This window comes from Nicotiana tomentosiformis, chromosome 10, assembly GCF_000390325.3.
Source record: "Nicotiana tomentosiformis chromosome 10, ASM39032v3, whole genome shotgun sequence".
Classification (NCBI taxonomy): Eukaryota; Viridiplantae; Streptophyta; class Magnoliopsida; order Solanales; family Solanaceae; genus Nicotiana; species Nicotiana tomentosiformis.
This window is the reverse complement of record NC_090821.1, coordinates 14268343-14340431: the sequence shown is the minus strand read 5'-3', so window position 1 is coordinate 14340431 and position 72089 is coordinate 14268343. Positions and strand designations below refer to the sequence as shown.

At 37.6% G+C, this 72089-nt stretch overlaps 1 protein-coding gene, 1 non-coding gene and 1 pseudogene across 2 annotated transcripts; 2 read left to right on the top strand and 1 right to left on the bottom strand.

The window, feature by feature from the left end:
* The first annotated feature begins 30433 nt into the window (after positions 1-30433).
* On the top strand, positions 30434-37868 carry LOC104101916 (plasma membrane ATPase 1). The gene is made up of 21 exons (XM_009609467.4): positions 30434-30610; positions 30732-30851; positions 31569-31667; positions 31764-31901; positions 32061-32195; positions 32287-32466; positions 32568-32774; positions 32889-33008; positions 33107-33226; positions 33302-33424; positions 33513-33617; positions 33933-34077; positions 34296-34460; positions 34551-34789; positions 34943-34975; positions 35079-35160; positions 35922-36082; positions 36316-36501; positions 36579-36761; positions 36859-37037; positions 37463-37868. Exons 1-21 carry the CDS (start codon positions 30554-30556, stop codon positions 37557-37559), a joined length of 2874 nt encoding a protein of 957 aa, XP_009607762.1. The 5' UTR covers positions 30434-30553; the 3' UTR covers positions 37560-37868.
* Positions 37869-44440: 6572 nt separating this feature from the next.
* On the bottom strand, positions 44441-55189 carry LOC104091387 (protein NRT1/ PTR FAMILY 2.9-like; annotated as a pseudogene).
* Positions 55190-66848: 11659 nt separating this feature from the next.
* On the top strand, positions 66849-66955 carry LOC117275564 (small nucleolar RNA R71). Its single transcript, XR_004505739.1, has one exon. It is a non-coding gene; the product is annotated as a small nucleolar RNA R71 (small nucleolar RNA).
* The last annotated feature ends 5134 nt before the right edge of the window (positions 66956-72089 follow it).

Below are 72089 nucleotides of genomic sequence, written 5' to 3'. Positions count from 1 at the left end.
CTAACATTCTAATCATCCAATCTTGCACCAATCTTCAAGAATCAAAGATGCCAATCACAAGATCTTCATCTAAGAGGTAAGATTCAAACCCCTATTATTCAATTTCGAGTTTGGGGTAAAAGATTGATGATTAGGAGTATGATTCTTAGGTGTAAGAGTATTATGCATATATGCTTGTACCAATAAGGTTTGTAGAAAGATTGTTGAGCTCAAATAAGTAAGTATTGGGTTGTGGAGTGAAGAAAATCTTGTAGAAGAACCTTGTAACCAAATTTGCATACTTTAGTGTTTGATAAAATGCTCAAATGAGCTGAAACCATGAATATCTTCCTAATTATGGTTCACTTTTGTTATGCTTCTACATAGATTGAAGTTGCTAGGATTTCTGGAACCTCGTAGTAATGTAAGGAAGGCTCAAGAAAGATTGGAGTCGTCCGGAGGTCAATTCACGTGAGAAAGCTATTTTAGAATATCGGCCTAACTTTAAAAAGGTAAGTATCTTGCCTAACCTCGAGTGGGGGAATTACCCCTTAGGCATTGAGTCTTATATGGAAATTGTGTAATTGAAAACCATGTACGTGAGGTGACGAGTACGTACTTGGTTTAGATTTGCAAATTATATCGGTTGAAATTCGTAGACACCCTTATGTATTAAATTAAAAAATCGTTGGAACTTAGTAAATCCTTGATTAGTCATGCCTCATTCCTTGTTTGTCGATTTTGTATTTTATATGATAATTTGGTGTGATTGCTACTAGGATTTTTATGTGAATTCCGTATGTTTGTTGATTTGATATTTCTTGAAAATAATCACATTATGGATTTTTCATCTGCAAATAATTAAATAAATAAGTTTAAATTGAGGCGTTTATATATTTAGCTAAAATTTGGATTAAAGAAGGCGTTGTCCTATGATGAGTTATTTTCCCATCCTTGTGGTTGTTTTTGAGATTTTATATACATTGTGTTGAGCTGTGGACTATCTGTTATGAAATTAATTGACTTTATTGTACCTTTGTAATAGTTGTGGCCTACGAAAAATTTGTAAATACGAGTTGATGATGTTGTGCTGTTGTGACAATATTATGTGTGAATTGTTGTATGATTTGGGTAACTGTTATGCGGCGTATAAGGGTGGCATTCCATGGTTGACAATATGTGGGCATAAGGGTGGCATTTCACTGTTGTTATGTGTATTGGGATATTGTCTGGGCGGAGTGATAAGGGAGGCTATTAAATGGAGCGATAAGGGAGGCTACTATAGGAGCGATAAGGGAGGCTATAAGAGCGAAAAGGGTGGAGGGATAAGGAAGGCTATTATAGGAGTGATAAGGGTGGCTATAGAAGAGATAAGGGTGGCTATTGTCAGGGATGATATGTGATGATGTGGGGTTATTATGTTGATGATTTTTATATGATGATGTGGGATTATGGCGTTGATGATTTTTGTGTAATGTTGTGATTCTCCTTGTGTTTATTATTATGTCTTGCGTAACTTGTCTTGTTGTTTCGGTAAACTTGATAATAGTCTGATCCATGTTGAAATTGTGAGCCCATGGATATTGCCGGGCAGATTATGTTATTTGCATGTGATTTGTCCGTGTAGATGTAATATGAAATGTGGGCACGAGGTACTGCAGAAATATGATGATTATGATATTGGCACGTGAACTGTCCGTGCAGTTGTGATATGAGATGTGGGCACGAGGTGCGTGAGTAAATAATAATTGTATTAGTGGCACGTGAGTTGTCCGTGCAGTTATGATAGAAATATATGCACGAGGTGCCGTAAAAATGTGAAAGTGGGCTGAGACCCGTATTTTATGATTATGAAATGAGGTGTTACAGAGTGACTTACGAAAGACATTTATTTGAAAGAAGTATATTCAAAAGATATTTATTTGAAAGAATTATATTCGAAAGATATTTATTTGAAAGAAATGTATTCGGAAGGTATTTATTCGAAAGAATTATATGTGAAAGAGTTATATTTGAAGGACATGTTTAATTGATTGTACTTGTGTTCCTTATTCGTTTGAGTAATAATTATGGTGTTCTTGTTGCCTTGCTGTTTATATCCCTGGTTGATTTTGTTGCTATCATTGCTAGTTGTTTTCCAGTACCATTGTATACTGCTATATTGCACAGGTTATTTAACTAGTGAGTGTCTTGACTGTACCTCGTCACTACTCCATCGAGGTTAATCTTGATACTTAATGGGTAACGACCGTGGTGTACTCATACTATACTTCTGCACATTTTTGTGCAGAGCCAGATATTGGAGATATCAGACTCGGGCAGAGTTAGTGGGTTGATCGCAAGGATTCAAGGTAGAGCTGCTTGGTCATCGCAGTCCCTTGGAGTCTTTCCATTTTATTGTACTGTTAATTATTATTCGAACAGTATTGTATATTCAATCCTTGAGATCATTTTATATATCCAGTTAAAGTTCATGACTCAGTATTACCAGTCTTGGGAGTTTGTTTGAATATTTTCGCTGTTGGTTTTGACACTTGTATTAAATTACATGTTTAAAAAAATGGTTTTTATTGTTGTTTTAGTCGGCATACCTAGTATTAGAGACTAAGTGTAATCACGACACTTGTGGTGGGATTTTGGGTCGTGACAAGTTGGTATCAGAGCTCTTGGTTTATAGGTTCTACGAGTCACGAACAGGTTTAGTAGAGTCTTGCGGATCGGTACGGAGACGTCTGTACTTATCTTTGAGAGGCTACAAAACTGTTAGGAAATTTTCACTTCTTTCATTCTTGTCGTGTGGAATTTGTTGAATTTAGAATTTGAGCCTTTGCATCTCTATTCTCTCATAGATGGTGAGGACACGTGCTACCGGGTCAGCTGAGCAAACACCAGCACATACTGCTAGGGTCGTAAGAGGACGGGGCCGAGGTAGAGGCCGAGGAAGGGAACGTGCCGCGACTAGAGCACCTGTCAGAGCAGCAATTGAGGATCCGCCAGTAGCTCCAGTTGAGGGACAGGTATCAGAAGCACTTGTTGTTACCCCCGGACTTCAAGAGACTTTAGCATAGTTCTTGAATATGTTTGGTACATTAACTCAGGCGAGATTGATCTCTGTTACACCAAATATTGGACAGATTGGGGGAGTAACTCAGACTCCTACCACCCATGCTCCATAACAGCAGGTTCATATTGGTCAGGTTTCGGGTATAGTACCGGTACATCATGTTATTCTGGTTCAGCCTGAGGTTAGGCTAGAGGCATCAGAAGAAGAACAAAAGAGACTTGAGAGATTTAAGAGGTATAGTCCACCTACCTTCAGTGGCACAACTACTGAGGATGCCCAGGGATTTCTAGAAAAATGTCACTGCATTCTCCGCACCATGGTTATTATGGAGGTGAGCGGAGTTACCTTTACTACATTTCAGTTGTCAGGAGAAGAGTATTGATAGTGGCAAGCTTATGAAGAGGGCAGTCCAGCCGATGCAACACCACCAACTCGGGCTCAATTTTCAGAAATATTTTTGAAAGAGTTTGTTTCCCAGACTCTACGGGATGCATGGCGCACATAGTTTGAATGGTTTCGTCAGGGCACCAAGACAGTGTCAGAATATGCTATCAGGTTCAGTGAGTTAGCCCGACACACACCTATCTTAGTTCCTACAGTGAGAGAGCGAGTCCGCAAATTCATTGAAGGGCTCGATTATGATTTTAAAATAAGCATGGCTCGAGAATTGCAAACTGACATTCCATTTTAGCAAGTAGTAGAGATTGCCAGGATGTTAGAACGTGTTCGAAGTGAGGAAAATGAGTCTAAAGAGACCAAAGGGTCTCGAAGATCTGGAGGGTTTAGTGAATTTTACTCTTCAGCTATGACCCATTATGACGGAGGCTCGAGCAGTCGGCCAGCTCAACCCGCACATTAGATTACTCGGGGTGCTCCAGTAAGTTCTTATAGTACACCATCGGCACGAGGTTCTTATAGTGGTTATTCTAGTTATTCGACACAGACTCAGTACGAGCAGCCGTAACCTCAAAGGGGTTGTTATGAGTGTGGTGATACTAGGCACATCATGAGAGATTGTCCCAGACTTGGGAGGGGTGGATTTCATCAGAACACTCAAGCTACAGGCATTATTCCAGTTAATACTCCACGTGCAAAGCCAATTAGGGGTGGAGGACAGGCGAGTAGAGGCGCCCTAGAGGGGGAGGCCCAGTCCGTTTATATATTTACTATGGTGTGGCTGAGGCCACCACACTAGACGGTGACGTTATAGGTACGATCCCGATTTGTTATAAAGGGATATTTCCCTTAATTTGATTCCGTTATGAATATTAAGGCGAGTCCTCCTATTATGCTCCGCTTATGGGTGAGCTTCGTAATTTTGTGACACACTTATATGTTTATCCCTGTTGGGAGATTTGATGATGTTAGCCCGTGTCTATCATTTTTATTTTTGTACACGATCGAGGGCTATAAGTCCAAAAGTGACTTTCTATTACTCACTACAGTGCGTTTTGATGTGATTTTGGAATAATTTATCTCAATTTTATGAATTATATGCCCTATTGGTATGGGGTTCATTATGTGTTGTGAAAATTATTTACGGAATTTATTAAAAAGAAGAAAGAAAGGGAATGGAAAATCTCAGTTGGCACAATGTGCAAAATACTCGTGATTCAGAGTTGAGGACGAGATCCTCGCATTTTTATATGATGTGAAATATTTAAACTGGGCTACAAGCAATGGTAGAAGTTATATAAGGACGAGGTCCTTGTAGTGAAAACTTTATGAGTTTAAATTCTCCCTTTGTGAAATTAAATTTGTACTATAGTATTAATAGGGAGTCATGCATGTTAGGCTTATTTGATAATTTTGTATGTATTTTCTGTGCATATTTAGCCATATTCGTGTTGTAAATATTGAGTTTTAGCCTATGAGATGAGTGCCCAGGTGGTGTTAAATGTGACTCGTTAATTCGGGCAAATAATTATAAGGTCTTCATACCTCACGTGTTGTTGTCAATGTTGTGAAAAAAAATTAAAACGAGATTTTGGTTAATATAAGATTAACTGAGGATGCTGGAATTAATTATGAACAGTTATTATGACCAGAGATATGATTATGGGCATGCATATAATGTGTGTGTAGGCACAAAATTGCTACAGCCGGTTGAGACTAACACAATATGTTAATATGGGAAATTAGGCCTTATGAAATCTGAAGGAAATGGGCCAAACTATGAGCATGATGTTTCCCCCATCATGGTCCTCCATATACCCGGTGTTTCATGTGCCTATGTCTAAGAAGGTAGTTGGAAATCCTTTATCTATTTTTCTGGTGGAAGCTAGTGGAGGTAAAGTTAATGGATAGTTAGCTTACGAGAGGTACCTAATTATCATCCTTGTTAGATAAGTCTGGAAGTTAGAATTGCCTATGTTAATGTGTTATGGCAAAGTTGTAAGTTGAGAAGGTCACCTTGAAGGCCGAAAGTGTTGTGGAAAAAAAATATTTTCACTTGATTGTATATAAATTGGTTTTGCTTTGAAAGGTACTTTCTAGGTGTTATGATTTAAAAATGTGCAGTTCATGTCCAGATATCACTCTTGATAATATAATGCTGGTAATGTTGAGATTAGTGTCATTGATATACATTGTGATACTTTGTCGAGTTGTGGATGTCTTGATAGGGTGATTATGGTGATTCTCTGGCAGGTGGATAGGCCCAGTTACAGGGAAAACTCTGCCAAAATTTTTAAGAATTTGTAAAGATAGCCAAATTTTAAGGGCCATAAGTAAGTTGGGATTTTGGATAGGAAGTATAAGACCCATGTAGTCATAAGTGCCTATGCATAATGGTTAGAGGTTAAAGGATGGTAACTCTATTATTAGAAGTGACTTTTAAAACATTTGAGGATGAATGTTCTTAAGTGGGGGAGAATGTAACACCCCGGAAAATTTTGAAGTACTTAAGCGCTATTAGGATCTACCTGAATGCCCTCTGCTGATACAACGTGGACCAAGAAAGCGACTGAATCCAACCAAAACTCGCACTTTGAAAATTTAGCATATAACTGGCTGGCTCTCAGAGTCTAAAGTACAATCCTGAGATGCTGCTCATGCTCCTCTTGACAGCTGGAGTAGATCAAGATATCATATATAAACACGATCACAAAGGAGTCCAAATAAGGCTTGAACACTCGGTTCATCAAATCCACGAATGCTGCTAGGACATTTATCAACCCAAAGGACATCACCAGAAACTCATAATGTCTGTACCGAGTCCGAAAAGTTGTCTTACGGACATTGGGTGCCCTAATCCTCAACTGATGGTAGCCAGATCTCAAATTAATCTTTGAAAACACCTTGGCACCCTGAAGCTTATCAAATAAATCATCAATCCTCGGCAATGGATACTTGTTCTTGATGGTGACTTTGTTCAACTGCCGATAATCTATGCACATCCTCATCGACCCATCCTTCTTCTTCACAAACAACACAGGTGCACCCCAGGGTGAGACACTAGGTCTAATGAAGCCCTTATCAAGCAAGTCTTGCAACTGTTCCTTCAATTCTTTCAACTCTGGTGGGGCCATACGATATGGCGGAATAGAAATGGGCTGAGTGCCCGGAGCTAAGTCAATACAAAAATTAATATCCCTATCGGGTGGCATCCCCGGCAGATCTGCAGGAAACACCCCTGGAAACTCACGAATAACGGGTACTGAATCCATGGAAGGAACCTCCGAACTAGAATCGCGGACATAAGCCAAATAAGCTAGACACCCCTTCTCAACCATATGCCGAGCCTTCACATAAGAGATAACCCTACTGGTAGAATGGCCAGAAGTCCCTCTCCACTCTAATCGAGGCAACCCCAGCAAGGCTAAGGTCACCATCTTGGTGTGACAATATAATATAGCATGATAAGGTGATAGCCAATACATACCCAAAATGACATCAAAATCGACCATATCAAGAAGTAAAAGATCTACACGAGTCTCAAGACTCCCAATGATGACCACACACGAACGATAAACACGATCTACAACAATAGCATCTCCCACAGGTGTGGACACAAACACAGGAGCACTCAAAGAATCACGAGGCACAACCAAATATGAAGCAAAATAGGATGACACATAGGAGTAAGTAGATCCCGGATCAAATAGAACTGAAGCATCTCTACTGCAAACTGAAACAGTACCTATGATAACAGCGTCAGATGAATCAGCCTCAGGCCTGGCTGGAAAAGCATAACACCGGGGTTGGGCCCCACCACCCTAAACTACATCCCTGGGACGGCCTCTAGTTGGCTAGCCTCTACTTCTAATAGCCTGACCTCTACCTCTAAGAGTCTGGACTCTACCTCTGGCTGCCTGACCCCTGCCTCTGGCTGGCTGAGCAGGTGGTGCAGCAACTGGTACCGGAACCATGGCATGAGAACCTTAATGTTGTAAGCCGCCCGATGCCTGAGGGCATAATCTAGTAATGTGCCTCGGATCATGACAAGTATAACAGGACCTCGGCTGCTGTGACTATTGACCCTGAAACTAGGGGTGGGTGTTCGTTACTTCGGTTCGGTATTTGAAAACTTTGGTTCTGTATTTTGGTATTCGATTTATCAATTGCATATACCAAATAGCGTACCAAAGTAGTTCGGTACTGTTCAATATTTCTTATTTTGTTTCGATACGGTTTCAGTTTGATACATTAACATAATCATGTATTTTTAAAGGAATATCAATTATCATAATGTACACATTGACGATTTAAACATGTTCTGGCTCGGCTAAAAAATTATTGAAGAACGAGCAGCAACACTTGCCAATTGCAGCAGCCAGCAGCAACTAAGGAGCAACAGTCATTCTCATTTCTAACTTGACAATTGGAGCAGCAATTAGCAGCAACAACAACTAATGAGTTACCTTCTCTAGTTCAGAATATCCAGTTACACATCTGATTGGAGCCTTAAAGTCATTCTAAGCAGCAACTAATTAATGTTTAGAATCCAGTCATCAAATATTCTATAGTAGCAACAGTCATTCTATACTGACATATGTAAGTATATAATGAGTAAAGAAGTTTAGAGTTCATGTAAACAAGATGAGTGAGTTGAATTGTTGTGCACTGGTATAGGGACTAAGGACAAAATGGAAGTTTTGCAACACTTCTGCTGCATGCAACCATCTTCCTTTTTGCTTGAGCTGTTGCGCGGCATAGAGTAATAGCAAAACGCCAAAACCAACATTCCAAGGCTCCAAGCAAGCAGTCCCTGCATCTCCTGAATGGATTATACCGAAATACCGAAAAAACCGATACCGAATTAATTCGGTCCGGTTCAGAATTCAGTTTTTCAGATTTTATGCCCACCCCTAGTCACCGCAACCGGTCTGTAGTCTGAACTCTGTTCTTTACTTCTTTGTTTGAGAAGAGAAACCTAATTCTAACTTAGTAAATTGAAAGTGACTAAGAGAGTAACTTGGGCTTAGTCTTATTGGGCTAAAAATAGAAACTTGAGCTGGACTAGGACCTGGGACAGTGTAGGTAGGACTAGGATAGCTGGATAGGAAATATATAAATAATTCGATATTTCGGTATTTCGGTATACCGAAATATCAAAATCTTAATACGTAGGACCGTACCGTTATACCGAATAACCGAAAAATTAATACCGAATTATACTGAAATATCAAAAAAACCGATACTGAAATACTGAATTAATTCAGTCCCGTTCGGAATTCGGTTTTTCGGATTTTATGCCCACCCCTACCTGAAACTGACCCTGTCGACCTGAGTAACCACCCTGAAAACTCTGGAGCGAAGATGCACTAATAGAAGCTGGTGGTGCACTGTAGGCTAGCTGGTCGGAATAAGGCATATAAGGGCCACGACCACCTGAGGCACCGTGGGATGCCTGGAGTGCTGAATGAAACGGCCTAGGAGGATGGCCCCTACCAAAAGTACCCCTGCCTCTAGATGAGGCACCACTGAATTCACCGGAATGACGAGGTCTCTTGTCAGACCCCTGACCTCCCTGTGCAAGAACCATCTCGACTCACCTGGCGACATTGGCAGCCGTCTAAAAAGAAATCTCACTCCCAGTCTCCTTAGTCATCTGCAATCTGATAGGCTGAGCAAGTCCGTCAATAAACCTCATCACCCTCTCTCTCTCGGTAGGAAGTAGAAAAAGAGCATGACGGGCCAAATCCACAAAACGGGTCTCATACAAAGTAACAGTCATACTGCCTTGCTGGAGACGCTCAAACTGACGACGATGCTCCTCTCTCAATGTGATAGGTAGAAACTTCTCTAGGAAGAGCTGAGAGAACTGGTCCCAAGTAAGAGCAGGCGACCCCGCTGGTCTAGTCAACAAATAATCTCTCCACCATTTCTTGGCGGAACCAGTCATCTGAAATGTAGCAAAATCGACCCCATTGGTCTCTACTATACCTATGTTCCGTAGCGCCTCAAGACAGCTATCAAGATACTCCTGGGGAATCTCTAAAGGTGAACCACTGAAGTGAATTGGGAAGAGCTTGGTAAACCTGTCTAATCTCCACAAAGCCTCAGAGGACATAGTCGACCCATCACCTGTCTATGCCGCAGCAATCGGCTGAACTACTCCGACTGGATGTGCTACTGGAGTCTGATACTGGGGAGCCATCTGCTCCGGATTATGGGTAGCAGGAGTTTGGGCTCCTCCTCCATCCTGAGAGATGGTTGGTGCCATGGGAAATGCGCCAGTCTGGGCCACACTCTCCATACGGACCACCAAACAGACCAAAGCATCCTGAAGCACCGGGCTGGCAATGAACCCCTCCGGGACCTGAGCTGGTCCGACAGGAACAGTCTAGGCTGGAACCTCGTCGTCAAACTCTACCTGAGGCTCCACTGTTGGTGCTGCTGCTCGAGCTCTAGGCTGAGCTCTGCCCCTACCTCGGCCTCGACCTCTGCCCCTCGTAGGAGTTGCCACTGGAGGCTCTGCTGCTGCCCAGCTGAAGATGCAATACGTGTTCTCGCCATCTGCGAGAGAATAAGAGCAGAAGAGTTCAATTAGCATTGAGAGAACAAAATCGCACGACAGAGAAGAATAGAAGTAAAATTTGTTCCTAAACTTCATAGCCTCTAGAAGATAAGTACAGACGTCTCCGTACCAATCCTCCAGACTCTACTAAGCCTGCTCGTGAATTATGAGACCTAGGCAACCTAGTGCTCTGATACCGACATGTCACGACCCATAATTTCCACCGTCGAGACCGTGATGGTGCCTAAAATTTTACTTGCTAGGAAAGCCAACGTTAGAGAATTCATCAAGCCAATTCTTATACATTTCAGTAAATAATAGCAATTAAGCTATAACGAGTTAAAATAAGTGCAGAAATTTATACCAGCCTCAATATATACACTACTACCCGGATCTGAAGTCATAATTCACGAACTTCTAGGCTTTTACTACAAGTAAAAGTCTGAAAGAAATATAACTGTTTGAACGAAAGAAACAGTAAAAAGGAAAACTGAAAAGATAGACTAGGACTTCAATGTCTGCGAAACAGATCTACCTTGAGTCTCTGATGAACCAGTTCGAGCTGCTACGGCTCTCGATCAGTTGGGACCAATACCAAAATCTGCATTGGAAGTGCAGAGTGCAGTATCAGTACAACCGACCCCATGTACTGGTAAGTATTGAGCCTAACCTCGACAAAGTAGTGACGAGGCTATGACAAGAGACCCACATAACAAACCTTTGCAGATAACAATATATGTACAAGAAAACAACAATAACAGCTAAACATGTACTATTGGGAGGGGGACATGCTAAAGGGGCACAAGATATAGGATATACAGTAGAAATGATAACCAGAACAGTCTACATGCTTTTAACCAGTGAAAAACAACTAAACACAATGAAAAATATTTTACGGCATCACCCTTCGTGCTTTTACTCTCAGCCTCACAATATAAATCAATAGATACAGCACGACATCACCCTTCATGCTTTAACTCTCACAATATGGCACGGCATGACCCTTCATGCATTAATGCTCACAATATGGCACGGCATCACCCTTCGTGCATTAACACTCACAATATAGCACGGCATCACCCTTCGTGCATTAACACTCACAATATGGCACGGCATCACCCTTCGTACATTAACACTCTATACCATAATGTAATAAACAAATAACAACAGGGAGATAGATTAACAAGTACAAGCCTTACTTCAACATTTGGTTCCACAATAACAACCACAAATTTGGAATTAATACTCAATTATCACCAGAAGATCCGTAAACATGATAAGAACGATAAATTTAACAATACTAGTCTAAGCATGGATAACATGAACAAAGGAAGCTATAATTGCAAGAAACCAAGCCCCACCCGCATGCTTTAACCCGACTACAACGCATAAGTACTCGTCAACTCACATATACGTTGTTTTCCAACATTTAAACATGTAGCAAATAGACAAACAAGTCATATTCCCTCAAGTCAAGGTTAGACACAACACTTACCTCGCCCCAAAGGCCCCTCAATGCTCAATTACCTCTTTTCCTCTAGAATCTACCTCCAAACCAATCATATCTATTCATAAACGACTCAATAATATCAAATATTGCTAAAGAAATCAATTACATTGCATAAATTTAGATTCCCCAAACTTTCCCCCAAAAAGTCAAAAATCGACCCCGGGCCCGCTTGGCCAATATCCGAGGTTCGGACCAAAATTCATTTACCCGTTCACCCCCAAGCCCGATTATATAATTAGTTTTGTAATCCGACCCTAAATTGAGGTCTAAATCCCCAATTTGCAAAAAACCCCAATTCTTCCTAAATTCCTAGTTTTCTACCATGAAAGAACAAAGATTAGGGCTAGGAATTTAATGGGTGATGTTAGAAATGGAAGAAAATGGGTTAAAGAGTACAAACCTATAATTGATGTTGAGTTTTCCCTTCAAAATCGCTCCTAGGTTGAGTTCTAATGGAAGGGTTATGAAATTTTGGGAAAAATCCCGATACTGTTCTGTTTTAAGTCATAGGCGTCAGGCCTTCTTCGCGTTCGCGATGAGTAGCAGCCCAAGTGGCTTTCGCATTCGCGAGTCCTCCTTCGCGTTCGCGAAGGCTTATCCCCCCTGGCCTTTACGTTCGCGAGCCCATGCTCGCGTTTGCGTAGAAGAATGACAGACCCCTCCCTAGGTCCCTAAAGCTTCGCGAGAAGCTGGTCGCGTTCGCGAAGGGTAAGGCCCCCATTGCTTCGTGTTCGCGACCCAGCTACTGCGTTCGCGATTAAGAAAATCACCCTACCCCAGTTTACTCTTCGTGTTCGCGAGAGTACCTTCGCGAACGCGAAGAAGAACACACCAGATATCAGCTGAAGCACTAAAACCAGATTTTCTAAGTTCAAATCATCTCGTAGCCTATCTGAAACTCACCCGAGCCCTCGGGGCTCCAAACCAAACATTCACACAAGTCCTAGAACATCATACGAACTTGCTCGCGTGATCAAATCGCCAAAATAACACCTAGAACAATGAATTGAATGCCAAATAAAATGAAATTTTGGAGAAAGCTTGAAAGCATCTATTTTCACAAACGGACGCCCGAATCATGTCAAACCAACTCCGTTTTTTACCAAATTTCACAGACAAGTCATAAATATAATAATAGACCTGTACAGAACTCCGGAACCAAAATACGGACCAGGTATCAATACGACCAAACATCAGCCGATTCTTAAAATCATTAAACTTTCAAACTTTTAATTTTTTATCAAAATTCCATATCTCGAGCTAGGGACCTCGGTATTCGATTTCGGGCATAGGCCAAGGTCCCAAATTACGATACGGTCCTACCGGGACCTTCAAAATACAGATCCGGGTCCGTTTACTGAAAACGTTGACCAAAGTTAATTCAAATAGTTTTCAAAGCAAAATTTCATATTTTTCACAGTTTTTAACATAAAAGCTTTCCGGAAACACGCCCGGACTGTGCATACAACTCGAGGAGGGTAAAAATAAGATTTTTAAGGCTTCATATCACATAATTAGGTTTCAAAACATAAGATGACCTATCAGGTCATCACAAGAGTCTTTCCATTTTATTGTACTGTTAATTATTATTCGAATAATATTGTATATTCGATCCTTGAGATCATTTCATATATCCAGTTAAAATTTGTGACTCAGTATTACTAGTCTTGGGAGTTTGTTTGAATATTTCTGATGTTGTTTTTGACACTTGTATTAAATTATATGTTTAAAAAAAATGGCTTGAATTGTTGTTATAGTCGGCTTACCTAGTCTTAGAGACTAAGTGCCATCACGATGCCTGTGGTAGAATTTTGGGTCGTGACAGATCCCTACTGAGAAGGAGAGGAGATTTATTGATGGCCTTACTTATAGTATCGGGTTATAGATAGCCAGAGAGACTGAGGATGATATTTCTTTCAACCGGGTTGTAGAGATTGCTAGACAGATCGAGAGGGTCGTAGTCAGGGCAGACAGGTGACCTTTGAGAAGAGGCCTCATCATTTATGTGGTTTCAATGGTGCCTTATCTAGAGGTCTAGGTTCTTTTGGTATAGGCCATCCTATCAGGACAGTTCAGTCAGCACTTAAGGCATCAACACGGTGCTTCAGGCAGTCGCGGTTCTTATAGGTCTCATCCTAAGCAGCTAGCATATTGTGTACCTCCAGATCTCATCAGTGCACTGCCGATTCAGAGCTATCACAGTGTTTATCCGGTACATAGTGCTTTGAGTGTAAAGGTACGATCATATTAGGGGTACTGTCCCAGACTTTAGAGTAGTACGCTTTAGTAGGGTTGTAACGACCTGACCGGTCGTTTTGAGCATTTGCATTTAGTTTGGTACTTTGAGGTCATGAGTATCTTCATATGGTGTATTATGACTTGTGTGTATGGACGGTTTTGGTATTCGAGGTGTTCGGAATTGGATTGGAAAAATAATTCTTAAATAGGAAGCTTTAAGTTAGAAGAATTAATCAAGTTTGAATTTTGTGTATTTGACCTTGGATAGGAGTTCTTATGGTACCGTTAGGTGCAGATGGTTATTTGGACTTGGGGGTATGCCCGGATTTGCATTCGGATGTTTCTACAAGATCATGGCACTATTCCGCGAAAGTTGGCAATTTAAAGGTGTGGAATGCTCATAAGTTTGGTCGGGGGTTGACTTTGATGATATTGGACTCGGATTGTTGTTCCGGGAGTTGGAATAGGTCAGTTATGCCATTTGGAACTTGTGTGCAAAATTTAAGGTCATTCCAAGTTATTTTGATATGGTTCGACACGAGTTTTGGAAGTTGAAAGTTCAGAAGTTCATCAAGTTTGATTTGACATGCTATTCGTAGTTTTGATGTTGTTATGTGTGATTTGAGGCCTCGAGTAGGTCCACGTTATGTTTTAGGACTTGTTGGTATGTTCGGACGGGGTCCTGAGGCACTTGAGTGTGTATCGGTCGTGGTTCAAATCATTTTGTCTCATGTTGCATTGCTGAAGAATTTCTAGTGCTGATGTTTTCGCATCTGTGAAATTTTGGACACAGGTGCGAGTCCGCAGATGCAGATATGTTATCGCAAAAGTGAGGATGGTCTGGTGGGCGTGAAGGCTACAGGTGCGGGGACCTCAGCGCATCTGCGTGACCGTAGATGCGGTCCCTTAAGTGCAGAAGCGTGACCGCAGAAGCGATAGGTACTGAGTTGAGGTGTTTCCTCATAAGCGAGATTGAGACCAAATATGCGGTTCTGTAGAAGCGGGCAATTAGTCGCAGATGCGGCCTACCTGGGCAGAACATTATATATTCGAGGGTTTGTTCATTTTATCACAACTTGAGATTTGGAGCTCGGTTTTGGGCAATTTTAGAAAGTATTTTCATCACATGGATTTGTGTATGTATTTTTTACTCGGTTTTGATTATATTTCATGATTCCGTCTTCGATTTTGGCATTTGATTGATTATTTTTAAAAGAGAAGTTGGGGGGTTTTTGTCGAAAATTTCCTAAAGTGAATTGTTGAGATTTGAACCTCGATTCGGAGTCGGATTTGAGTGATATTCATTGATCATTTACATGTATTCTTGTATATTTGCCTCTGTGTGATATAATTTGGACTGGAGGCCTGTGACCACACTAGGCAGATTGTGTTGTTATGCTTGTGATCATGCCGGGTAAATTGTGTTGTTATGTGTGTGACCACGCCGAGCGGATTGTGTTGTTATGCCTGTGACCATACTGGGCGGATTGTGTTGTTATGTCTATGACCATGTGGGGCGAATTGTGTAATTTTGCATGTTACCACGCCGGGTGGATTGTGATATTGAGCCTGTCACCACGCCGGGCGAATTGTGATATTGAGCATGTGACCACACATGGCAGATTGTGATATTGAGCATGTGACCACGTCGGGCGGATTATGATTATTGGCATGTGAGTTGTCCGTGCGGATCTAGATACTGATATTATGGTACGTGATTTGTCCATGCAGCACGTGAGTTGCCCGTGAGATTGATATTATTAGCACATGAGTTGTCTGTGCAGCACTTTGAATTGGTCGTGCAACATATGGATATGGATCCACCCCCTATGGTCACCCTCTCATGTTTCTCTCTTGATGGTGTACATGCGGATTATGAGAAACCGGCGGGTTTCTGGTTCATGTGAGCTCTGGAAGAGCTGGTTTTTTGTTTGGTTCGGTTACTGAGATTCCGATATGGGCCTGAGGGCCGTGATGTGATTTGTATTGGGATCGAGTTGCGCGCTACAATGGATTGGTATTTGGTTATTGCATTTCATCTTTATTTGCAATTTTCTTGACTGTTTACCTGATTTATTAGCATATCTTCCTCTATGCTGGACTGTTGACTGAGCAAAACAATTTAAAATGAATTATGAGCACCAAGGTGGTTTTATCTGTGTTTTCCTGATTTGATCATATATTTGATCTATACTTGTTGGAAATTTATGAACTTATACAGGTGACTAGCGAGTATCATTTATAATTCTTGCTTTTATTACCTCACCGAGGTTAGTTATGATACTTATTGAGCATATGGGATCGATTTTACTTATACTTACACTTATGCACCTTGCGTACAGATCTTGGAGCTGATGCTGCTGTGTATAGCAGGAGTTGATATTGAAGATGTATCTACCTTCCGGATATAGCTACCACTTGTCCTTGGTAGTTTTAGATTTTAAATTTTGTTATGTATATTCCAAACAGATGTTATATTATTTTATACTAGCTTTGTAAATCTAAATCTTAGTGACTCCTGACTTATACTACCAGTCATTTGGTTATTGTATAAAAGTTCAGTTAATTCAAAATTGATTTCTTATTAATCTTATTTGGATAATGTTGACTGTTAGTTGGCTTACCTAGCGGGTTGGGTTAAGTACCATCACGGCTAGTTGGATTTTGGGTCGTGACAAAGGTTCTTGTGCCATTAGTATATGAGTGAAATTAGTATGGTTGGACTCTTATTCGAATGGATTGTCAGAATTTATGAGTTTTGTCAGGTTCTGAGGTGCGATACCGGGTTGACTTTTTGGTTGACTTTGAGTAATTGATTAAAGATTCGACCTTTATCGCTTGGGTTTGTTTTCTAAGGCATTATTTGATATTTTTGAGATTTTTTTTGTCTAGTTTTGAGACATTCGGAGGTTGATTCGCGCGGAATGGCATTCTAGTGTGTGTTATGGATTTCTCGGTATTTGATTTGGCTTGCTTGAGGCAAGTATATTATCTAAACTTGATTGAGGCACTAGTTTCCTGAGTTATTTGTGATAGCTAAGTGCTATGGGTGGCACATATGTGCGGGGCTGAGCCCATATGCATGCACTGGGGTATTTATTCATGCCCGGGGTAGTGTTTCGGCTATGTTATACCTTTAATTGATTACTAAGCTTTGTGTTGTGATGCTCTTATACTTGCTTCCCCTGCTGTGAGCTATTTGAGCCATGTTTGAAGTTACATAGGGGCCAATCTCCTTATTGAACTTGATATTTGCTATTTTCATGATGAAATTGCTAGATTGAGCCATGATAGCACACTTTGCACATGCATACACTTTTAGCATGTCATTTATACCCGTATAGGAGCACGAAATCTGATATTCATTGATCATATACATGTATTCTTGTATATTTGCCTCTGTGTCATTTGATTTGGACTAGAGGCATGTGACCATGCCAGGCGGATTGTGTTGCTATGCATGTGACCATGCCGGGCGAATTGTGTTGTTATGTCTGTGACCATGCCGGGCGGATTGTATTGTTATGCTTGTGAACATGTGGGGCGGATTGTGTTGTTATGCATGTGACCACACTGGGCGGAATGTGTTGTTATTCGTGTGACCATGCCGGGCGAATTGTGTTGTTATGTTTGTGACCGCGCCGGCGGATTGTGTTGTTATGCCTCTGACCACACCGGGCGGATTGTGATATTAAGCTTGTGACCACGCCGGGCGGATTGTGATTATTGGCACGTGAGTTATCCGTGCGGATCTAGATACTGATATTATGGAATGTAAGTTGTCTACGCAGCACGTGAGTTGCCCGTGCGGTTGATATTATTGGCACGTGAGTTGTTTATGCAGCATGTTGAATTGGCCGAGCAGCGTGTGGATATGGACTTGTGGTTGAATGGGTTTTCGGATTTTTTGACTTTTATTGGATTCCGAGACGTGGGCCCGGTGCCCGATTTTTGAGTCGACTTTTTGATTTTTGATTAATAACTTAGTATTTTCTTATGAAATTGATTCCTTTAGCCCATGTTGATTGTATCGAACTGTTTGTGGCTAGATTCGAGGCATTTGGAGGCCGATTCGCGAGGCAAGGGTATGTTGGGGTAGAGATTTGCACGATTTGAGGTAAGTAACAGTTCTAAACTTGATTTTGAGGGTACAAAACCCCGAATTTTGTATCATGTGATTGGTGTTGAGGTGACTCACATGCTACGTGACGGGCGTGTGGGCATGCACCATAGTAATTGTGACTCGGTCAATTCCATGGAACTATATAGTTGAATAATCTATTGTTAACTGTATCTTCTCCATGTGTTATAGAAATTGAACTGCAAATCATATTAGAAATCATGTTTAGGCCATGTGTTGATACTGTAGGGACCCCTAGAGGTCGTGTTACGTGTTGAATTATCTGTTAAATTGCCACTCTGTACTCAGTCACAGTTTTTACTCGCATATTATATCTCAGCCTCTGTTGTTATTTATTGATGCATTATATCATCACTGTTTGGGTTATTTATCATGATTATTGAGAGCCCGAGAGACTGGAGAGATTGATGATTGAGTGAGGCCGGGGACCTGATTGTGAGAATATTAAGGGATCAGTGATAACGACAACGTCGGGAATCCAAACTAGAGTAAGAATTTGAAAAGTAAATGCGGAAGCAATAACAATAAGGAATTGAACAACTAGACCTAAAGGGCAGAAAATAAAGGATATGGGAAAATTCAAGGAAAGAATTCCAAGAACTTCCAAGAACGCAAGTTCTATAGCCTTGACAAGATCAAAGCAACAACGTCTTGATTTATTGAAGAAATCAAACGCCTTTACCTAAAAGCAAATCAAAACAATAGATTCGGATCTTGACCACTTTACGAGTAACTTGAGACAATAATTAATAACTAGTATTAATCGCCTTCTAAGAATACCACAAAGGAATCAAAGATATCACAATAGAGAAGTAATCTTACTACCTTGAACTATGAACTAGTAAAGGTTGAAAGATAAATCTCAAAGTACAAGTAACAAAGGTTCAAAAGAACTCTCAAAGTATGGTATACTTAATCAATAATAAAGTGTCTCAATGAATGAGAAGAACTCCTTATTTGTAGGAGTACTAAGGCATAAAAAGTCATTACAATTAGGTAGGGGGCTGCTAAGGGGTAACAAAGTCATCAAAATTAGGTAGGATGGTTGCTAAAAAATAAGAAAAGTCACAAAATTAAGTAGGGGCGGACAAATCCCTTTGGGGCAGATTTGGGCCTTAAAACTACTAGTTTGGGCCATTGGTTTGGACTCCAATTGGGCTCCATTTCAAACACCCCCATTTGGACCTCTTTTAAGCTCATTTTGGGCTCTTCTGGGTGCCATTTTGCTAGATTTCAAGGGCCGAGTTCGGGACTCAATCTTCCTCCTCTTGGACTTCAATTTGGGCCACCAAATAATTGTAAAACTTGTATAATTTATCTCCTTTGGTCTTGAGCTCGTCCTCCACAATTAAAAGCTTCTTTATTTGCACTTGAAGTCTAATGGCCTTATTTTGCAACTCTTTAGCTTGACATATTGTTAAAGGCCATCTTTGAGATTCCAAAGCTTCATCCTTGTCCTTGAATAGAGTTGAGCTTCCTAGGATGCTATCATTCCCCTCTTCTTGAAGAAAATTCGTCCTCGAATTTCGACCTTGCAAGAAAAAGAAAACACGCCCTTGTAAATGGCATCCACTAATCTGAAAAACTAGTAGGAATAAAATAAGATAGTGCCCATGTGTCCATTTAACCCAATTAATCCTAATAGGTATAAATAAATCATATGGATATCATCATCCCAACAAAATTTATGCCTACCTAGATCAATACAATAAAAACCTCTCGTAGATGTGCCATGCAATAGAACTTGCAATTCGATCTTGTCGGTAAGGTAGTCCATAGGTATACATGACAAAGAAATTATAAAATATTGACCACACATCCATTTAATATAAGTATCTCTACCACATGTATCAAAGAAGATATTTCATGATATAGCCAACTATCTACAATTAAAAATCTCATGGATTCCTCTACATGAAAGAGTATTTGATCACAAGTGTTACAACAATCATGCATATCATCTTTACTAGTAACAAATACTTTTACAAGCTCACATTGAACATGACTTGAAGAATGACTCCCCATCACACAACAAAAATCACATTCTAGCAATTTATCACATGAAAACTCATTAGCCACTTGAATATGAGAAGAAGAAATATTTAACTCATTCACAAGCCTCTTCTCATAAATTTCATGCCTCTTTCCACCAAGTTGGAATACATAATCATTTATGTCATAAACAATTTCAAAAGGAAGCAAATTACTCTTGCACTTTAACTTAGATCTTACAGTTAATGACTTGATGTGCATCAAAATATCATCATCCACAAAAATTATAAAGTCACCAATATAAGAAATAAGAGTATAATTCATTGCCTCCAAAAATACCTTAGGTGTTCTAGAAAGGCCAAGAATGCAAATAAACCAATTATACATACCATACTTGGATTTATTTACCAATGGAACATCATCACCTTGTATTCTTTTATGCAATGGCTCCAACTTAGCAATGCTTTTAGGAAACTCCATGTTATAACACTGTAAATAAGAATGAAAATAGTCAAAAGGTTCAATAACAAAGAATTTAACCAAGCTTTTATCTTCCACCATCCAACAAGAATAGATATCGCCAAATTCATGTTGGAATCCAATTGGATCTTTTGCTACCATCTCCTGCGCCTCACCACCCCTTTCAAAAGGTATTTCAACACGTGGTTGCACAAAATCACAAGAACTAAAACAAGAAAGAGTTAATGGGTTAGGAAGTAAAGAAACTTTTTTCTTGCTTACACTCTCTTTGGCTTTTATCACAAGACTAACGTTTTTCTCACCCTTAGCCTCTTTTCTCTCACTAAAGAGTTTTTCTTTGCTTTCACTCAATCCCTCTTGCTTTTCTCTCTCTACCTCACAAACTTTGTTCATCTCATTACCTTCTCTCTTTTCTTTTCTTTCAATATCACTCTTTACCTCACTTGACATCCCACTCTTTTCACTCAAGACAACCTCTCCTTTTTCCTCTCTTGTAATGTCAACATGCACTCCCTTACTCCTTTCATTCTTTTCTCTCTCATATTTTTTCATATTCTCTTTAACAATCTTTTCATCTTCACAAATTTGTGAGGGAGTCAAAGGCCCAAGAATGAGTTTCTTCCCATTAATCTCAAAAGAGTATCTATTTTTTTCAATACTATATGAAGCACTTCTATAGATATACCATGGCCATCCCAACAAGATATGAAAACTATTCATCGGAATGACATCACACCAAATCACATCCTCATACCTTCCAATAGAGAATGGCAAGAACACTCTTTTATCTACTTTTACCCCTTTCAACATGTAGGGTTCAATATGTTCAACACAAGGCAAGTTCAATTTCTCAACCATATAAGTGCTAATTAAGTTATAGCCAAATGCTTTGTCAATTCTAAGGGCATAAATTGCAGACATCACTTTAGCTCTTGTTTGAAAAATAACTTTACCATTGTCTTCCTTCCATTCGGTATACTGTAAGTTCGACTTTTCAAGTTGTTGAGTCATAGCTTTCCTCCTTCCACTGTAACTACCTGTTTGAGACATCTTGACATAGATTGAGGGAAATATGTATCTCTTAAATTTGGCTTTTTTCCTATAATGCTCTCACCTCTCTTGCCTTTTTTTCCTCTCGAAATAACCTTTGAACAAAATACTTTGTAGATTTATGGTTAAACCCAACTCATATAAAGTTCTTAGTAGTAAAATATAAATTTTTGGAGAACAAATGAAAGAAGAACCAAATCCTAGAACTATTACGCTCGGTTGAAACAAGACACGAACAAAAAGGAAATGATTATATATTTAGATTAGAAAGAGTAAGAAAAATTAAATTTTTGTCTTATCTTTGAAATCTGGGATCCCCTCTTCTTGTTTCCTTTAATAGTTTTTGGAAACAAATTAGATACAAAAGAAAGTTCCTAGAGAGCAAGCAATTTTTTTTTTAAATTGATTTTCGTTTTTTACTTGTTTTTTTTTGCTCTTAGTATTCAAGAAATCCCCAGAATTATCAAGAACGAAACCTTGATAGAACCGCTCTGATACCACTTGATAACAACAAGGTCGGGAATCCAAACGAGAGTAAGAATTTGAAAAGTAAATGCGGAAGCAATAACAATAAGGAATTGAACAACTAGACCTAAAGGGCAGAAAATAAAGGATATGGGAAAATTCAAGGAAAGAATTCCAAGAACTTCCAAGAACGCAAGTTCTATAGCCTTGACAAGATCAAAGCAACAACGTCTTGATTTATTGAAGAAATCAAACGCCTTTACTTAAAAGCAAATCAAAACAATAGATTCGGATCTTGACCGCTTTACGAGTAACTTGAGACAACAATTAATAACTAGTATTAATCGCCTTCTAAGAATACCACAAAGGAATCAATGATATCACAATAGAGAAGTAATCTTACTACCTTGAACTATGAACTAGTAAAGGTTGAAAGATAAATCTCAAAGCACAAGTAACAAAGGTTCAAAAGAACTCTCAAAGTATGATATACTTAATCAATAATAAAGTGTCTCAATGAATGAGAAGAACTCCTTATTTGTAGGAGTACTAAGGCATAAAAAGTCATTACAATTAGGTAGGGGGCTGCTAAGGGATAACAAAGTCATCAAAATTAGGTAGGGTGGTTGCTAAGAAATAAGTAAAGTCACAAAATTAGGTAGGGGCAGACAAATCCCTTTGGGGCAGATTTGGGCTCTAAAACTACTAGTTTGGGCCATTGGTTTGGTCTCCAATTGGGCTCCATTTCAAACACCCCCATTTGGACCTCTTTTAAGCTCATTTTGGGCTCTTCTGAGTGCCATTTTGCTAGATTTCAAGGGCCGAGTTCGGGACTCAATTTTCCTCCTCTTGGACTTCAATTTGGGCCATCAAATAATTGTAAAACTTGTATAATTTATCTCCTTTGGTCTTGAGCTCGTCCTCCACAATTAAAAGCTTCTTTATTTGCACTTGAAGTCTAATGGCCTTATTTTGCAACTCTTTAGCTTGACATATTATTAAAGGCCATCTTTGAGATTCCAAAGCTTCATCCATGTCCTTGAATAGAGTTGAGCTTCCTAGGATGATATCAATCGGGCTGCACGCCGCATCATGTCTTTATTTATTTATGCCTGGACCTGGCTTATTATAGCGTTTGGGCTGAAGGAGCCTCTCCGGAGTCTGCACCCCCACAGTGAGCGCAATGAATATTATATTTGGGATGGAGTTCCCTGGGCATGGAGTTGCCCTATATATTCACATCTGGGATAGAGTTCCCTGGGCATGGAGTTGCCCTATGCATTTATATTGAGGGATGGATCTTCCCTGGGCTAGACCTGCCCCGTACTGTATCGAGTGATTGAGTACTCTGAGAGTGTGAGTACGCGAGGCTTCCTGTTACATCCCGCATTTCGTACGTTAAAATTTTGTCATAAGTTAATCGACGTAGACTCGGGAATGAGATTATTTTGAGATCATAAGCATTTATGCTATTTGTAACAAGTGATAAGTAAGTGTTATAAAGGTCAGAGGGTTAACGAATCGAAGAAATTGAGTATCACCGAAGTTTGTTATTTTGGGATAAAATACGGTCCAAGCTATAATACCTGATATTTATGGACTAGTACCATACAGGGTACCCTATGACCGTGATAATACGATGTATAAAGTGTATTAAGAATTTTAAGTAATTTGAGATAATTCTTACTTATGTGGGTAATTAATTAATTATCGGATAATGAAATATTACCTAATTAATTAATTAATTATAAGATAAAGTTAAAACCCCCACCCCCACGTGGCAGCAAGCCACAACTAAGACATATGACATGGCTTAGGTGGCTATCTAAAGTAATAAGACATTAACGTGGAAGACATATAAGTTTGGTTTCATTTATACAAGTTTGGTTTCATTTGGACAGAGAATGATAAAGTGAGAAATCATATATCTTTCTTCCTAAATTCAAAGCATTTCAAAAAAAAAAAAAGTCGCTAAAACTTAGTTCAACAAGCTTCCAACAAAAATTTCTTGCGACCAAATTAATTCCAGCGAGAATTATTAGTACCTTAGCAACGTAAAATTTTGTGGTTTCAAAGGAGTACGGTGTAACCTTTTTCAAGAATATCATACTGATTTTTTTCTACTCCAAGTATGTTAAGGCTAATCCTTTTTTCTTTTGGCATGATCCAAGTAACGATACGTAAACGTAATGCTATTCCATAAGTGGTTCTACTCTAATCAGTTAAGGATGTCTATGTTATTCATTCCTGTAAAATGATATTCAAGTATGTCTAAGTATGTACCTAGTTCCCTATTGAGGTGTTTAATAAAAACGTTAATATCATAATGGTATTATATGTATTATGCATTTATCACCGAGTTACGGCCGGTCAGGTAGTTACCACCGATCAGTTGGGCAGTTAACGTCACGAAAATAAGGTAACTAGAACTATTATATTGTAGTTTTATTTTTATATACGAGATGGGTTTTATTCTATATGTTACGGCCCTCAGCGGCAAGTCAGAAGTTATGAGTTGACTCTTATCTCTCCCTGAGATAGTCTCTTATTATTATTACGTTTCATTGCTGCCTTACATACTCGGTACATTTTTCGTACTGACGCCCTTTTTTATGGGGCGTTGTATTTCATGCCACGTAGGTGTAGATAGGCGAGGTGAGGACCATCCACTGTAGGCTACCTCCAGATATCAGCTTTTGGTTGGTGAGCTCCACATCTTCCTGGAGTATTGCCGAGTCATGTTCTATATATGCTACTTTGTTTTATGAGGATGTCAGGGACCCTGTCCCAACTTATATGTTATGGTCATGTTTTCTTAGAGGTTTTGCAGATAGTGTCATGTGTATAGATTTAGGTATGACATGTCAACAGCCTTGTCGGCCCCTATGTATCTATATAAATATTTTTGAATTAGTTATGTGAGTTAAGTTCTAATATTGTTAATTACATATATAGATGTGGCCTATCATGGCCCGTGACGAGTCTTATAGAAAACAAAAGATAAGGTACGTGGCGCTCGGTTGAGTAGGCACCGGGTGCCAGTCGTGGCCCTCTGATTTGGGTCGTGACACTTTCATTGTAATGTACCACATACAGCATGTACAATGGCATGTAGATATAGAAATGTCATATCCCTCATATTATTCAGAGTTGATCTATTTTACTTGTATTAAGTTTTTATTTATTGAACCTGAAAACATGCCTACATTTCTGTACTGTTAATTCTATATTGAACTGTTCTTGCTGAGCTCGTCACTACTTTCAGTCTAATAGTTAGTCTTGTTACTTACTGAGTTGGTTGTACTCATGCTACACCCTGCACTTCATGTGCAGATCCAGGTATCACCGGCCACGGCGGGTGTTGATTATCTTAGCAGCTTCATCATTCGGAGATTTCGAGGTAGCTGCTTGGCGTTCGCAGACCTTGACTCTCCCTTCCTATCTTTCAGCTTTATGTATTTAGTTTCAGTTTCTCATAGACAGTATTTTTAGAGTTGTGTTGTATAGACGCTCATGTACTCAGTGACACCCTGGTTTTGGGAACTTTCGTATTGGGTTTTGAGTTTCTATCGAGTTTATGAAAGCTTTAGATATTTAAACCTGTGTTATTTCATTTTTCACTTAAAAGTGTTGGAAATGTTTTGAAGTGTTGGCTTGTCTAGTACCACGTTAGGCGCCATCACGACATGCTAAGTTTTGGGTCGTGACATTTTCAAATTTCAAAATACCAAGAAAATGCTTAACAAATATTTGTATGATAATATTAGACTACTTACATAGCAACAACGCTGTGTAAAACAAGACAGTATGATAATTTTCTCATCTTATTTTACATCATCCATGACGTCCAATAGATCATGAAACTTGGTCAACATTAGGAAATTAGTAATGCAACCACAAATAGTAAAGGCAATGTTTGGTTAATAAAGAAACATACGAAGAAAGTCATGCCAACTTTCATAACTCAAAGGAAAAAGACCACCACCACCAAAAGAAAAGGTTTAAGTAGCTAATTGAAATTTATTGCATGTCCAATGATTCATCCTAGTATGTCGTGGCTTAGGAACCATTTTTCAAAAATATGGCATCTACTTTATGCCTAAGTTGTTAGTAACTATAGTGTAGTTGATAATAAACGAAAGAAGGTATGGTAACTAAACCTACTATCCCTACTTAGTTTCATGGTAGTTGCATAAAATCACAGAAATATCATTAAGGAAATAAATTAATTAGGTAATAACAAAATTTAGGATCTAATTTATAGGTGACACACTCTATAGGAAAAGGACATGATGTGAACACTCATGCCCACATTTAATTTATCTGGAGAAAGTTACTCTAATTGAACGAATAATATTTTATTAGAAATCTCTAAAAAATTTCTACAAGTCTTTATTTTCTCTACACATAAAATAAGCTAGTAATATCTCTATTTATAATACTACGAAACCTATGTCAACTAGAAACATGAAAGCTTATTCCCATATTAATTCTGACTACAAATCCTATTTAGACATGAATTAAATAAATCAAATCCTAAAGAGTTAAAGTTTCCTACTACAATTTTGAATTAGTTTTCTAACACTAATATAGATTTGTTTGTGGTTTGGTGGCTTTTAACAATGTTAAAAAAAATTAAAAAAATATCTTTTTTATATCTCTTATGTGTTTATGTGTAAAAATAAATCTCTCATGTGTAAAAAAAAAAAAAAAATGAAGTCACGAAACTAAAAACAAGTTTGTGATGAGCCATAAAACCATTTGAAGTTGTCAAACTATAATTCTGCCAAATAGAACTCTTTTTTATTTTCAAGATCATCACAAGAAAATTCTTGTCTTTAATGTGAGAACTGACCCCCCCCCCCCCCCCTCTTTTTTTCTTTTTTCGTAATTGATATATTGTTAAAATGCGTGATAATCTTATCTACGTAATACACCTTTCATTTTTTTTAGTTGTTGCCTAATTTCCCCTTCCATTTCATGACACATAAAAGATATCAGATATCACATCTTTAAGATAGAACACAAAAGTGCATTAAAAAGGTAGTGTACCTCATTTAATGTACTAAGTTTAACATTTATAATAATCAGTTACTCCTACTAGCTTGTTTTCTTATTTTTAGAGTTGAGATTTTTAAACAGATTTTACTGTATTTTGTTAAACCTTTGTATGTTAATTTGTATGGTGTAAATAAAAGTGATATATATTTGCATTATTGGCATTCTTATTTAACTTATTTTTCCTTCTTAAAAGATAACATACAAACTTAATATAATCGGATTATTTTGAAACAATTTACTCATGATTACATAGTATAAAGTAAGAAAATAACCGTATTAACACCTTCAAAAGAGATTAGAGTTGCAACTCTCTTTTGAATAGGTTTTTGTTTTTATTATTTTAATATATCCCCCAAAATATATGGGATCAACTTTATTGGATTATTTAACTTTTTTTTGGATTAATCATCAACTGGTTTAACGTGGTGAAGTAACATGGAAAACGAAGACTAATCTATGGACATGCGTGCAACTATAGTTTGCGTATTCAAAACATATCAGTCTACAACAAAATCATATTTACGTAAAGGGATTTTTACCTTCTTATACTATATATAAAACTTTATTATCATGTCTAATCAAATTTTAACTTAATTACATGAGTATATATAATTTACCAATTATATACAAATTAATTTTAAATGAGTATCCTTTTATATTAGAAATTAAATAAGGAATCCCCATCCATGCGCGCTCTCTCTCTCCGTCTCTCTTTCTCTCTCTCCGTCTCTCTCTCTTTCTCTCCTTCTCTGTTCTTTCCTCAATTTTCTTCCTTCATTTTTCTCTGCTTTTCATCCTTTTTTTCCTAGGAAATTCATCAATGAATTTCAATTGTTATAATATATAGTTTTAACTTAACAATTTCCTTTCATGTTGCACAATTGGTGTTCGAATTGAAATTATCAATCAATAAATTTTGAAGGTATTTGATTCTCGACCATTGACAACCATTAAAAAGTTTTAAAGCTTTGAATTCGAATTTGGGTTGTCAAAAATTATTGTTTGTTTGGATTAGGTGTTATTGAAAATAATTGGGAGTATTCTTTGGAGTTTATATCTCGATTTTGAGGGTGTTTGGTGAATATTAGACTTGATTTTGGCTGAATTTCAAATTTAAACTCGAAGAAGAAGATGATATACAATATACTTACGAAATTGTATTAAAGTTGTATGTAAATTATATTTAAATTCTATTCTGTTGTAGTTATGTATTTTTTTATTTGAATGTTGTATGTAAACTGAAAAATAGTTGTATAATGTATGAGTCGTTGTATGAAATTTATATTTAAGTTATAAATACTATCTTTTTATATAAAGTTATTGATATGTATCAAAATTGCATTATGAGAGGAAGTTTTGAATGGAATTTCATAGAGGAAGAAGAACACACCACTTACAAAATATATACAAATCATATACAAAATACAAACAAAAAATATATTGTATAAAATTTGTATGAAAATTGTATTTAAGTTATATGATGTTGTAGTTGTATTTAACTGGGTAAGAATAATGTATGAAAGTTGTAGATAAGTTATAAATAAGTTGTATACCGTACAATTAATTGTATAAAATTTATTTTTAGTTTGTATTTTGTTGTAGATGTATCAAATTTGTACGAAATTCATTTTTAATTTGCATGCTGCTGTACCATACATTGTTTTTTTCTCAATCAATTTGTTAAAGAAAAAAAAGTAGAGAATGAATTCCAAATCGACTCATGTGTAATGATTCATGTTTGTTTGAACTTAAAAAATCAATAACTCAATTTTACAAATTGCTTTACCGCCCTATAGTAGTCGCTATGGTCTTCATCCTACATGGATTAAGAGTAGGCCATGCAAAATACTTTTAAAAAGATTTAATTTTTGCAGCAACATAGGACGTCTATTTAGCAACCAATAAATTAATTACCTATGGGATGGAGAATGGTTGAACCGAAGACTGATAAGATCGTCAAGATCTTGTTGAAGGTATTTCAATCAATTTTTTCTTTTCTGGGATACTTTTATTTGTAACTGTTGCGTGAATCACGCTTTAGAGAAGGAAACACAGCGGGAAAGAGACTCCTTAAAAGAATTGTATATGAATTGTAAAACAATCATGGTTATAACGAGTAAATTACAAATCTAAGAAAATTTTGATAAATAAATTTGAAATATTGTATAAAAAGAAAAAAATTCCTTAAATAAATGTGAAGTCCAAAAAATATCATATCTTTTTGAAAATTCACAATCTTGATCAGCACAATAGTTGGTCACCAGTGACTGATCACCCACCTATAAGTCAAAGAAGGCAGAATACAAGTTACTATAAACGTTCATCAGCAAATTGACAGAACCTTTTATAAAAATAAATAAATAAATAAATACGTGAAAATTGACTGTTTTTGGACTCATGTTTCCAATCATTCATGCAGTACTATTATTTTTCAATTCTTCGAGGGTTGATATAACAATTATTTTACGTAGTATTCAAGAAATTAAACCTTGAGCATTAAATTAATCTCAAAATAGCACCTCGAGCCCTCTCCACTGCTCCCTCCGTTCACTTTTACTTGACATGTATATTAAAAATAGATTTTTATTTTTACTTGTCACTTTACGTATATCAAGACAAATTTATTTTTCCTGTTATACCCACAATATTTATTACTCATTTCAAATTATTTTCTCAAATCTAATAAAATATGCATCAATTAATATGGGTATCATGGTAAATTATACACTTCATTTTTATTATTTCTTAAGGGGCGTGAAAAGTCAAAACGTGCAAAGTAAAAGTGAACGTAGGGAGTAATATTTATTATCAAATTTAATTTATACAATGATGATATAAATTTCCTTTTTACACTAGCAACCCATCTACAAAATATTTACAGATAATTTTTATAATAAGTAAAACCTATAATCTTGAAGACATAGCATATTAGTATCTACTTTAAATAAATAAAATAATTTGATAATGTAAGAACTCTTCATCCTATCATATATAGTATGAATTAAGGGCCCGTTTGGCCATAAAATAGATTCCTTTTCCTCGAATTTTATTGGTTTTTTTTTCGAAAGCAGTGTTTGGCCATGAAAATTTCAAATTTCAGAATTTTTTCGGAATTTGAAAAACTTCAAAAAATTATTTTTCAAAATTCTCACTTCGAAGCACTCACAAAAACTAAAAAATAGCTCCAAATTGTATTTAGTCCAAACACAACTCTAATTATCAAACACTATTTTCAATTTGAAATTGTTTTTCACTTTTTTCCCGAAATTTCACAATTTTATGTCCAAAAGCCCACTAAACATGGCCTGATTTGAGGAAATACATGTTCTTTTTTGTAATTCTAGTTGACAACAAATAATATTTACGCAAGCATTAGAGGACTGTTACTACTCTTTCACTCCCTTTTTGTAGATTTGGTTTTGGTAGGCCAACTTCCCTTGTGCTTACAGAATCCTAGTTATATACTCAAAATTCCATCTTTGGTATCCCTTCATTTTCGCCTTACATCATCATATTATTGTGTTGCTTTAAAAAATGTTCTCTCTTTTAATGGTGGTTCTCTTGATCTGAAACTGTGAGAAGAAGTAGTTGTGTATAGAAAGAAGAGAGAAAATGGGGGAAGAGAAGCCTGAAGTGCTGGATGCAGTCTTGAAAGAGGCAGTTGATTTGGTATAATGGATCTGAGTAACAATAAATGTCAAATTATTTTGCTGTGTTCTTTCATGTCCTGCAGCATTAGTTCATGACCGTTTTATGTGTGTGCGCTTTTTTTTTTTTTTAATGATTGCAGGAAAACATACCCATTGAAGAAGTTTTTGAGAATCTGAGATGTACAAAGGAGGGTCTCACAGTTACTGCTGCCCAAGAAAGGTTGGCTATTTTTGGCTACAACAAGCTAGAGGAGAAGAAGGTACTTGATTACATTACTCTTTTGTAAAGGTTTCCTTTTTTTTTTCCTTGTTCCCTTTTTTGGACACTTAGATTGTTATTTCTAGCACATGCTTTTCTCTTGTCCTTTCACAGTGTTAAATACTTTTTTCCTTCCTGAATTTGTGTTCAGTTCCGTTCTCTTCTCTATTTGAATTACTCCCTCCTTCCCAATTTATGTGATGCACTTTGACGGGATACAGAGTTTTTACAACAATAACAACCCAGTATAATCCCACTAGTGGGTCTGGGGAGGTTAGTGTGTACGCAGACCTTATCCCTACCCTGGGTTAGAGAGGCTATTTTCGATAGACCCTCGGCTCCCTCCCTCCAAGAACTCCCCACCTTGCTTTTGTGGTGACTCGAACTCACACCCTCTTAGTTGGAAGTAGAGGGTGCTCACCACTAGAGCAACCCATTCTTGTCGAGCTTTTGAAAGAAAGAAAACTTTTGAAACTTGTGCTTATAAACAAGCCATAAATATTTGTTTGGCTATAAATCATCTTATTAGAGGTAAAATTTTAACTTTAATGTTAAGTGGTAGACTAAAAATAGAAAGGTATTTTTTCTTTTTGGGACAGATTAAAGAGGAAACTGAAACTGCATCACATAAATTGGGACAGAGATAGTAGCTTTTTTGGGCATGCTATTTCCTTTTGAAGTTGGACTATTGTAATGATTAATATATGGTGTGTTATAGGAAAGCAAATTCTTGAAATTTTTGGGGTTCATGTGGAACCCTCTATCATGGGTTATGGAAGCTGCAGCTATCATGGCAATTGCTCTTGCAAATGGAGGAGTAAGAACTCGGTTTATCAGTTACTATCATTCTACTCAGTATTTTGCTGGTTATTGTGACTTGTGATTCACTGGGAGACATGTTGGACTTCTGTAGGGAAAGCCCCCGGATTGGCAGGATTTCGTGGGTATCATTACTTTACTTATAATTAACTCAACGATCAGTTTTATTGAGGAGAATAATGCTGGAAATGCAGCAGCCGCCCTTATGGCTCGACTTGCTCCAAAGGCCAAGGTACTAGATATAGTCTTAGCTCCTTTTGCTTCGAATCAGTGTTGAGAAGCATGTGAACCTTGTTTCTTTTTGACATATCTATGATGATCCTGTGAGGTTTAGAGCGCTAATTAGATGTGCATCCTCAATGTTCTGATTGTTTGCCGTCGTGATATGGAGGTTCTTCGAGATGGAAGATGGAAGGAAGAAGATGCTGCTGTTCTTGTGCCTGGTGACATAATCAGTATCAAACTGGGAGATATAATTCCTGCAGATGCTCGTCTTCTTGAGGGTGATCCGCTGAAAATTGATCAGGTGATGAATGTTTATGATTGCATGGAGTGGCCCCGCGCTGTATTAATATGTAGTCTTTAACAGTGCAATGGACTCCTTTTTATACTTGCAGTCTGCCTTAACGGGTGAATCTCTTCCTGTAACTAAAGGTCCGGGAGATGGAGTCTACTCTGGTTCAACCTGTAAACAGGGAGAGATAGAAGCTATTGTCATCGCTACAGGAGTTCATACCTTTTTTGGGAAGGCTGCCCACCTTGTTGACAGTACAAACCAAGTGGGACATTTCCAAAAGGCAAGTAAAGCTTGTATGCTCCTATTTGTTTTCCGTGTTACTTGATGATCTAATTATTCTGAATCTCATGTAACAAAATGTTGTTTGATGGTTTTAATCAGGTTTTGACAGCTATAGGAAACTTCTGCATCTGTTCTATTGCAGTGGGGATGATAATTGAGATTATTGTCATGTACCCTATCCAACACCGCGCATACCGTCCTGGAATTGACAATCTTCTTGTGCTTCTTATTGGTGGAATTCCAATTGCCATGCCAACTGTTCTTTCCGTTACGATGGCAATTGGTTCTCATCGTCTTGCTCAACAGGTTTGTTAGTTATCCTTCTTCTGAATAACAACTATTCAGCACGTCTTGAATTATGAAGTATTATAGTTCAGCATTTCTGGTGCGTGATTGCATATTTCATTATCTACTGTGCAGGGTGCCATCACAAAAAGAATGACAGCTATAGAGGAGATGGCTGGCATGGATGTGCTTTGCAGTGACAAGACCGGGACCCTGACTCTAAACAAGCTTACTGTTGATAAAAACCTTATTGAGGTGAGCATAAGAGTACATTCCAATGCTCTTATTGCCCGAATGCTTGTTTCGCTAGCAGGCTATAACTCTGTTTTTGTTCGTTCCTGTTAATTGTTCAGGTTTTTGCCAAAGGTGTTGATGCAGATACTGTGGTTCTGATGGCAGCTCGAGCCTCTAGGACAGAGAATCAGGATGCCATTGATGCTGCTATTGTTGGGATGCTGGCTGATCCAAAGGAGGTAACTTTAGGAATTGTGCGGCTATAACTAGTCAATTCACTCTGGAACATGCTCTAATAGTTGCCATTAACATAGGCACGTGCTGGCATTCGTGAAATACACTTCCTTCCTTTCAATCCAACTGACAAGCGAACAGCGCTTACCTATCTTGATGGTGAAGGGAAGATGCACAGGGTCAGCAAAGGTGCTCCCGAGCAGGTAAATTTATTATGCTAATTAGTCTTTCATTGCTGTTTTTACCCGCATTGTTGGCATTTTCTAATCTACATATGTGATATGAATGTAGATCTTGAATCTTGCACACAACAAGTCGGACATAGAACGTAGAGTTCATTCTGTGATTGATAAGTTCGCTGAGCGGGGTTTGCGCTCACTTGGTGTGGCATACCAGGTATATGCCTTTTTCTTTTATCTTCTTCTGAGTTATCTATGTTGTTTATAGACGTGGCAGATCAATTTGCCGCCAGCGTAGGTTTATAACTCGATACTTTAGTGGAGAAGACCTGGAGTCAGTTTCCTCTATCCCCAAATCCTATAGCAAAAGAATAAAGGGCAGCCCGGTGCACAAAGTATCCCGCATTCACGGGTCCGGGGAAGGGCCGCACCCCAAGGGGTGTGACGTAGACAGCCTACCCTAATGCAAGCTGCTTCCACGGTGAAAGGGGATTAATTTGGTTGATTATTCATATTCTAATTCTACATGCAGGAAGTTCCCGAGGGAAGGAAGGAGAGTGCTGGGGGGCCATGGCAATTCATTGGTCTCTTGCCTCTATTTGATCCACCAAGACATGATAGTGCAGAGACCATAAGGAGAGCATTAAACCTTGGAGTGAACGTTAAAATGATTACAGGTAAATATGGTTTCAGATTATAGGCTATTATATGCAATGTTTTGAAACATTCTTTGCAAGATTATCTTCATATTGACCGTTTCACAATAATTCTTTAAGAGAAACTGCTGCAACTTAAATGACTGGATAAGTCTTGTCATATTGCTCGTGCATCATTTTGCATCAAATTTGGCACGCCTATGTGCTGCTTAACTGCTAAATGTTTTTCTTTTCGGCAGGGGATCAACTCGCAATTGGAAAAGAAACTGGGCGCCGCCTGGGAATGGGAACAAATATGTACCCTTCATCTGCTCTGTTGGGACAGACTAAGGATGAATCAATTTCTGCTTTACCAATTGATGAACTTATAGAGAAGGCTGATGGTTTTGCTGGTGTTTTTCCCGGTACATAAAATTGCCTGAAATTCTGTGATTGTGCTCTGTTATTATTAATGTGCTGTCTTTGCTGATACCTTATCTTGGTCATTGCTTTAGAACACAAATACGAGATAGTAAAGCGCTTGCAAGCTAGGAAACACATATGTGGAATGACTGGTGATGGGGTCAATGATGCTCCTGCTCTAAAGAAGGCTGATATAGGAATAGCTGTTGATGATGCCACTGATGCTGCTCGTAGTGCTTCTGACATTGTCCTTACTGAACCTGGTCTAAGTGTCATCATCAGTGCTGTTTTAACCAGTCGAGCAATCTTCCAAAGGATGAAAAACTACACGGTACTTTTCTATTAAGACGTCTTTTTGAGAGGTTTAGATTCTTTGATGTCCTAATATTTTTCTGTATTATGGCAATTGTTATTTTGAGGGTAGTGCCATAGCTATAGTCCTAAATGAATCTAATGCATGTAAATGTCTTCTTTGCATTGACAGATATATGCCGTTTCTATCACAATCCGTATTGTGGTAAGTTAATATGTGCTATTTCCTCGTCTCTTCTTATCTTGATGTTTCCGGATCAATATATCTCATATGATCTTTAAACATTTTTTCTTCAATTTTATGCCAGCTTGGTTTTATGCTTTTGGCCCTGATATGGAAGTTTGACTTTCCACCTTTTATGGTGCTTATCATTGCAATCCTCAATGACGGTGGGTCCTTTTCTCTAACCGAACTCTCCTCCACTCTTCAATCTTCCAAATGCACGAAAGCTTAAGGATTTATTGAGATGTAAATAGTTTCTTGATTGACTGAAAACAGAAAGTAGGAAAGGCATGCAAGAAATATATGTTGCTTGTAATGTTAAAGCTTTGTGTATTGCCAGGATCTCTATTTGTTTGCCCCTCTTAAGAGCACTCGCGGCACACACATGGCCTTTTGCCTTAGAAAGAGTTCTACCCACTTCGAAGAAGTAATTGGAGTGGGCGGAGTACTGGAATGTACAGGTTTAGTGACGACAGATGCTCAAATCTTTATGTACTTTCTTCTTGACCAGTGGATGTAATGATGTCAGTTACCATTATGACAGAGTTGAAGCTTTGAGTAAATCCAAATGTAATACTAGACCTCCTGGATGTGTTATGGTCAAGTTTCATTTTCTTTGAGATTATTACGGTTTAGCCCTTTAGTGTCTCATATTATATCAGTGAATAGGTGGTAAGAAAGTGTTTAAAACCTGTCCTGTTGCATTTGGCCAGTTAACTTTACAATCTTAAGCAGCATGGCAGCATTAACTATAGGGTAAATGTAAGATACTACTAACTGCAGTTTTGTGGTGGTTGGTCTTTCAATTGGGTGGTACCTCTAGTGGAACCTCTAAGGTTTAATCTCTTTTGCTACTACAGTGTTCAATTTGTGGTCCCTTGGCCTAAAGTCTTTTTGACATCCAACTACTAGACATTTGCAATGTCAGGTACCATTATGACAATATCAAAGGATAGGGTCAAACCATCTCCTCTACCTGATAGTTGGAAGCTAGCTGAGATTTTTACTACTGGTGTTGTTCTTGGTGGCTATTTGGCTATGATGACAGTCATATTCTTTTGGGCAGCATACAAAACAAACTTCTTCCCTGTAAGCATACTTTTATCCATATTCAATTATTTTCAGTTATCAGGGGATGGATTGACTGCAAACGTTCTGTATTATAGACTTTTGCCTATTCAGTTGCTTCTCCCTTTTCTCTTGTGGTGGGGGGTAAACTAAGCGATCTGTTGTACTTGTTCATTGGAGTTGTTGAATGTTGAAGTTGGTTGGTAATGATTGGCCATTCTTAGTTTATAACCCTCATTTTGGTGAATTTCCAGCGAGTATTCGGAGTATCAACACTTGAGAAGACAGCAACTGACGACTTCAGGAAGCTTGCCTCAGCAATTTACCTTCAAGTGAGCATTATCAGTCAGGCCCTGATATTTGTCACAAGATCTCGAAGTTGGTCGTTTGTTGAGCGTCCTGGTTTTCTACTTGTGATTGCTTTTGTGATTGCTCAACTGGTGAGATGCCCCCTTATTCATTCTAGCAAAATTTCCTAGATACATTCTCTAATCTTGTGGAACTAAATTATTAACAGGTTGCGACCTTGATTGCTGTTTACGCAAATTGGAGCTTTGCTGCAATTGAAGGAATTGGCTGGGGTTGGGCTGGAGTGATCTGGCTCTACAATCTAGTATTCTATATCCCTCTTGATATCATCAAGTTCTTCATCCGCTACGCTCTCAGTGGAAGGGCCTGGGATCTTGTTTTTGAGCGAAGGGTATGAATAGTGACAGAGAAGATATACTTATGCAGGGCTTTCATCCTATTGTCTTCTTAATTGTATTTGATTGTTTCCTTTTTCTACTTCTCTACAGATTGCCTTTACCAGGAAGAAGGATTTCGGGAAAGAACAACGTGAGCTTCAGTGGGCACATGCACAGAGGACCCTTCACGGGCTACAAGTTCCTGACACCAAATTATTTAGTGAAGCTACCAATTTCAACGAGCTTAATCAGTTGGCTGAGGAAGCAAAGAGGAGAGCTGAAATTGCTAGGTATATTTTTCTATCTTAAATGGGCTCTTTTGGCATGAGGAATGAAGGGTAATTTCAGAGATGGTTGCTCAACTTTTATTTTACTGCACCAAAGTCAGTAACCTATATTTTGTTACGAAAAAGCCACTCTACTTTGTCTAAGTATCACAAAAAGTAACTAAACAATGTTGTGTAACCAAAATGCCACTAAACTTATTCTTGCTATGTTTCGAATGATATCTAAAATGAAGGGTTTATGAAAAAGGAAAAAGAATGAGGAAAAACGTGAAGAGCTTACTGTTCTTGGCATTTCGGCTCTTCCCTTAACTCATGTGGCCATCTTGCGTTATTACATTTGCAGTGCACTTGCTTTGTGCTTTTTTTTCCTACTTTTCCTCTCTACTATACGGCTTCTTGAGCGTCAATGCTACCATCTTTCATTACAGACTTCGGGAGTTGCATACACTGAAAGGCCATGTGGAATCCGTGGTGAAGTTAAAGGGTCTTGATATAGAGACAATTCAACAGGCATACACTGTTTAAGGAGAGAGTCTGTTCGACAGGGTGAAATCCAAAACTGGTTAGGGGTGATGATGATGAAGACATAATTAGAATGTGAATTGTTGATATCTTTGAATTGGCAAGTTCATACTGGCAATACCTTCAGCACCTAAGACGTCCCATTATAAATTTTATATATTTCTGAAGTTCTTCATATGGTGCTTTCTGTCTCATGTCTTGGCTCCGTTAGATTAGTAATCAACAATGGTGAACATTATAGTTATACCAGAAAATTTGTCTATATGATCTTATTGCTTTGAAGCTAATGGAAGTATACTCTATTGTCTCCAATTAGTCACAATGTCTATGATAATATTAGCATATAATCTGTTGGGTTTTTTAAGCTTAAATGTAGCTTAAAAGAGGGTGAATGGGTAATGGAGGGAAATTGAAAATATTTGAGTTTCCCTCCTTGACAAAGGGATATTGTCCCATATTGGAAGAGGAAAAGATTTTGATGGGTATATATACAATTGCACTTCTTCTAACTCTTAAAGAGTTAAGAAGAAAGCAAGCCTCGCGCCGTCGTCGCTCGGCTCAGCTTCGGCTTCGGTCAATTGATTGATTAATTTTTTGGACCAAATTTATTTGTTAATAGCAGAATTGTTATTAAATATCCGATTTTTTGTAAACGGAATATTAATATTAAATCTAAACGTAATAGTATATGCCCTTCGCTTTTTGTAAAAGACATTTACAAAAGAGTTTGCACCTCTTCAGAAGAACAGTTTGTACCTCTTCAAATCTGAAGAGTTGAAGAACAGTTTGCAACTCTTCAGATTTGAAGAAACAGTTGGCACCTCTTCGGATTTGAAGAGTTGCACCTCTTCAGATTGAGCTCAACATTGGCTATAAATATCAGTCCATTCTCTCAGATTATCCATACGAATTTCTGACTTCTCCTCCTTTCTTCTGCATTGTTTTAACTACAAACAAAGCATCAGTAAGTGTGATTTGCTACCGATTTTGTGTTCGCTGAAACATTGGTGTTTGAAGTATCGCTACACCAGTGTGTAATTCGTTCTATCCTGGGAGAAAATAATCCACAACCTTGGGTACTAGGAGGGGATTAAATTTCTTAAAAAAACACTGTGAATTCAGTGGGCTCGGATTAAATTCTGTTTCTTTTACATTTATGTTATTTTATCTTTTCCATAATTGTTTTACAAATACAGCTAAACAACAAGCTTAAGGAATTTAATCTTTTCTGTATTTGTGTTATATTCACTGTTTCTGGAGACTAAAACCTGTGTGGTTTTCTACTCCAGTGGAGATTAAAATCTACGTGATTTTAACGTTTGTTTGTGTCATTCTTTTATAGAAATGACGAACGACAACGGGAACCAGACTGTTCCTATGGTAACTGCCAACGCATCGACAAGCCGAACAACACCGACACTAGCACCGGCAGAAAAATCTGGAAAATTTTTCGGGATTGACTTCAAGCACTGGCAGCAAAAGATGTTCTTCTACTTGACGACTTTAAGTCTGCAGAAGTTCATTAAGGAAGATGTTCCTGTTCTGCCCGACGAAACTCCAGAAAATGAACGCTTTCTCGTGACTGAGTCGTGGAAGCATTCTGATTTTCTATGCAAGAATTACATTCTTAGTGGACTAGAGGACAATCTGTATAACGTCTATAGTAATATGGAGACGTCAAAACAACTGTGGATAGCGCTTGAAAGGAAATACAAAACGGAAGATGCAGGGTTAAAGAAATTCGTTGCCGTTAAATTTTTGGACTATAAAATGGTAGATAGCAAGTCTGTTATTACCCAAGTCCAAGAATTGCAAGTGATTATTCACGATCTCCTTGCTGAAGGTATAAGCCAAATTAATACTAATGTTGAAATTATTAATTATATTGTTTCTACTAACAGAATTTTCACTGAAGGTCTTGTCATCAATGAAGCGTTCCAAGTTGCAGCAATGATTGAAAAATTGCCTCCTTTGTGGAAGGACTTCAAAAACTACTTGAAACACAAACGAAAAGAGATGTCCCTTGAAGATCTCATTGTTCGGTTGAGAATCGAAGAAGACAATAAAGCTGTTGAAAAGAACGGACGTGGAAACTCAACAATAATGGGAGCAAACATTGTTGAAGATAGAAAGAGGAAGAAGGCTTATGGACCGAAAAGCAACCCAAGCAAGAAGTGGTTCAACGGAAATTGCTACAACTGTGGAAAAGCTAGACACAGATCTGCAGATTGTCGTGCTCCAAAGAAAGACAAGAAGAAGGGTCAAGCAAACATGATTGAAAAGCACAAAGATATCGATGACTTGTGTGCTATGCTTTCTGAATGCAACCTGGTAGGAAATCCTAAGGAGTGGTGGATTGATTCTGGAGCCACTCGCCATGTTTGTATTGTTAGAGAAGCATTTGCTACATATGCTCTTGTTGGACCCGAAGAGATGCTTTCTATGGGAAATTCTGCAACGGCAAAAATTGAAGGATCTGGAAAGATATTTATGAAAATGACTTCTGGTAAGGTGGTGACCTTGAACAACGTCCTTCATGTTCCCGAGATTAGAAAGAACTTAGTCTCTGCTGGACTTCTTGTTAAGAATGGTTTTAAGTGTGTCTTTGTATCCGATAAGGTTGTAATAAGTAAGAATGAAATGTTTGTAGGAAAAGGTTATCTCACTGAGGCCTTTTCAAGCTGAATGTAATGGTTATTGAGAATAATAATAAAATTTCAGCTTCTTCTTACTTGAGTCAAATGAATTATGGGATATACGTTTGGGTCATGTCAATTACAAAACCTTGCGAAAAATAATTAATTTGGAAGTATTGCCTATGTTTGAATGCGACAAATCAAAATGTCAAATATGTGTGAAATCTAAGTATGTTAAACATCCTTATAAGTAAGTTGAAAGGAATTCAAATCCTTTAGATTTAATTCACAAAGATATTTGCGACATGAAGTCAATACCATCTCGCGGTGGAAAGAAGTATTTCATAACTTTTATTGATGACAGTACTCGATATTGCTATGTTTACTTACTTAATAGTAAAGATGAAGCAATAGATGCATTCAGGCAATACAAAAATGAAGTTGAAACGCAACTTAACAAGAAAATTAAAATGATAAGAAGTGATAGGGGTGACGAATATGAATCTCATTTTGAAGAAATATGTCTAGAATATGGAATAATTCATCAAACAACTCCCCCTTACACACCCCAATCCAATGGGATTGCGGAAAGAAAGAATCGCTTAGTAAAGGAGATGATGAACGCATTGTTAATAAGTTCTGGTTTTCCACAGAACTTGTGGGGGGAAGCCGTTCTTACGGCAAACCGGATACTAAATCGAGTACCCCATAGCAAAATACAATCTATTCCATATGAAAAATGGAAAGGAAGGAAACCCAACTTGAATTATTTTAAAGTGTGGGAGTGTTTGACAAAAGTGCAAATTTCTAAACCCAAAAGAGTAAAAATAGGACCGAAAACCGTTGATTGTGTTTTCATAGGATATGCGACCAATAGTAAAGCATATCGATTTCTGGTTCATAAATCAGAAAATCCCAATATTCATAATAATACGGTTATAGAATCAAATAATGCTGAATTCTTTAAAAATATTTACCCGTATAACAAGGAATGTGAGTCGATTAGTGAAGGATCTAAACGACCTCTCGGGAAGAAACAAAAGAAAGTATATTTAATCAGGAGGATCCAAGACATAGTAAATGTCAAAGAACGTCTACATCATTTGGACCAGATTTTGTGACTTTCTTATTGGAAAATGAGCCTCGAACATTTAAAGAAGCTATGTCTTATTCGGAATCATTGTTTTGGAAAGAGGCAGTCAATAGTGAAATAGAATCCATATTGAATAACCATACATGAGAATTGGTTGATCTTCCTCCTGGAAATAAACCTTTGGGTTCTAAATGGATTTTTAAGAGGAAAATGAAAGATGATGGCACTATTGATAAATATAAGGCAAGAATTGTAGTCAAAGGGTATAGACAGCGAGAAGGTCTAGATTATTTTGATACATACTCTCCGGTTACAAGAATTACGTCCATACGAATGTTAGTCGCATTAGCTGCAGTTTATGTGCTTGAAATTCATCAAATAGACATTAAGACGGCCTTCTTAAATGGAGACTTGGAGGAAGAAATCTACATGGAACAACCTGAAGGGTTTGTGGTTCCTGGTAAAGAAAAGAAGGTATGTAGACTTGTTAAGTCTCTTTACGGACTAAAACAAGCACCCAAATAATGGCATGCGAAATTTGACCAAACAATGTTGTCAAATGATTTTAAGATAAATGAATATGATAAATGTGTGTACATTAAAAATGTTCCAAATCACATAGTCATTGTTTGCTTATATGTGGATGATATGCTGATAATGAGTAATGACATTGCCAACATAAATACGACTAAGCGTATGCTAACTAGCAAGCTTGATATGAAGGACTTGGGAGTTGCTGATTTAATTCTAGGGATTAAGATCAATAAGATTCCTCAAGGTCTGGCATTGTCACAATCTCATTATATTAAGACAGTACTTGGAAAATTCAAGCACTTAGGGTTTAAAGTTGCAAAGACTTCAATTGACGTGAATCTTGCATTAGCAAAGAACAAAGGCCAAAGCATATCATAATTGGATTATGCTCGTGTGTTGGGATGTTTAATGTATATCATGAATTGTACACGAACAGATATAGCTTGTGCTATAAGCAAATTGAGTCGATACACGAGCAATCCAGGTCAATCTCATTGGATGGCAATGAAACGAGTTTTGGGATATTTAGAACATACCCAGGACTTTGCTTTGCACTACAATAAATATCCTACGGTGATTGAGGGATATTGTGATGCAAATTGGTTAACCGTTTCAACTGATTCTAAGTCCACAAGTGGATATGTATTCACTATTGGTGGAGGAGCGGTATTTTGGAAGTCGTCCAAGCAAACTTGTATTGCTCGCTCTACAATGGAAGCTGAATTCATAGCCTTAGATAAAGCCGGTGAAGAAGCTGAATGGCTCCGAAATTTCTTGGAAGATATTCCATTTTGGCCCAAACCGTTGGCACCAATATGCATACATTGCGATAGTCAAGCTGCAATTGGAAGGGCTGGGAGCGTGATGTATAACGGTAAATCTCGTCATATACAATGAAGACATAAAACCGTTACGCAATTACTCTCTAGAGAAATTATCACGATTGACTATGTAAAGTCAAGCGATAATGTATCGGATCCACTTACAAAAGGCCTAACTAGAGAGGTAGTTGAGAAATCATCGAGGGGAATGGGATTATGGCCGAGAACAAGCCATTGTGGCGGTAACTCTACCTAGAAGACTGGAGATCCCAAGATCTAGGTTCAAGGAGATCAAACAAAGTCATTAATGACGGTTCAACATTGTCAACTAAAAGTTTGGTCCATTCTCGTGATGAGATAATGTTTAGTACCAAGGATAAAGCATTAAGGCTTTTTAATGATTTCTAAATTTGATACAGAGTATATCAAATAATGTATCTACGGGATGACATGTTTAGGAATCACCTATGTAAGTGTGAAGTGTTAGCCGCTTCAAGGAGAATTTTGTAAGGCCAATTCTCTACGCACTTATTAAACCAGGCGGTGTTCATGGCTGAAACGAACACAATAATGAGAGCTAAAGACGGTTAAGGGTCGGTTGTGTGACTTATGGTTGTCTAGGTATACACCAAAGTTTGACGGTTCAAAGATATAAAATCTACCGATTGACCGAGTATATCCGACATAAGTTCACTACGGAAAGTTCAAAGGGAAACCTACTTATCCTGATACAATTAATCCTTGCTTGCGAATCACACAGTTTTTCATGAATATTTCCGTGATATAGCCATTCCCCATTCATGTGGGGGATTGTTGGGTTTTTTAAGCTTAAATGTAGCTTAAAAGAGGGTGAATGGGAGATGGAGGAAAATTGAAAATATTTGAGTTTCCCTCCTTGACAAAGGGATATTGTATCATATTGGAAGAGGAAAAGATTTTGATGAGTATATATACAATTGCACTTCTTCTAGCTCTTAAAGAGTTAAGAAGAAGGCAAGCCTCGCGTCGTCGTCGTCGCTCGCTCGCTCGGCTCGACTCGGCTTCGGCTTCGGATTCGGTCAAATGATCGATTGATTGATTAATTTTTTGGACCAAATTTATTTGTTAATAGCAGAATTGTTATTAAATATCTATTTTTTTGTAAACGGAATATTAATATTAAATCCAAACGTAATAGTATATGCCCTTCGCTTTTTGTAAAAGACATTTACAAAACAGTTTGCACCTCTTCAGAAGAACAGTTTGTACCTCTTCAAATCTGAAGAGTTGAAGAACAGTTTGCACCTCTTCAGATTTGAAGAAACAGTTGGCACCTCTTCGGATTTGAAGAGTTGCACCTCTTCAGATTGAGCTCAACATTGGCTATAAATACCAGTCCATTCTCTCAGATTTTCCATACGAATTTTTGACTTCTCCTACTTTCTTCTGCATTATTTTAACTACAAACAAAGCATCAGTAAGTGTGATTTGCTACTGATTTTGTGTTCGCTGAAACATTGGTGTTTGAAGTATCGCTACACCAGTGTGTAATTCGTTCTATCCTGGGAGGAAATAATCCACAACCTTGGGTACTAGGAGGGGATTAAATTTCTTAAGGAAACACTGTGAATTCAGTGGGCTCGGATTAAATTCTGTTTCTTTTACATTTATGTTATTTTATCTTCTGCATAATTGTTTTACAAATACAGCTAAACAACATAATCATCAAACAAAGTGTTAGATTAGTTTCTGTAAAGCTGCTGCATTTGTGCCAGTTGGCACATATTATGAAATATATTTAATCAAGATATTGCACTAAAATATACGCTCAGTTTATTATGATATATAATCAAGAAAGATGAGCAATTCAAATTTAGATGAGAAAGAAATTCATGAATTCTAATCTGCAGTGGAATCTTCTTTACTAAAAACTCACACTGGAGGTTTTCCAGATTGTTCTTTTGACTTGCTCAATTTGGTGTTACTTCTTGCTTCTTTGTACTTGTACCATTTAGCACATAGAAGAAAATACCCCAAATTCAGAATCTACAGTACTGCAATGAGGTAAAAGAAGTAGTCCAATTTTCCCTTGTTAAGATCCTCAGCCAACCAATTTGATGTCTTGTGAACAACTGAAGAAAATAAACTGCTCAAATAACTTGACCCTGCCATTCCAACAAAGAAGAAGATCCTGCAATGCTCCTCATATTTTCTGGACATTGTTTGTAAAAGAATTCACTCTCACTGAATAGTGTAAGTGCCTCAGTAAGACCTGTTAATGTCATCTGAGGTATTAACCACAGTCCTGATATGGATGAAATGGCACCTTTCCCCTGAGTTATCCCCAACGTCAGCCTAGTTAGTGCTAGGCTTCTCCTCCTGTCTTCGACGATAGCTGATATGATCATTGTGATGATAGAGATAAATATTCCAATTCCCATTTTCTGTAGAAGGGTTATACCATCTTCTTTCCCTGTGAATTTTCGGAGCAATGGAAGTAAAAGGCGGTCGTAGATGGGTAGCCAAATGGATATCCATAGGAAGGGAAAGACAATGAAAGATGCTGGTGGGATGTGGAAATGGTTATGGCCTAATTGTCTATTGCTCTGAAGGGCTTGAAAGATTACATAGTTCTGTTGTTGGACAACAGAAACATAATAAACGGTTCCAGCAACCTATATTGGTACTACTCTCAGTAAGCATTTCACTTCTACAACTTGCTGAATGCTGCAATTAAAGCCTCCACGAATCAGCTACAGATCCATCCGAGTTTATCTCCTCTTCTGGGGTTCTTATAGCCGCCTTGTTCAAGAATCTAATAGAGAAAGCTATTTTTGTTTAGATCAGTCAAAAGTTAATATTCAAGTTTGGATTATATTCATGTTTGGCAAGAGGAATTACCGGAACTGGTCAGTGTAGGAAAGCTTGGAATTCAACGAATCGGAAGAGAGGTAGTTGAAGAGGGCGACACATGGTTGTTCCGCGAGCTGCAAGTGCCTTTTCTTGAATGCAGCTACAAATTAAATTAAAGACATGTGCCACACTTGACAAAGGGCTTCCTTTTGGTACCATTCATACATAGATTTTAGTACCCGCAAGAGAGTAATGAACATCATAATTGTGGGGATGGCTAATCCTAGAGACCAGCTGATATTTGATTGCACATACACAATCACAGTCAAGGAAACCATCATAGCAAATGTGAGGGTGAAGTAATACCTGTTAAAGAAGCTGCTGATTCCTTTTCTTCCTGATGCAGTGTTGGGATCAAATTGGTCAGCTCCAAATTCCAAATTACAAGGCCTAATGCCAGAAGCACCAATTAACAAAAATGTCATTTGCCCAACGCATGATGCGGCTTCTTGGTTTCCACACACGGGAGGGTGCATCTTCGATATTGCTGCATTCAAAGTCAGAACAAGCATTCCCTACAGTCACCAAGTTCGGGAAGATTTCTTGAAAAGAAATATTAAGTAGCAACTTCTTTTGTGTTTCAAAATTATTAGTGTTTCTTGACAGCTATTAGTAAAGAAGATTATAACAAAGAAAGAAGAGACTGAAGCAAATCCAAGAGTGTGTAACGCCCAAAGTAGGTGTCAGAGAGGAAAGCTCCAAGCAAGGTGCCAAAGTTGCAAGTTCCATTGAAGATATTTGTTGGCCTAAGTGAAGGCTAGTTTTGAAGATTGACAAAGGAAGCTCAGGCATGAACCAAGTTCATCCTTTGTGTGTATAGACACGGGCATATTGGAGCATATGAGATGCACATGCAGGAGATAAACGAAATCTGGCATAATAATAGATATCTTCTGATCGAAAAGATTGCATAAATGATAAGGAGAAAGACTCCTTACTCAACGAGAACATTATCCAAGATAAGGAAGGAGTTAGGAGTTGAGATTAACTAGAACTCTTCCACCAAGGAAGAGTATCATTAGAACTCTAATTATTTCTTCATCTACTAACTCTATATATTGTAGGATGTTCTCACTCTACAAGCGACGCACAAAAGAAGAAGTAAAACGTGAATTGAGAGCAAAATAGCAAGGCATTATGCAAGTAGTTCGTGTGTGATTCAAGTGTGCGAACCTCAAGCTACATGAACCAGATAGAAGAACCAACTGCAAGTGTCTGTCTTTTATCCTAGTTCAATTGTAGTAGGTGTTTTCATATTGTACCTTTCAGCTTTATCTAGAGACAATTGTAATAGGTATTCAGAGTATTCAAGTTAGAGTTGACTTGAAGTTGTCGCAGCAGTTAGAGGCTGGTTGCCACAACGGGATTAGAGTTAATCCTAGGTTTACAAAAGTGTTTTGTAAATGCAGTTTTTCGCTCAGTGATTTAGTGGAAAGTTTGGAAAAATCCTATTGGGAAGTAGGTCGTGGTTTTTTCACCTTTTGAGCCAGGTGTTTTCCATATAAAATACTTGTGTTCTTTAATTTCTGCATTTATTATTCCGCAACAGTAGTATAAGGAACACATAGAAGAACCAGATCTAATTTGTGCACGCGAGAAATTAGACACCACACAAATCACCCCCTATTGTGTGGTATTGAAGTTAAAACATCAATTGGTATCAGAGCAGGTTATCCTTGAAGAGGCTAACACCTTAGGAGAAGATCAAGATGAGTGCACCACCTGAAAACTGGGAAGGGCAATCCACTGCTAGGCCACCACTCTTCAACTGCCAGTATTACTCTTGGTGGAAAAACAAGATGAGAGATCACATCATAAGAAAAGACTATGAGCTATGAGACATTGTCATAGATGGTCCACTAGCTACCATAAAGATAAATGCCGAAGGAGAAGAGGTTCCAAAAACAAGAGCTGACTGCACTACTGACGAATTGAGGAAATGGGAGAAGAATGCTAAAGCCAAAAAATGGTTTGTTTGCGGACTCGGTCCAGATGAGTACAGTAGAATCCAAAGTTGTACCACTGCTAAGGAAATCTGGGACACTTTGTAAGTGGCCCATGAAGGAACACCTCAAGTGAAGAGGTCCAGAGGAATACTACTATATTCTTAATATGAGAATTTTACCATGAAGGAAGGGGAAACCAGCCAAGAGATGTATACAAGGTTCACCACACTGATAAATGAACTTAAGTCTCTTGGAAGGATTATTTCTGAAGAAGATCTATAGTTTAGAAGATTTTGACAAGAGTTCTGCCAATTACTTGGGAGAGCAAAATCACTGCCATTCAGAAATCAAAGAACATTGCCACTCTTAGGTTGGATGAGCTAATTGAAAATCTCACTGCTTATGAACTTAGAAGACAAACCATGAAGATGGATGTACCCAAGAAGGAAAGGAGCCTGGCACTCAGAATCACTGAAAGTTCTGATCTAGAAGATGATGAAATGGCTATGATCACAAAGGACTTCAAAAAGTATCTAAAGAGAGGAAATGGTCCTTCAAGAAATGAAAGCTACAACAAACCAAAGGCTCCTGAAAGGCAAACCAATGAGGGATGCTACAAGTGTGGTAAGACTGATCACCACATCAAGAACTACCCTCAATAAGAAATTGAATGGAAGAAGGAAAGAGCTAAACGAAGAAACAGGAAGAAGGAACAAGTTCAACCCAAGAAGAACAAAGGATCAACAAATGCTATGGTTGCTGCTTGGGGAGAAAGCTCAGATGATGAAGATGGATATGAACAAGCACTTATGACCATTGGAGAATCTGATGAGGAATCTGAGGTAAGTGTAATTCATCTCAAAGAAAAGATTAAGTTTTTGTCTAAAGAAAGGCTATCTGAGTTACTTCGAGATTTCATTGATGAATATGAGAATATAAACAATGAAAAGAAACAACTGTCTAAGGAATGTGTGATTTTAAAAGCAAAGTGTAAGAATCTGGAACTTAGAGTTAGTGAGACTGTAAGTAAAAATACTGTACTAAAGAACCAAGTTCATGCATTTGAATCAAATGTCCTAGAACTTAGATCTGAAAACCTAAAACTGAAATTAGGAACAAGTAAGAAGACAACTGATTGCACACAACTCACTCTAGAAGAAAATGAAGGTAAACTAAAAGATGAGTTGTATAAGAAGGATGAACAGGTAAGAATTTTGACAGAGGATCTAAGCAAGGTCAAGCATGAATTAGACAGAACTTGTAAATGGAACAAGTCCTCCGATGCACTGTCATGGCTATAGGAACATCACAGTAGCAATAGAAGAGAAATTGGCTTTGGGAATCTGCCACCTAAAAGGGATCCCAAAAGCAAGTATCTCACACTTCGTGAGAACAAAATTTGTACACACTGTGGTAAGACTGGTCACTATAAAAGTAAATGCACTGCAAAAGAAAAGACTATTCAAAAGAATAAAAAGTTTTTTCAAGGGAAAAATAGGCTGCCAGGTTGGGCTAACACAAATTTGATTCATTCTTTTGCCTATAGAAAGGGACCCAAACTAGTTTGGGTTCCTAAGACTAACCCCTGATTTCCTTTTACAGGTCCAAGTGAAGGGGAGCAGCCATATATGGTACATGGATAGTGGCTGCTCAAAGCACATGACAAGAAGCAAGAACCAGTTCCTTTCACTTGAGGACCTTAAATGAGGTAATGTCTCCTTTGGAAATGTGAATAAAGGTGAGGATATTGGGGTTGGTAAGGTAGGTAAGACTGACTCTCACTCGATTGAGAATGTCTATTTGATAGACGGCCTAAAATACAGTCTAATTAGTGTATCACAACTGTGTGATCGAGGTAACTTGGTAGCATTCACCTCTACTAAATGCTTTGTGATTAATCTTACCACTGACAAGATTGTTTTGCAAGGAAAAAGTGTGAACAATATATATATATAGTAGATCTGTCCACACTGTCACAAAATAAACTCACTTGCTTAAGTGTGTTGGAAAATGATCCCCTCCTTTGGCACAAGAGACTTGGACATGCAAGTCTGAGTCAACTTAACAAATTAGTCTCCAAAGACTTGGTGATAGGACTGCCTAAGATCAAGTTCAAGGAAGACAAAGTTTGTGAGGTTGTTCAAGGGGGAAGCAGGTAAGATCCTCCTTTAAATGCAAGAAAGTGGTAAGTACCACCAGAACGATTGAACTGGTCCATATGGATCTCTGTGGTCCAATGAGAACATTAAGCAGAGGTGGTAAAAGATACGTGATGGTGCTTGTTGATGATTACTCTAGGTTTACTTGAAAATTGTTTTTAACATCTAAAGATGAAGCATTTGACATGTTCACTTCTTTTGTTAGAAAAACTCAGAAACAACTAGGTAATCAACTTGCATCAATAAGGTCTGATCATGGCACTGAGTTTGAAAATGCTAAATTTGCTGAATTTTGTGATGAGCATGGCATAGATCATAATTTTTCTGCTCCTAGGACTCCAAAACAAAATGGAGTAGTTGAAAGAAAGAATAAGACACTTGAAGATATAGCTAGGACTATGCTTCTTTCTAGTAAACTACCCAATAGCTTCTGGGCAGAAGCTGTAAATACTGCATGCTACATCATAAATAGATGCATGACTAGACCTCTTGTTGAGAAGACTCCCTATGAGTTACTTAAAGGGAGAAAACCAAATATATCCCATCTTAGGGCATTTGGATACAAGTGCTTTGTGCACAACAATGGTAAAGACTCCCTAGGCAAGTTTGATCCCAGAAGTGATGAGGGAGTATTCTTGGGATATTCTTCACATAGCAAAGCTTATAAAGTCTATAACAAAAGAACTATGTGTGTTGAAGAAAGTGTTCATGTGGTTTTTAATAAAACTAACATTCTTTCTGTGAGACAGGAACATGATGATGAAGCAATTGGGTTGGTAAGAAACTTAAAAGAAACCACAGCCCAGACTGAAGCTGCACTGGAAGAAGGAACAAGTGATTGAACAGGTTCTTCCACCCAGTGCAACATGACAGGGGGAACAAAACTAAGAGGAAATGATCCCCAAACCTCAATGGAACCTGTCCATGAACTTGTTCCATAACAACAAAACACTGAAGGAACATCAAAGGGAAACCAGTTGGTTGTGAAACCTTACAAGTATCAAAGTTATCACACCCATTGAGAACATAATTACTGATCCAACCTCTGGAATCAAAACCAGATCTTCATTAAAGAATCTTTGTGCTTTTTATGCTTTCTTATATCTTATTGAACCTAAAAATATTGCTGAGGCTTTGCAGGATGCAGACTGGGTAAATGCAATACAAGATGAACTCAACCAATTTGAAATGAGTTGGCATCTGGTACCAAGACCCTTGGACAGATCAGTAATTGGCACAAAATGGGTCTTCAGAAACAAACTTGATGAAGATGGAACAATTACAAGGAACAAGGCAAGATTGGTGGTTCAAGGATATAGCCAAGAGGAGGGCATAGACTATGATGAAACCTTTCCTCCAGTTACAAGGTTGGAAGCAATAAGACTCCTTATAGCCTTTGCTGCTTACATGGAATTCACCCTCCACCAGATGCATGTCAAGAGTGCCTTCCTCAATAGCTATCTAAAGGAAGAAGTGTTTGTCAAGCAACCTCCTGAGTTTGAAAGCAAGGAGAGTCCTGATCATGTATACAAACTTGACAAAGCACTTTATGGGCTCAAGCAGGCTCCAAGAGCATGGTATGAAAGATTATCAAAGTTTTTGCTTGAGCATGACTATAAGAGAGGTAAAATTGACAATACTTTATTCTTGAAAGAAAAAGGTAAAGATCTCTTGGTAGTTCATATATATGTTGATGATATAATCTTTGGAGCAACTACTGATAAGTTAAGTAAAGAATTTGCTAAACTAATGGGGAGTGAATTTGAAATGAGCATGATGGGTGAGCTTAATTTCTTTTTAGGCTTACAAATTAAACAAAATTCAAATAGAACTATGATCCATCAACAGAAGTATGTAAAAGAGTTGCTTAAAAAGATTTAAAATGGAAGATTCCAAAGAAATTGACACTCCTATTGCAACAACTATAAAGTTGGATATAGATGAACCTGGTTCATCTGTTGATCAGAAGTTGTATAGGGGAATGATTGGCTCATTGTTGTATCTCACTGCTAGTAGACCTGACATTGTTTTCAGTGTAAGCCTTTGTGCAAGATTTCAGGCAAATCCAAATGAGTCTCACTTCACTGCTGTCAAGAGAATTTTGAGATATCTAAAAAGCACCACTGATCTCTGTCTATGGTATCTAGAAGGTAGTAATTTCAATCTAGTGGGATATGCTGATGCTGATTATGTAGGTTTTCTAGTGGATAGAAAGTGCACCTCAGGTATGGCACACTTTCTTGGCTCATGTCTTGTGTCTTGGTCTACCAAAAAGCAAAATTCAGTAGATTTATCTATTGCTGAAGCTGAGTATGTTGCTGATGCTTCATGTTATGCTCAATTGTTGTGGATCAAACAACAATTAATGAACGCTGAAATTGATGTTGGTTGTATCCCCATTTTTTGTGATAACACTAGTGCAATTAGTATGACTAAGAACCCGGTTCATCACAAGAAAAATAAGCACATAGATATTAGGCATCACTTTTTGAGGGATAACTATGAAAAATGGTTGATCACTATGGAATTTTTTGCTATTGACAAGCAAATAACTGGCATCTTCACAAAAGCCCTAAGTAGAGATCACTTTGAAAGGAACATGTTAGAATTAGGGATGCATAAGATCACCTAACAGGATCAGTTCAGAATTCAAAACGGAAAAAATATTGAAAAAAAAATTGGTTAGAAAATCTATAAATTATGTGTAATTAGATTAAATTTTGCTCTGTCTCATACTTTCAATAGTATACTCTTGTGCCATGTGCTAAAATGACTCATTAATCTCTAATGATATTTTCTCTATTTTGGCAATATTAGACTTACACAAGAGAATTCTCAGTGAAGAACCTGGTTCATCAAGATTACTCGGTATGTTTTCTACACTCTGCATAATTTTAAATAATAATATTTGGATCATGAGCTGCCGTTATATACTCTCATCTTCCAAACACAATCCAATTCTCTTCTCTCCCATACCCAAGCACAAAAATGGCTAACACTCCTGAAAATCCTTCATCCCCACCCAAGGAAATCTGAAGACTCATTTAAATCTGCTACTGAGGGGGAAGAAACAGTTTCTTCTGAAACCGAACATGTATCTTCTGGCCCTAAAGTTACTCCTGAGATAATTTCTGAAGTTGATACAAATTTGGAGAATAGGTTTGTGTTGGTAGGGTCTATAGCAGGTGTTAAAACTATATAATCTAGAGGAATTGGTAGTAAAAATGAAAAAGAAAAAGAAAAAGAGAGCAAGTGTGTTTGAAGTATTGTAAGGGGAAAGGGTAAAAGAGTGGTTGATTCTTCACCCACTCATGTGAGTTTAACCAAAGACACATGTGCAATGGTTGTTTGGGGAGAAAAATCTGCTGAAGTAGAGGAGAGTGTAAAGAAAACAGGGGGAAGTGGGTCTGGCGAAGCCGCTGAAGGGCTGGTTCAACTTGGGAAAATTATAGATGAACTTGTTTCATCTGAACAGGAAACCCTCGCAGACCTACTAAAGAGAGTGACTGAAAGTTATAATCCAAAGAAGAAAGGGAGGTTGGTACAAGCAAGGATCATTTTGGGCAAATACGCTGCCTGCTTGTGACTATGAAGTCCATGTCACTCCTAAAGAACTTGGTTCATCTAAGAAGGTACCAGTGAATAGCAAGGTGCGAGCCTTGGTGCAAGAAAGTGGGGCTAAGGATGCTGAGATTGAGAGGCTGAAGAAAAGGTTGGCTGAGGTGGAGACAGAGAGAGCCGCTCTCAGAACTGAGCTGGCAAGAGAAAAGGAGAAGAATGATGGCATTCTTCAGGATATGCTGAAACTCCTCCAAGCCAAAAACCAAGCACCTAGTTCTTACCAGCCTTAAGCTCCTAGCCTAGTGTAGATCAACCAGTGACCCAGTTCGGGATTTATTTTTGCTCATGTTTCTAGTGTTTTTATTTCTTCTTATGCTTTGTGGTAGAATCTTATCAATTATCAATGAAATTTAATTTTTTTTCTCTAACTATTTGTTTATATTTCTTTGATGGTTAAAATTCTTAGCTTGATCTATGATGATTAATCCATGATTGCATTTGAAGTAGCCCCAGTGGCCATGAGTAAGTTTTAAAATTTAGTTATCTCATATTTTTTATGTAACTTTTCGATGATGGCAAAAGGGAAAAAAGGTTGTGCTTTACACTTTGAACAGTTATGTTTATAACCTAATGAACCTGGTCCTTTATGATAAGTGAAAATTGTTCTAACGTTGTGTTGATGTTGGGCTAAGTTGAAACAGGGCCTAAGCTTATGAAAAGTACAGAGTTTGTCATCATCAAAAAGGGGGAATTTGCTGGCCTAAGTGAAGGCTAGTTTTGAAGATTGACAAAGAAAACTCAGGCATGAACTAGGTCCATCCCTTGTACATAGACACGGATAGATTTGAGCATGTGAGATGCACATACAGGAGATAATAAACGAAATCTGGCATAATAATAGATATCTCCTGATCGAAAAGATTACATAAATGATAAGGATAAGGACTCCTCACTCAACGAGAACATTATCCAAGAAAAGGAAGGAGTTAGGAGTTGAGATTAACTAGAACTCTTCCACCAAGGAAGAGTAGCATTAGAACTCTAGTTATTTCTTTATCTACTAACTCTATATATTGCAGGATGTTCTCACTCTACAGGCGACGCACAAAAGCAGAAGTAAAACGTGAATTGAGAGCAAAATAGCAAGGCATTTTGTATGCAGTTCGTGTGTGATTCAAGTGTACGAACCTGAAGTTACATGAACCAGATAGAAGAACTAGCTCCAAGTGTCTGTATTTTATTCTAGTTCAATTGTAGTAGGTATTTTCATATTGTACCTTTTAGCTTTATCTAGAGGCAATTGTAATAGGTACTCAGAGTATTCAAGTTAGAGTTAACTTGAAATTGTCGCAGCAGTTAGAGGTTGGTTGCCACAACGAGATTAGAGTTAATCCCAGGTTTACAAAAGTGTTTTGTAAATGCAGTTTTTGGCTCAGTGATTTAGTGGATAGTTTGGAAAAATCCTACTGAGAAGTAGGTCGTGGTTTTTTCACTTTTTAAGCCAGGTATTTTTCACGTAAAATACTTGTGTTCTTTAATTTCTGCATTTATTATTCCACAACAGTAGTATAAGGAACACATAGAAGAACCAAGTCCTTCTATAATCTGTGCACGCGAGAAATTGGACACCACATAAATCACTCCTCTTGTGTGGAATTGAAGTTAAAACATCAATATTGATGATATTAGTAGCTGTTATGGTCTTCAGATGAAAAATACTAGTCAAATAAACCAAGAGGTTTGATGAACTACCAATTGTTCCTTGCTTCTCAAATGTCTCATTCCCTGCAGTTGTGCATACAATTGGAAAATGGTATAAAGAAACTGATATCTCACAAATGAGCAGAGTGTATAAATAAATATATATACCTATGATAAAGGGCATGGCTTTGATTCCTTTGTACCTGATTTCACTCTTAGTTGCCTCTCTGTCTATTTTCTCCATCGCTACTAGCAAAGTAGTGCTTCGTTGCTTTTGTTACAAAACTTAGTTGAAGAACAAGGTACGAATGATGAAGCTTATAAAGAGGAAAACATAGATTATGTGGAATCTGATTCGTTTCCTAAATCATCATGTTTATTTTATCTTTTCCATGCACTATAGGTGATAGGTGAATTTTCTCCACTTTTTAAATCTGTCTGCATTGATAATTAAGCCCTTCTGGTTCCTGCGACATCCTTATGAAAATGTGGTAATTAGTTGTATTTGGATGATAAAAAACATCGCATAATCAGTAAATAGGCTGCTAGCGATTATTGTTGTGTCCACACTATTCTTTCGTTTTCATAGTACCGGGCCTTATTCACTGGTTTTTGTTATTATTTTTCATCTATTTCCTAGTTCTTATGATGTTGCTATTATTTCTATGGTTTTGTTGATGTTGTTATTGTCTTTTTTCGTCTTCTTGAGCTGATGGTCTTTCGGAAACAACCCCTCTACTCTCCGGGGTAGGTGTAAGGTCTGTATACACTCTACCCTCTCCAAACCCCACTTGTGGGAACTCACTGGGTGGTGGTTGTTATTGTTGTTGTTTATTCAATGCACCAGAGCTAAGTAGCTACTAATTTTTCTTAATTATTAATTGTGTCTTGTTCATGTTAGACCAAATACTTAATGCACCAGAGCGAAGTTTCCCTAGCTTAACACCATGGGCGGTTCAAGATTATGTAATTACGATTACATGTATAGTAAGCTATACTTGAAGAAATTGTACATATATTTCCCGCTAACAGATCCAAAATGACGTGAAATGAGTATGAAGTATTCTGTCTATCTGATTCTAACTAATTTATTTAAGATTGTGATGTAATAGTTTGTTGTGTTAACTTATTTCGTTAACATCTATGATTGTCCATGTAAATTAGCAAGCAAAAAGAGGGATTCATTAATGGAGAACACTCCATAAATATATTGATTCTACCGTTGGGAGTCAAAATGGAATAAAGTAGGTTTTGGAAACAAGAGGAATCAGGAAAAATCATCAACCAATTAAGGGTCGAATATTTGTATTCTGTTATTTATAATATAGTTAATATTCGTTATTGGATCAATGATCAGATATGGAGCACAACGGTATATATGAAGTAAGGGGGGGGGGGGGGGATTCATTAATCATTATTATCCCATGTAAATGGAATAAGGAATAGCTGACTTTTCTAATTACCCACCTGGAGCTAGCTTTATAATTCCTCAACTGCGATTACAAACAATAAAACTTGGGCGTGACCATTACCACATTTTAAATAATTGGTTTAAAATTCTGACATAATTTGACTATTTGTAGCTTGTACAGAATCAAATTACATTGGTGTACACTAGCATTTCACGTTCTACTTTTTAGTCAGTTGCCGAATTTAGACTAAGACGCAGCGATATTAAATCTTAAATTCACCACTGCTATAGCATGACAATTTTAAGTCCATTTGGTTCGTCATGAATCAGATGTAGTAATGTACGTAGCCATGCTGGCTGCATGCATATCTATTTTTTTCTTTCTTTTAAATAAGAGAGAAATAAAGTTATAATCGCAGTACCTAAGCGGAAGTCCTGGATTTTAACTGCTAGGATTTTCGAAATTAAGAGATTTTGAACCCTCGTAGTGATGTAAACTAGGAGTCCACCAAACTATATTGAGACTTTGGTTCTCTATCAGTTCCCACATAACACACACACATCAGTAAGTAAATAACACAACAATATTTTACGTGAAAAACTCCCAGCTCACGAAATTAAAAATCACGACCCACACTCGTAGGATTTCAGTTTCACTAACCGAGCAACTTTATATTACAATCTATTGTAACCTAGGAATTAAACTCTTAATCTCTTACGTACTTACAATAACTATATTGCACGCCTCTTTGTAATAACTCTATTATAAAGCTAACCAATTTGACTAACTCTAGTCAATACAAACACAAGGTATATGGTTTACAAAGGTATCCTACAAGATGCTTCTAAATAAGCTGAGTAGGAGTTACAAGTGAATAACATTAACAAAGATACAACAATACTAAGAATATACGATGTACTCAATGCTGGGATCTCGTCCTTCGTTCTGTTGCTACTTTGTTCTTCAATGCCTTGGAGTAAATGAAGGCGGCTGCACACTTGAGAGTAAAATGTATTTTAGAGTTTGAAAGTGTGTGTAATCCCTTGCCTCATGTTGGTAATATATATATGAGATCACCAAGGATGATGCAAGTAAGTGTCCGGTACATAACATGCTTCAACAGTGACTGCTGCATTGTTGCGTCTGCAGTGCAACAACTTTAATAGCTGTAAAGAGTTAGACTTGTACTGTGACGGAGGAACTGATCATATCTATATGTTCACTCTGCCGTTCCCTTAACTGATTTCATTAGAACTTGTGCCAGACATTTGACTTGTTGTTCTGAGCACGGAGAGGCTTTGTATCAGGTTCCCTATCTAGTTTTCATATGAAGTTTGTTAAATCATCAAAACAAAAAGGCACATAACTTATCACATAGTCAAGGAGCACAGTCACCTTCCGTACTGGAATTGGTTGATGAATCAGATCGCTACAACCAGATAAACTGCTGCCTCAAAAAGATTTCGCCACAGTAGGTTATTGACTATTACGAAATGATCGTGTGGGAAGTCTGGAATTTAAGGAATTTGCAGAAGCATGGTTAAACAAGGTAATCCTAGGATGTTCTGGAAGGTTTAGTAGCTCTTTGTTTATTGTTGTTAGACATACTTTTGCAAATACTAAGGATAGTTTGGTCATAGACAAAGTTACGGCAGAATCATAATGTACGTAGAGATTGTAATATTAGGATTAATAATTCTTGAAAATATTAAATGCATATACTTTTTTAATGAATGTTTGATTCTCTTTAAGCGAATGTTCATTACTGATAATTGGCTATAACGATATATTTTTAGTGTATTACTTGCCTTACATTTTGGTGTTTTAATAATTATATGTGCGATGTTTGGGCTAAATTGTATCGTTTTTATGTGTAGGATCATTGGAAGAGAAAAACATGTGAAGGTTGCATGCACACAAGGATATCAAAAATACACAAAAAAGTACGAAAAGGCAAAACTCGGACAAGGCCAGGAACCAGGCGCCAGGCTAGGTGACGCCTGGCTCTGGGCGAGGTAGAACTGACATTTAGCCTTGCATTGCGAGCTCTGGAGCCCGCCCCAGACCAGGCCTCGCGAGCTCTGAGGCCTGGACCCTTTCCCAGTCCGTGCATTAGACGTTTCCTACTCGATTTTGGACTTGGATACTTCAACCCTAACCTATAAATACCTCATAAACGTGATTAGTGAGGGGTTGGTCAACTTTAGAAGGCGGCAAAGGCTTAGAAACACAAACGGAGCACAGAATTCATTGAATCTTCCATCTTTCATCTAGTATTCATAGCTTCTATATTTAAAAATAATACTTTGATTGTTGTTATGGACATGAGTGACTAAGAACCTCATTATTCTGGGGTTATGGGTTGTTATTGACTATTGTTGTTTGACGATTGATTATTCTGCTTGAGTTATCATATTAATTTGTTTATTCAATCTTGCACTTAATTATTCTATTGCGTAGCTAACAGTAGAATACTATCAATGAATTATAGTTGAACTCGAAAGTGGGAACTATAGATTGCATATAAGATTAAGTAGAGTAAGTTCTTGAATCAGGACATCGTAGAATAGATTCACGATTAGGATAGACATATTCTAGTTGCCTTACTTGGTTATTTTCATAGGAAATATATATTTTGTGAATTCTGATTCTATAGACATATAGTATTAGCTTGGCTTGATTAGGCTAGCGAAGCGTCGAAAGAACTTCGCGAGCATAATAAGCCGTGTTAATCAACAAATTGGATAAATCAAGTAATTAAATCAACCGGAAGGACGCAATAAGAGAGACATTAATCCCATCACCACAGAATATTCCCATCTCATTGAATTCCTCCTAAGTGTTTGCTTGTTTGCTTTACACCTTTGAATTTCTTGCTTGTTTTGTAATTTCGTAGTAATTCTTAGTAATAAAATCACAAACATCTTCTTCATAACCGCTTGAGTAATTAGCTTATAAGTAGTTTAAATTAGACGATAGTTAATCATAAATCATTGTGGGACGATACTTTTTTATCACTTTATTACTTGTCGACCGCATATACTTGCGTGTGCGTTTGGGCCCAACAAGTTTTTGGCGTCGTTTTCGGGGACCTAGAATTAGCTATTTTTCTAGATTAGAGGTTTACTCTTTATCTAATCAAGTTATTTTAATTTTTTTTTTGTTTATTGTATTATTCTGTTACTTATCGTAACGTGGCATGTTGGAATTAAAAATGGTCGAATGGCGATTCTTCTTATTTTGATTATCTTGTCCATATTGTGGAGGACCCCACTGGTGGCAAAATTATTAGAATGCTCCTAGGAGCGAGTTGTACGCACAATCTCAGTCCAATGAGTGAAATATTTGTAACATGTGTGGTGGTCAAGGTGATCATTGGGATGGTTGTCCTAATTCTTTTTACCCTTCCCCAAGACCTTATTATGATCTTTTTAATAATGTTTGTGAGTTTGATCAGAGTAACAATATGGAGGTCGTGGAACATGATGCTCATATAATAGATATGGCAAGGCAGCTAGTGGAGAAAACTCATGAACGCCGAAAAGAGATAGAAAATCTCAAGGTAACAATGAAGAGAATAGAGGTCAAAGTAGAAGAATGGGTTGAAACATTCGATGATCAATAAGCTGCATACTTAGTTAATATTCAGGAAGAGTCTCAAATTGAAGAAGAGAGCGAGTTTCATCAATAGGAAAAATTTTAAAAAGTGGAAATTTTGAGCCACACATGGCTAGTGGAACAAGCTGACAAGTTAGAAATATATGAGGCTCAACGTGAGGAAATCACAAATGGGATGAAACATTTCATAGAAGGAAGAAGTGAGTTTGGACATGAGATCAGTAAATTTGGTAGTTCTATTGACTGCAAAGGTTGTTGCGACTAACGCCCAACAAAAATAGTTTTGAGTTGTGTGAAGCTTAAAGGGAGCTTATATGCAAAATTGAGGAGCTAAAAGTGGAGATTCAATCATTCGACCATATTTTTGTTGATGATGCCAATTTTGAGAAAAGTGCATTAGAGTCTTGTGAGGAAGTAGATAAGGTTATATTTGAAGACTCTAGTGCACGTAAATATGAGGATGTAAATATTAATACAATTCTAGAGTTGAGGTGGATTGGTCCTCATTCCATATATTTTTCAATATTGTGTTTGGATGATGACATGAAAATCGAGTCATGGAGGAGTCAATGGATGATGGACAAGGTGCTTATGTTCTTGAATTTGTCGTGCCAGAAAGACATAGTTACATACTTCATCTAAAGGCCAAGAAGTGCATAATGTGCAGTGGTTCCTTTGCCCAATCAGATTTGTATCACTACCCCAGGAGCATAGCCGAAAGCTTAAAGCCAAATTAAGGATTCAATTCATAAGTTCGAGGTGGAGGCAAAAAGTGGTTCAAGTCATGCCACGAATATAAACTAGGCGCTAGTTGGGAGGCAACAAGCTTTACTACTTTATTTTATTTTATTTTATTTTGTAGAATTATGAGCATAGAAGCAGAGCCATTGGAGGTGTGCAAAAGCGAGCCAGATGGTTGGGACTAAGTGTGAGGTACCCGCACAAATGGCCATGCATATGAGAAGTCTGAGTACCCCGTGAACTGCTATTGTTTCGGCCTTTGGCCTTTCAGGAAGTTTCTTGTCCACCATTATTATTTTTTTACTTTATTTGTGCATTGAGAATACTGCACTCTTTTAAGTGTGGGGTGGGAGAATTTCTTTAGATAATTAGTAGTATTATATTAGTATATTAACTTCTTTTTTTTAAAAAAAGATTTTAGCTTCTTATTTTTACCGTCTTAATTAATAAAGCTAGTAATGTAGTATTTTAGTAAATAACTTTAGTAGCTTAATTTGAAAAAAGAAATTAAAAAAATATATAAATATAAAAAATCGAAAAAATAGTAGAAAACATTGGACTTTTCCATACGATGGATCTCCTATACAATTTTCTTGAAGGATTAGAGTCTAAAGCAAAAACACAAAAAAAATAAAAAAACACAAAAACATGTCTTTTAGTTTTCTTAGGTAGTAATAATCTCCCGTGATTTTTTTTGTGCCCCGGTTCTTAACGATGAGATGTAGTCTGAATCGGATAATAGTTTTTTATTTTTAGAGTAGGTTAGAATTTAGGAAAAAATAATGGAGGAATAAAGATGAGATTTCTAGGCGCCCTTGACTTGTTTGATAGTAGGATATTTAGGCTTTGGTATGTGTATTATCTTCCCTCTGATTTAAAATTGTCCATGATGCCTTGTTTATTTGGATAGCCTGTTATTGACACATATGTCTCATTTTCTTGACTTATGTTCACTTTGTGCTTAATGCTTAATATCTCGTGGCTCCGTGAATACTTCCATTAGTTGAGAGTCGGAATAAGACCATCCTTAGTGAATCATGTGCTATGTGTGGAGAGGTCTTTTAGTGTAGTCCATGTATTGTAATTGAGTCTAGAACTTGTCCGGTATGTGAGTTCAAGCAAACTTTTAGGTGTTGCTCGGGTTGAAAAATAATTTTAGGCCTTCTTTGATCTTTTCGAGTTTTAATGCTCATCATAAATAAAATTTATCCCTAGTTAACCCTTTTGAGCCTATCGACTTTTATTTTTCACTCACACTACAAGCTTATAGCCGTTTTGTTCTTATTTGATATTTTTTAATCCTTTTATCTCTTAAAGCACTTTAATTACAAAATGAGCGCTAGAAGAAATAAGGAGGGAACTTGAGTGGCTTTTGAGGAAATAGCAAGCTCGAAATACACACCTAAATTATGCTCGCTAGTCAAATATATTATAGTATAATATCGTATCTACGGGGATTGGAATTAAGCAGTATTCTTGTAGTTTATAGATTGATTTCAATTTAAGATGATCAATAATTGAGATTTCTATAATTTCTAACTATAATTAACTAAGAATCTAAAGCTATTGACTAATGACAATTGCAACAATGATAAGCAAGGAAGTTATCAGGGGGAAACAATAAGGGTTGATAGGATATGTGCAAGATAATTATTTGGGATCTATTTCTAGGTAATTCACTTGTAATGTTTAAGAGTGTCTCTCGAATTCACTCAATTATTAGTTCAAACGTTCAGCAAAAACTCCTCTCTCGATTAAGTCTTAACCTCACAAGATGAACTAATTTAAGCCCGTAAAGATATGCAAGAATGCATAGTGGATTGCTCTTTACGAAAATCTATTTCGATTATTCTCCTAACTAGATTTAATCAATGATTCAACTAGCCTCTTTCGATTATTAGAAGAATTAATATAATCAACCAATAATATAATGCAAAGATATCACAAGTTATGCCTCTCTCGATTACATGAACAAGTGAATATAGATGCAACAATTAAATCATCCAAAAATGCTTCAATCTATAAAACTAGAGTTATAACCCACAAACAATCATCAAAACACCAAATCTATCAAACCCTAAAGAGTACTACTCCATAGATATGGAGCAATTCATCACAAATAAAGTTAAAGTATAGGAAAACACAAATTCAATCCAAACTCGGGTCTTGAGTGAGAAAGGAATGATGAAATCCTTGTGCTTGTGTTCTTTAAAGTCCTCCTCAGCCTCCTTAGGTTGAATATGTGTCAAAAGTCTAGAAAATAATATTTTTCCATGTATTTCTACCAAGTAGGGTCAGGCCCAGACGAAACCACCTTCTCCAAACCGAAATTGGATTTTCACTCTGTAAAAATTGCACAAGCGATCCACATGGGGCAACGCGCCATGCAGGGCATTAGTGGAGAAATCAAGAGAGCTAATTTGTGACAGGCAGCAGAGGATTGTACAAGCACGGCGCTCCACGCACTGCGGTAAGGGGGGGAATTCTCAGAGTACGGACCAAACTTCGATTTTTGACGTCCAGACTTGGTCCTTGACCCCCGAACACTATCTCGGCTTAATCCCTTGGGATTTTACTCAGACTTCAAAACTTCAAATAGCTTGAATTAGCTCCACAACATCTACATAGTTCGGAATCACTCCTACAAGGAATAAAACATACAATAAGTGCAAAACACTACCAATTAAAGCTCAACACAAGTAAAGTGCAATAAATTAGAGTGCAATAAGTGACTAAAATACACAATTATAGCCTACCTTCAATACCCCACACTTAAACCATTGCTCGTCCTTGAGAAATCAAACTACAATTCATATAGACATGATGTTTTTCAACAACTCTCCTAACTCATCACACCAACAATATTTAAAACATATTAAGGACAATATCGTAACATCCTCGCCTCAAAATTTGACTCAAAAGCACCACATGTTTTTATAACCCGCTCACTTACTCTAACACAGAGGTCAAGCATTACCTTTCCTTCATGAATCAAGTGCCCTCACACCACAATAGAGAGTAGTTCCGCACACAATAAAATTTAAGAACAATTAAGAACTCAAGATAGAAAGAATTCACGCACTCTCAGAAACAACATTCATATGCCACAAAAGACGTACCATAAGCTTGCTCGTAGTGTACTACTCTACTAATTTAGTTCATTCAGTCAAGGATCAAATAGGAATTTAATTGGTTGTAATGTAGACTGCGGGATGGGTAGGATACATTTGGATATAAGAGTGATTACACCTCCCTAAGCAATTTAATACATATAATTCATTATTAAAAATCCCACACTTTTGTCAAACCATAATTCCACCTTCACATCAATATACATTAACTCCCTACTTCTTTAAGCACAATTACATCAAGTAACCACTATCAAGGAATATTTTTCACTCATACACGTAATTTGTTTCCCCTTTATTTTTTTTTAATTCAAGTGGCTCTTATTTTTTCAAAACCATGCACCTTTCTCCTTATTTCAATAGTTCCACTCAAAAGCCAAAACCAAACACCCCATACTTCAACTTTTACAAAGTTCATAACAAATTCAAGTGCTAACGAGAGGTATAAGGTTCAAATAGATGGCCAATTCAAACAAATGAGTAAGGCTTGTAATGTGGTTGCCAAAGAAACAGGCTTACAGGGTCAAAGGGTTAACTAAGATACATAACAATTAGGTGGATAAACACATATCACTGGCTCAACAAAGAAATACCTATATCACTTTCAAGACTGAATAAAATTATTATTTCGCTTTGCAAACACACGGGGTAAGTTCTAGACATCAAATATAATGCACGGAATAACACAAGACCTCACACACACATGGAACATAACTCACTCAGGATTGGACTATCACAACACTCTAGTCAAAGCAGTTAAGCAAAGTTAAGATCATACAATTTAAGGTACTTGTACAAGAGGCAAAAACTGAGCCGAAGTGTCACTACTAAAGTACTCACTATTCTCAAGGTATAATAAAGTCAAGAGATATTTCCTTCCATTCAAATCATAGCACAAAGTTTCCTACTCCTAATAAAAATAAAAACTAACTACACCCGGTTCAAACAAAATCCTTGAAAAAAAACCGCGACACTAAGAAAAACCAAGGGGGATTTATTACACTACCTAACAAAAGAAAATCTTTTTGTCTTTTTCTTTCGACTTTATTCCCTCAAGAAACCAGTCGAATAATATCCATCATCGGGAAAAATCAAAAAAATTTCAATTTTTATGGATTTTTCAATTCTTTTCTATCTCTAACTACTAAAACAACAAAAACTAAAACTAATATACATGCAACATACAACTATCCCCCACCCCACACTTTAAGTTATGGCATGTCCCCATGACACACGATTAAAAAGCATAAGGTAAAGGAAACTTTCCTAGATATCTAGTCGGGGTCTGAGTCGAAGTCAGGCTCCATTTCTCGCGCCCGGACTAATGCGCACATCCATGTAGACAGCTTTATCTCAGCCTTTTTGGGTACACCCCACACTTATCTTTCTTGCTCACTGCAGCCTTCTCTTTCGAGCCCTTCACTTTCCACTCAACACTTGCAACTGGTTTATCTTTTTGTGCCCCCCTTTGCTACATTCATATCAAAAGTCATAGTCTCCTCACCCACTCTAAGCATGAGTTTTCTCTCGTGTATATCTAGTATCACTCTACCCGTTGCTAAGAATGATCTTCATAGGATGAGGGGGACCTCCTTGTTCTCCTCCATATTTACCACTATAAAGTCTACAGGAAATACGAACTTATCCGGCCGAACTAACACATCTTCCACTATCCCCTCGCGTGTTATAGTTGTTTGATCTGCCAGCTGCAAAGATATTGGCACATACCTTATCTCTCCGATCTCCTTCTCTAGTTTCATGTAAATAGATAGAGGTATTAAGTTAATTGAGGCACCAGAATCACATAACGATTTATCAAAATGAATAGTTCCTACAGAGTATAGTAAAACTCCCTGGATCTCCACACTTTTGTGGGAGTTTGTTTTGCAATATCGCGCTGCAATGCTCTACAAGCTTGACCACTGAGGTCTCCTCTATTTTCCTTTTCTTCGTTAGGATATCTTTTAAGAATTTGGCATAAGCAGGAATTTGTGAGAGCACTTATGTGAATGGTAAGTTTACATGAACCTGTTTTAGCACATCCAGAAATATCCCAAACTGCTTGTCCAACTTTTCTCTATATAGCTTTTGAGGGAAAGGTAGAGTAAGCGTATGCTCGCTCTCATCATGTTTCTCCCTTCTCAATTTTTCTTCCTTCTTCTTTTTCTCCACATTCATCGGGCCTTTCTTCTTTTTTTCAACATCATTCAACATCATTCTTCAGCTGTTCCCCACTTTCTTTTTCAAGTTTCACATCATTTGGGATTGGGGTGGGATATTTCAACACTTGCCCACTTCTCAGAGTTACAACATTTACTGTTTCTTTGGGATTTCTCTCAGTATCCACCGGGAGAGTTCCTGGAATCCTCTTAGATAATAGAGTAGCTAGCTGCCCAACCTGTCTTTCCAGGTTTCAAAAAGATGTTCCCAACTCTTTGATAGCTACTCCATAGGTGTCCAACCTCTCATCTGTCTTGATAATGAGGGCCTTCATTAGATCCTCTAAACCAGGCTAAATGGGCTGTTGAGGCTGAAATTGTTGCCTCTGCTGATTTTGGTATGCTGGAGATCCTTATCCCTGGGGTCTAGAGTTATTTTGTTGCCAAGCATTCGCAGTACCCCCAAGTGAACTTCATGAAAAACCGGGGTGTCTCTGACCCATTACATTGAAATTGTAGTTTCCCACAATATTTACTTCCTCAATTGAGGCTTAACACTCATGAGTAGGGTGTCCTCTTCCACATATATCACAATTTGCGTGAGGCTCATTTTGTATCGAGGCTAAGGTCAGATTTCGTATTTCCTTAGCCATAGCATCAAGTTGTACCTGCATAGATGAATTAGCATCAATTTGGTGAACACCAGTTGATCTTCTTCTTTTAGCATTCTCAGAGGGCCATTGATTAGCATCTTCAGATAACTCATCAAGAATTGTAACTATCTACTCTGGAGTCTTCTTCATCAAAGGGCCTCCAACTGCATTGCTCAATGTTCTACGCGAGGCCGGTGTCAATCATTCCCAAAAATCCTGGAGTTGCATCCAGAGTTCAATTCCGCTATGTTGACATTTTCTAACTATCTCCTTAAACCTCTCCCATGATTCAAAAATAGTTTTAGTCTCATTCTGGAATAAGTTATGGATTTCTCTTCTAATTTTGCCCGTCTTAGCCGAGGAGAAATATTTAACAAGGAATTGTTTGGTCATCTCCTCCCAAGTTCTGATCGAGCCACCGGGCAAGCTTCGAAGCCACTCATTAGCATCATATTTAAGTGAAAATGGGAATGCCCTTAAGTACACTGCATCTGGTGAGACCCTATTGTATTGAAAGGTGTTCATAATCTCCTCGAAGTCCATTAGATGTGTGTTTGGATTTTCGGTTGGCTTCCCTCTGAAGACACAACAATTCTGAAAGGGTTTGAAGCAACCCTTGCTTCAACTCAAAATTGTTTACTGCAATTGGAGGTGGTCTAACACTGGATAATCCTTAATTGTAAACCGGACTATCATAATTGCCAAGTGGTATCCCAGGCCCGGGAGCTATATTTCCAAATTGGTCTACAGCCAAGGGTTGATGTTGATTAAGTCTTTGACCCCTCTCTTCTTCATAGATGTTCTGCGCATCTCTAAAAGATGCTTCCTCAGCATCCTGTGCAACTTTTTCTAGTTGTTGGGCTGCCTCTCTTGCAGCCAAATCTACATTATCATCACCATTTCCTGTCATAGTTTCTTTGGTTGAGGATTGCCCAACCTTTTCTAGCTTATCGGTGAGATCCTTTTCCTTCCTCAGTTGTCACAATTATTTTTCTATCTCTGGCTCGTATGGTAGCACTTCTTTCACAGAAGCTCGAGTCATGCACCAAACTCAACTTGTAACCTGCACATAATCAAAGAACACCCAAACTTAAAAAGAGAAAAATAAAAATAAAATAAAAAGAAAAATTCCTGAATTAGCACTATAAACTACTTCAAACACTATTGATTGCCAATCCTCGACAACGGCGCTAAAATTTGACGAGCTCGAAACACACACCTAAATTATGCTCGCTAGTCAAATATAGTATAATATAATATCGTACCCACAGGGATTGAAATTAAGTAGTATTCTTGTAGTTTCTAGCTTGATTGCTATTCAAGATGATCAACAATTGAGATTTCTTTGATTTCTAACTATAATTACCTAAAGAATCTAAAGCTATTGACTAATGACAATCGCAACAAAGATAAACAAGGAAGTTATTAGTGAAAAAAATAGGGGTTGATAGGATAGGTGCAAGATAATTTTTTGGGATCTAACTCTAGGTAATTCACTTCTAATGTTCAAGTGAGTCTCTCAAATTCACTCAATTATTAGTTCAAACGTTTAGCAATAACTCCTCTCTCGATTAAATCTTAACCTCAAAAGATGAACCAATTTAAGCCCGTGAAGATATGGAACAATGCATAGTGGATTGATCTTTAGGAAAACCTCTTTTGATTATTATCCTAACTAGGTTTAATCAATGATTCAACTAGCCTCTTTCGATTACTTAGAAGAATTAATGAACTCAACCAACAATATAATGCAAAGATATCACAAGTTATGCATCTCTCGATTACATGAATAAGTGAATATATATGCAACAATTAAATCATCCAAAAATATTTCAATATACAAAAATAGAGTTATAACCCACAAACAATCATTAAAACACCAAATCCATCAAACTCTAAAGAGAACAACTCCATAGATATGGAGAAATTCATCACAAATAAAGTTAAAGTATAGGAAAACATAAATTCAATTCAAACTCGGGTCTTGAGTGAGGAAGGAATGATGAAATCCTTGTGCCCGTGTTATTCCAACTCCTCCTGGCCTCCTTTGGTCGAATATATGTCAAAAGTCCAGAAAATGATGTTTTTCATGTATTTATTCCAAGTAGGGTCGGGCCTAGATGAAACCACCTTCTCCTAGCCGAAATTGGATTTTCACTTTGTAAATATTGCACAGGCGTGCCGCATGGGGCGACGTGCCATGCAGTGCACTAGTGGGGAAATCCAGTGAGCTAATTTCTGATTGGCAGCATAGGATTACACAAGCACGGTGCCCCACACGGCGCGACAGTGAGGAATTCTCAGAGTACTGACCAATCTTCGACTTTTGACGTCCAGGCTTGGTCCTCGAACCCCGAACACGATCCCGACTTAATCCCTTAGGATTTTACTCAGACTTTAAAGATCCAAATAGCTCGAATTAGCTCCACAAAATCTACATAGCTCGGAATCACTTCTACAATGCATAAAACACACAATAAGTGCAAAACACTAGCAATTAAAGCTCAACACATGTAAAGTGTAATAAATTAGAGTGCAATAAACGACTAAAATACGGAATTATAGCCTACCATCAAGGAACCAATAAAAGAAGAAAAGTGAACTTATGTTGTAAGAAATACACCGCTAGCGAAAATTGTTAAAAACAAAAAAAAAAAGAGAAAAAAAGAAGAAAGAAATATATGTAACAAAAGAAAAAAAACCCTGATATCTTGCCTTTGCTAGTGGGTAATCAAAGTAGTGCTTAAAGAAATAGGGAATATTTTTGGAGGTGATCATGTTTGTGGAATTGAAATTGGATTGAAGACATGTGCTCTTAAAGTGTTATGTGATGTGTTAAAGTGCTTAGGAGGGTATGCCACTATTCTTACTATTGGGCCAGACTTGGTACTGAATCCAAATCGCACTGTCAGCTTAATCTTGTGTACTTGGAGTTTGGACCTGCTATTTGCAAGAAGTTGTAAGACTGTTGAAGGCCCAGAAGTATGACCGGGATATTTGTGTACTCATATTGGGCTTGTTATTATTTTCTTTTGGTTTGTAATAACTTGTAAAGACGAATAATGGGGAAAAATAGTTAAAAAGGACCTGGGATAGTTTAGTTCTTGCATACTTGGGTAGATAACATGCCTATAGGTTCCAACATCCTTACTTGCTACATGTTAATTTCCTTACTGCTTAATTTCCTACATGCTACCTGCTACTAGCTCTCATGCCTATAGGATCTTAATTTCTTGCCCATTTCACTTAGAAATCATGAGCCTAGGACTTTAACTAATGTGAATTGGACACTGCATGATTTGCCTAATATGTTAATAATTCAATTATGTCATTTAGCCAGTATGCCTATAGGATTTGTTATAATTTGCTTGCATGTCTTCAAAACTGCCTAGATATTATGTTCTTAAGTTCTCACACATAGAAATCATGTCTATAGGACCTATTATACACTAATTTGCTTGATTGTTGTGCCACTACGCTTAAAGAACATGCCTATAAGGTTCTAAGTAATGACTTATGTTACTTGGACACTTTGTAACTTAAAAAACCTAAGGCCGAAGTCACATAGAAATGCTGCTCATAGGATCTTGTTTACCCGACAAACGGATAGAGTTGAATTTATACGTAGTTCTAAGGATACGTGGTATAAATTGATACAAATAAAAAAAATAAGTATAAATGTATTGAATATTGACTGTAAAAAAGTAATAAATACAAATCCAAATTGAGTAGAGAATGATTTATAAATTAACAAGATGAATCAATATCCAAAGCCCAAAAAGGATAATATCAGCTAGATGTTATGTAAATCGCAATAGTCTCTGAATGTGAGAGTGTATGAATGTATCTCAATATGTGTATCCTTCCCTCTGAATGAATGATAACCACTCTTAATATAGTGTAGGAATCCTACTTTGGATATAATTAAAAATACATAGTTGGGATCCCATGATAGATTAGTTAATTAGCTTTTCCTTGATTCCCACCAAGATTCTCTCCCCTAGTGCGGCTACAACGGCTCTTTGTCTCCTGGCTCGATCTTGGTTGGTCTCGGTATTGATCAATCTCTGTATTGGTCGGTCTCTGAGTCTCGAGCTCGGTATTGATTGGTCTCTGGATCTTGAGCTTGATAACACAACTTCACATCATAGCTCGATATTGACTCGAGCTCGGTATTGATCGGTCCCTGAATCTTGAGCTCGATAACCCGGTTTCACATCACATCTTGATATTATAATGATGACCCTCGGTCCATCATGTTCCAATCTTGACCAATTACACCAAGGGAAAACTCGGTTTTGACCGTATACAGATAGTCCCCTCGTTTCTCGAAAAGAAAGTGACGAGAAATGATGTGATTTTTCAACCTCTGACTAGATACATACTGACTTCTACGTCGAACCCGATTGTGACGTATGTGATGAATTTACCGTCGGTCCAGTTACGGAGGCATTAAATGCGCGTCAGCCGATGGTCAGCCACTACTAATTTTGAACCGTCACTGTGAAATCTATAAATAGCCCCCCTTCTTCATTATTTGAAAATTTTACTTTCAAATCTCTTTTCATTCCAATCTTTACAGTTCTTTGTCTCCCCCAAAGCTCTCTATTTCAAGGTTTAAAACTTTATTTGCTTGTTCTTCACCAAATATCAAAATATTTCAATTTCCCACTTCTTTATTCTTGAAAATTTAAATGGCCAAGATATCTAAATCAGTTCCTCAGAAAGAGGCTGCTTCCTCATCTCGGCCGGTGAGAAACCGGTGGTGGAGCCACGTCTTGAAGAACTCGTTCCCGGGGGATGCGTTATCTATTCCGAATTTAAGGTCGAGAAACCCTCATTGGTTGTTGGTCGATGTGAGCCGATATCGAGATATATATGCTCGATACCCCAAAGCCTTCTTGATTTGGTGAAGAAAGATTGTGGTTGGGAAAATAAAGAGGTTGTGATACCGGTACTGGAGGAAGCGATCACTACCTACATGGAAGCATACTTGAGTGTTTACCCTTATCCTTTTATGCTGGGTCCCCTCGATCCGGTCATCATCGACTTCTGCAAGAAGTACCAAGTGACCCTCAGCCAAATGCACCCTTCTTTCTGGAGGATTGTAATACTGCTCCGTTTCTTTATGAGCAAGATCGACGGACTTCCCTTCACCCTCGACCTCCTCGTAAGATTATATAGCCTTCGTCTTTACCGAGGTGGGCTAATAAGGCCTCAACGCCGGCCCACCAAGGCGTTTACCTCGAGCATAGATGAAGATAAAGATCGGGGTTCGATGGGTCGGTTCGTTCGAGTGAAGACCTCGGACCTAATCCCAGCTGAGAGTATGCCATTTACTGAGAAATGGAATATGAACGGTAAGTGTGATTCCGTTTTTAGTTTTTATTGTTTTTACTTATTTATCTTTTCTTATCAGTGTTTTTCTTGACACAGCCGTTGCTTGGATGCCGGGTGTGGTTCCCCATCTCGAGAACTG

Bases quoted from the DNA above. Each gene is read 5' to 3' on its own strand.
- LOC104101916 (XM_009609467.4), top strand. From the start codon at position 30,554: ATGGGGGAAGAGAAGCCTGAAGTGCTGGATGCAGTCTTGAAAGAGGCA. The intron at 33,618-33,932 runs GTATATGCCTTT...TTCTACATGCAG, and splicing joins CACTTGGTGTGGCATACCAG to GAAGTTCCCGAGGGAAGGAA. The intron at 36,083-36,315 runs GTAAGCATACTT...GTGAATTTCCAG, and splicing joins ACAAAACAAACTTCTTCCCT to CGAGTATTCGGAGTATCAAC.